The following is a 72089-nucleotide window of genomic DNA, read 5'->3' on the forward strand; positions in this document are numbered from 1 at the left end:
TCAACAAAGCATGCTGGGACAACTAAATATCAACCTGCTTTGAAAAGAAAGAACTTAGACCCCTACTTCACATTATATACAAAAATTAACTCAAAATGAGTCATAGACCTAAATATAAGAGCTAAACTATAAAACTTTTAAAAGAAGACATAGGAGTAAACAGTGACAACCTTCGATTGGACAATGATTTCTTAGACATGATATAAAAAGCACTAGTGACAAAATAAGAAATAGTTAAATTGGATTTCATCAAAATTAAATAATTTTGTGCTTCAAAGGACACCACCAAGGTGAGAAACAAAATGTAAGAAAATATTTACAAAGTATTTATCTAATAAGGGATTTGTATCCAGCATATAAAAAGAACACTTACAATTCAAAAATTTAAAAAACCAATTAAGAAATACGCAAAGGCTTAGAATAGACAATTGTCCCAAAAGAAAACCCACAGATGGCCAATAGCACATGAAAGGATGTTCAACATTATTGGTATTAGGAAAATGCAGGTCAAAACAACAATGAAATACCACTTCACACCCACTAAGGGAAAGGATACCCTATTCAATAAATGGTCCTGGCAGCAAAAGAAATAATCAGCAAAGTAAACAGAAAACCCACAGAGTGGGAGAAAATATTCATAAACTATGCATCTGACAAAGGACTAATATCCAAAATCTACAAGGAATTCAAACAAATCAGCAAGAAAAAAACAAATAATTCTATCAAAAAGTGGGCAAAGGACATGAATAAATAATTCTCAAAAGAAGATACACAAATGGCCAACAAACATATGCAAAAATGTTCAACATCACTAATTATCAGGGCAATGCAAATAATAATCACAATGAGTACCACTTTTTCTTGCAAGAATGGCCATAATTAAAAAGTCAAAAATTAGCCGGGCGTGGTGGCAGGTGCCTGTAGTCCCAGCTACCAGGGAGGCTGAGGTAAGAGAATTGCTTGAACCTGGGAGGCAGAAGTTGCAGTGAGTCAAGAATGTGCCAGTGCACTCCAGCCTGGGCAACAAGAGCGAAATTCCATCTCAAAAAAAAAAAATCAAAAAACAACATGTGTTGGCATAAATATGCTGAAAAAGGAACACTTTTACACTGCTGGTGGGAATGTAAACTAGTAGAACCACTATGGAAAACCGTATGGAGAGTCTTTAAGGAACTAAAAGTAGAACTACCATTCAATCCAGCAATCCCACTACTGGATATCTACCCACAGGAACACAAGTCATTATATGAAAAAGGCACATGCACAGGCATGTTTATAGCAGCACAATTCGCAATTGCAAAGATATGGAACCAACCTAAGTGCCCATTAACCAACGAGTGGATAAAGAAAATGTGGTATGTTTCTACCATGGAATACTACTCAGCCATAAAAAGGAAGGAAATAATGCCTTTTGCAGCAACTTGGGTGGAGCTGGAGGCTATTATTCTAAGTGAAGTAGCTCAGGAATGGAAAACCAAATATCATATGTTCTCACTTTTAAGTTGAAGCTAAGGTATGAGGATGAAAAGGCATAAGAATGATATAATGGAGTTTGGGGTCTCAGGAGGGAAGGTTGGGTGGTGGGTGAGGGATAAAAGACTACTTATTGGGTATAGCATACACCTGCTCCAGTGATGGGTGCACTAAAATCTCAGAAAGCACCACTAAAGAACTTATTCATGTAACAAAAAACCACTAAAATGCCCATCAATGGACAAAGAAACAAAACATTGCATATCCGTACAATGGAATATTATAAGTACCAACACATGCTACAACATGGATGAATCTTGAAAACATGCTAATTAAATAAATCAGACACAGACATAAATGATTCCATTTACATGAAATGTTTCAAATAGGCAAATCCATAAAGACAGAAAGTAGACTGGTGATTGTCAAGTACAGGAAGACAGGAGAAATAGGGAGTGACTGCTGATAGATAGGTGATGAAAATGTTCTGGAATTAAATAGTGGTGATGTTTGCCCAACTCTGTGAGTACACTAAGAACACTGAATTATACATATTAAAGTGGTGAATTTTATGGTATGTGAATTATATTTCAATAAAGCTGCCATAAAAATAATTAAAACTAATTTAAAATGTTAAAAGATTGAGATAAGTACACAATAAATGCCAGTTACTCTTGTAACGTGTACCTCTGTTGTTGCTGTATTGATCTTATCCTCTCATAATTCCAGATTGGTTTAGTTTTCTGTTTCCCACACTAGAACATGAGCTTCCTGAAGATAGGGACCATGCTTTGCTTAGAACCTATGCCATGTTTATTTCTCTTTCCCCAGTCCTTAGAGAGATATTTGGCACAGAGAATACTGTACATAACATAACTGTACATAAATTAAAATGAATGAGTGAGTGAGTAGGCAAGTGGGGTTTTCACAGACATACTTAGCACCTCTATATTACAATTTGCAGGGCTTGGGTTTAGACATCTGCAGGAAAATGTAGACTAGTCTACAGGGATGCTGACTGTTCCAGGGACCCTCCATAACTGTTTGCAGCCCTGAGTTTGGAAGGAAAGAGAGAAGGGAGAAAACAGGAATGGATGAATCCTAGTGGTTATCCTTGAGGTCTCACTTGGTCTAACTTTCACGGAGTTTCTGTCTGTTCTCCTGGGTTAAAGTTCTTCATAAATTAACAAATTCAAACCTTGGAACATAGAATAGTTTAGTGCTAATCAAAAGCCAGGATCTTTAATTATTTTGATTCTAAATCACAACTTTCTTACAAAAAACTGCCAACTGCTACTCCTGAGCTCTACTGAGATAGCATAAATTGTAATTTTGTTATTCTGCTACCATTTTATATAGGACTATACTCTCCTTTCTTGCCTCTATAAAGAGATTGGTAATCAGTCACAGCACATTTCCCACTAATCTTGGGTATTGCCTAAAAGTCTTTCTCAATACAGTGTTCCAAGAAGCCACCACCAACCTGTTTCACTTATCCATGTGGCATAACAAACCATCCCAAAAATCTAGTAACTTAAACCAACCATTTTATTTTTTATTTTTTATTATACTTTAAGTTCTAGGGTATATGTGCACATCGTGCAGGTTTTTTACATATGTATACATGTGCCATAGCAACCATTTTATTATCTCTCACAATCCAAGGGGTTGACTGGAATCAGCTAGATGGTTTTTCTACACCATGTAATGACACCTTGGCTGCAGATATCTGGGGGTCAGCTAGGCTAGAGTGTCCAAGATGGTTCACTCACATGGCTGATAGCTGATGCTGGCTTTTGCCTGGGAGCTTAGTCTGAGCTGTCCACTGGAGAGCCTCAGTTCTTCTCCACCTGGTCTCCCTGTATCACTTGGGCTTATCACAGCATGATGGTTAGACTTCAAGGGAGACAAAGTGGAAGCTGCCAGTCCCAGACTTCACTTCCACCACATTCTTCTGATGAAAGTGAGTCACAAATGCAGTCCAGATTCAAGAGGAAGAGAAATAATCTCCACCTTTCAATGTGAAGAGCAGCTTGTGCATACTGAGAAGAGGAATTGTTAAGAGACAACTTTTGAGAGCTACCACAATCTGCTCTCTGACCAGAGAAATTTACATTCTTCTCAAGTGCAAAATATTCTCTCTCTCCTACCTGAGATCCCCTAAAACCCCCATCCTTGTAGCACTAGCTCAAAGTCTAAAATCTTATTAGCTAAATCTCAGGCATAATTATAGATGGTACTCTTAATGTGTGGCCCCATTTGTGCAGCTACTCAGGTATGGTTTCTCAAGTGCAAGGACTGTGAACTAAAAAGATAAGTTCTGTACTCCCCACACATGCAATGCACAACAGTGAGAAAGAGATAGAATAACTGCAATAGACATTTCCATTCATAAATGGAGGAGGGGTATAAAAGACATATAAAAGCACTGGCCCATTGCAATTTTGAAATCCTCCAATTCCAAAGTCAGGGAGTGTTCCTGGAGTAAGGCTCAGTTTTGCCCCCTGAGAGCAGAATGGCTTTTGTTACAACAATGGCTCTTGTGTCTGCCTTCTGAGCTCTTGGCTTCATCCTCTCTGAGTCATTCTTTTTCATCAGAAATGCTTTATGATTACAACTAAGTAGCTTTTTCAACCTTCTTGACCATAGGAAGTCAGGTCCTCAGAGACTTCTTTTCATTTTGTCTGTCCCTTTTAATCCAAGCTGAAATAGTTCATTTAATTTTTTAGGCTTACTATATATAAAAGTATACTTCAATCCATTAAAAACATTTCACACTCATAAATCTTTCAAAAATAAGACCCTTTCTACCTTTGGCTGAAAATAAGGGTGCCGTGAAAAGAAATGCTATTATACTCTTAGAAACTATGTTTTTCTAGCAGAGGGAGTACAGGAAACAGTCCTCCAAGAGTCTTAAAATCCTACTGTCTGTCTCGGAGGATTGATAAGACTCAAACTTAAATCTTCTTGAGGTTTCCACAACAGGTCTTACAGCCAAAACCTCGATCTGATCTAGACCTCCAAGGCCATGTTTTCCTAGCAGTGATATGGAATTAATCTCTGCCCCCAGGTTTTTATTTACTTTGAGAATATTTTGTAGGCTGGGGAGGCCAAGAATGAGAACTGTTTTATTTTGTAACTCAGCAAATCCTGGATTAGGAATGTTGCTTCTTGATTTTTCTTGAAAACTGAACAGTCCCTTCTTTCATTCATCGCTTTTTTTAATCTCTGTACTTTATCAGGCACAATTAAAAGCTATCACATGCCCTTTCAACATTCTGCCTGATAATCTCAGGAAAATCCACAAGTTCATTAGACATATATTTTATATTATTGCATTGCCACTAACCACCATTTCATAATTAGAATCACCTTTTTCTCCAGCCTCCAACACAAATTTCCTACAGTCATTTTAGTTTCTGTGAACAATCTCCTCAAAAACCTTCTGAATTTCACTCATTGCCTGGTCCCAAAACCAGTGCCACAGATTTAGGTTTTTATTACAGCAGTGCCCCACTTCTAGGTAAAAGTTACTGTTTTAGTAGTCCATTACTATTAAAAACTTAGTAGCTTAAGGAGGCATCATGCTACTGGACTCCAAACTATACTACAAGGCTATGATAACCAAAACATCATGGTACTGGTACAAAAACAGACACATAGACCAATGGAACAGAATAGAGAACTCAGAAACAAGACCACACGTCTACAACCATCTGATCCTCGACAAACCTGACAAAAAACAAGCAATGGAGAAAGGATTCCTTATTTAATAAATGATGCTGGAAGAACTGGCTAGCTATATGCAGAAAATTGAAACTGGACTCCTTCCTTACACCTTATACAAAAATTAACTCAAGATAGATTAAAGACTTAAATGTAAAACCCAAAACTATAAAAACCCTAGAAGAAAATCTAGGCAATACCATTCAGGACATAGACACGGGAAGAGATTTTATGACAAAATTGCCAAAAGCAACTGCAACAAAGGTAAAATTGACAAATGAGATTGAATTAAACTAAAGAGCTTCTGCACAGCAAAAGAAACTATCACCAGAGCAAACAGGCGACCTACAGAGTGGGAGAAAATTCTTGCAAGCTATCTATCTGACAAAGGTCTAATATCCAGAATCTACAAAGAACTTAAACAAATTTACAAAAAAAAAACCCATTAAAAAGTGGGTAAAGGACATGAATGACACTTCTCAAAAGAAGACATTCATGCAGCTAACAAATGTGAAAAAAGCTTAACATCACTGATCATTAGAGAAATGCTAATCAAACCCACAATGAGATATCATCTCATGTCAGTCAGAATGTCGATTATTACAAAGTCAAGAAACAACAGATGCTGGCGAGGTTACACTGTTGGTGGGAATGTAAATTAATTCAACCATTATGGAAGACAGTATGGCGATTCCTCAAAGATCTAGAACCGGAAATACTACTTAACCCAGCAATCCCATTACTGAGTATATACCCAAAGGAATATAAATCATTCTACTACAAAGATGCATGCATGCGTATGTTTATTGTAGCACTATTCATGATAGCAAAGACATGGAATCAACCCAAATGTCCATCAATGATAGATTAGATAAAGAAAATGTAGTATATACATACCATGGAATACTATGCAGCTATAAAAAGGAATGAGATAATGTCCTTTGCAGGGACATGGATGGAGCTGGAAGCCATTATCCTCAGCAAACTAACACAAGAATAGAAAACCAAACACAGCATGTTCTCACTTATAAGTGGGAGCTAAACTATGAGAACGCATGGACATAGGGAGGACAATAATATACACTGGGGCCTGTCGGGAGGGAGAGGGAGGGAGAGCATCAGGATAAGTAGGTAATGCATGCTGGGCTTAATTCCTAGGTGATGCGTTGATAGGTGCAACAAACCACCATGGCACATGTTTACGTATGTAACAAACTTGCACATCCTGCACATGAACTCTGGAACTTAAATATAAAAATTAAACTTAGTAGCTTAAAACAACAACCAACCACGTTTATTGTTTCTCACAACTCTGTGGGTCAGGAATTGGTTAGAGCGCAGCAGAGATGGCTCATCTCTTCTTCTCATGTCTTCTGCTGGGACTAGATCATCCAAAATGGCTTCTTCACTTACATGTCTGATGGTGCTTCAGGTGAGATGGCTCAAAGGGCTAGGCGGTGGCTGGAATGACTTGCTTGTGGTCCTGTATCTGGATCCTCAGTTCTCATTGGTGGCTGGATCTTCAGTTCTCCTTCATGGAGTCGCAGGTTCCCTCCCTCTCCACATGGCCTCTCCACATGGTCGCTGTAGCACAGCAAACAGATTTCTTCTGTGGCAGCTCAGGGCTCCCAAGAGCAGAAAGCAGACTTCCAGGGCTTCTTAAGGTTTAGGCCAGAACTGGCACAACTCCACTTCTTCCACCTTCTACTGGTTAAAGCAAATCAGAGGAACAGCCCAGCTTCAAGGGGAGGTGGTTACACAATGGTGTCAATACCAGGAGAGTTGATCCACTGGGGGAAATTGATATAGCAGACTGCAATAAAGCCTACTGGAATTGGTAAGGAAGATGGATTCTATTTGCTATTCTTGACCTTTTGCTACACCTATTTGCTCAATTCTGAAGCATACACAGCTTGCAAACAGATGTGCCACATCATACAGTAACATTGCCACATGTTGGCTCTGAGGCATCATGCACTCATGCATGTCCTCTTCATCCCCGTCCTTTACCACTAACCCCCACATTGCCCTTGACAGACTTATGTAAACCATTTGTGTTTGGTTTAGTTCCCTCATTCATGTTGCCCATAGAGCATTTGGAGAAAACTGCTTCAGATTGTCTCAGCCAAACATTTGCTATTTATAGCTATTCCCATTTCTAGAAGACCAATTGCTTGCACCAAAGATGTAGAACATAGACACCAGATAACCCCTACCCACAGACGGGAGCACTTGGATCTCATCTTCTCTGGGGTAAATGGCAACTGAAAGCTCAATTCCAATATAAGATGTAAGGGATATAGAAAACTTATTTACCAGAAGTAGTCCTACACATAATTAATTGAGGGGCTGCAGGAGTCTGTGAGCCTTCAAAATAAAATCACAAGCCAAATTTTAGATGTTTGTGCACTTTGCGGGGGAAAGATTCATTAGCTTTCATCAGATTATTAAAGTGATTCTATGGACTCAGAAAAAAACTAAGAACCTGGTCTCACATAGAATTATGTGATATACTTTTCCCATTACTCAAAGGCCAACTTGCAACTCTTATTGTCTTAAGTCACATCTTCCTTCCTCAGTATGAAGAAGTGTAGGCTTGATCGATCATAAATATCAAAGGAAATAGAAATGAAGCTCTATTATTCTCCACTGAAGGATCCTTTTTGGCTCCTATTTTTTTCTATCCTCCATGTGCCCTTATTTTATTTCTCTTTCCATATCCTCCCATTCCAGCTCACCTCCTGTGTATTCTACTTTTCTAATGTTCCAGCCATATCCCTGGACATGACTTTACCTATTTCTAACATTGAATGACTTGTAATAGATTAGACTTTATAGCTGGAAGAAAGTAGATTACCCAACACCATAGAGTGACTTAATCTGAGATGAGAACTAGTAGATTATAATAAAACACCGGTGCATATTTCCAAATGCACTTTGTCTCACTTGGAGATATACTTTTCCTTTAACCACCACAGAAGTTGAGTTGACATATGTTGTAGTATATTATTTTGACTAAATTCCAGTGAATTCCAGCAACATCATGTGTAGAACTGTAAAAAAATTCCCTATAATTTTCCATTTTCTGTTTCTTGTGTATATCTCATGAGACAGAGAGAAGAGAAAGAATTGATTGTCCCACTGTCATGGAAAAGTGGAGTTTCTTTATATAGATACATCCATTGACAAGTATCATCTGTTCTTGCCAATTTAATTCATTAAGCATCAAATGAACCAGGCACCCACTTAGGTCCAGTGGTGGATATAAAAGGAGTAAAACTGATTGTCTGCCCTCAAGTTGCTTATGGTTTAATGGGAGATAATAAAAAAAACAGATACAAAGAGAAGGAAGCAGTGGAGAATTAGATCAGAGGTCTAACATTCTCAGAGAGAAAAGAGAAACAAAGAATTAATTCTTATCTCCTACATTTGCCTTCACTTCCTTCTAGCACTCTCTTGACATTTCTCCCTTCTTGCTTTTCTTTCTTTCTTCTTCTTCTTTTTTTTTTTTGTTTTTTTTTTTTTGGAGTCTTGCTCTGTTGCCCTGGCTGGAGTACAGTGGTGCGATCTTGGTGCACTGCAACCTCCACCTCCTGGGTTCAAGCGATTCTCCTGCCTCAGCCTCCTGAGCAGCTGGGACTACAGGTGTGCACCACCATGCCTGGCTAATCTTAGTATTTTTCATACTGATGGGGTTTCACCATGTTGGCCAGGCTAGTCTCGAACTCCTAGCCTCAGGTAATCCGCCCACCTCAGCCTCCCAAAGTGCTGGGACTACAGGCGTGAGCCACTGTGCCTGGCCCCCTTGTTGCTTTTCTTAAATAAAGAAACAAAAACAATAAAAAGTGAAAGTAGAACTTCTCAGTCCAGCTTTTTGTCCTTCCCTCTTTCCTTCCCAGCATTTGTCTTCCTTTTCCTGCTCTTTGGCCAGGCAATGGACTCTGGCAAGTTAGCTTCTATCGCTCTGGTTTCTTCCACTCTAGCTCATTTTCCCTCTCTGCCACGCCATCTCATAGGCACCTTTCACCCAACGAATATGGGTGGAGCAGCTCACACGTCCAAGCTCTGTGCTGGGCCCTGGAGACACAAAGGCATATCCAACCTCTGTGTAGAGAAAGCTTGTTTACAAAACTCTCCATGTCCTAGGGATCTATCTTTCCTCCATATTATGTTCCTTTTTTATTTCTTCCACTCTCTCTCCTCAGACTATTTTTATTTCCATCTTGACTGCTGTTAGAGGTCTCCTATGAGAAGGAAATTATCTATAATGGAACAGGAACATTAAAAGCCTCAGTTTCCTTGGTAATTATTGAACTCATGAGGGGTTCACATTGGGTTTTTAATTTTAAGAACTAAGTTAGAAGAAACTTTTTTTTCTAACTAGATTATTGTAACACTTGCCCTTTCTAGTTCTTCTTCAGATATTGGTTTATAAACTTCAGACTGAGAATTTTCTGTAAGCTCCAGTCAATGCCAGATTATGAAGAAATGCCTTTCCAAATTCCTAAACCTGAACTAAATATGTCAAAGGTAGGAAGCCTGGAAGCAACTGGTACCTGCATCTCTGTATGAGCAAGCTTGAATGCATTTAGGCAACAAGGTATTGCCGAAATGACTCAGCTAGTCTGAGTCATCTGCTGGTGTGCCACTCAAGTTAAGGGGAACACTAGTAATAATTATCAATTTTTGATCATTTATTTGTTAATTCACAAAAATATAAACACCTATGATACAGTAAGCATTAAACTGAGAGTTGGGATTACACCGAGACAGACATAGTTTCTGCTCTGATTGAGTTTTCAGTCTGGCTGGGATTATGAACATGTACAGTAATTCTAATACAGTGTCCTGCATGTTATGACAACGACCCACTATGTGCCAGGCATGTGCTAGCTGTGCCATATTCTTATTTCATTTAACGTATGCAACATCCATATCAGGTAAGCACTATTAATCTCTCCACTTTACCTGTGAGGAAACTCAGACTCAAAGATGTTAAGTAACTTGCCCCAAATCACAGATTCTGAACTCAGGTCTGTTCGACTCCATCACTAGAGTCCTTCCCCACCACACTACAGCATTTCTCACAAAGCTGAAATGTGGTGCCATGCTTGACATCGTAAACTGACTGTCAGGATTGAGAAACAGTAACATGAAGCAGCGGTGGCAGTGTCTCAAGCTACTCATCTGCAGGAAGCTCGCTTATGAGAATTAGGAATAAAATAACAACATGCTTTTAAAAGGTCATTTTCTATGATCCAAACCATTTTCTAATTCCAGGGGTAGAAAAATCTCTGCAAAATGATAGAAGAATTTTTTTTAATCTCACCAATTTCCACAAAGATCATATTCATATTTCAAGTGCTTTGTCTTGAAAGGCTAGAGAGGTGTAAAAGTAAATACTAGCTCCCCTTCTTAAGACAGAAAAAAAAAAATACAGAGAAGAAGCGACGATACATAAAAGCACAGTTAAAAGGTCTGTCTCCAACCAAGGTCAGCAGGCTGCCCAGATTCAGACAATTCCAAATGTGACCCAAAGTTTGTAAATGCCCCATTCCTCACTCCCTGGGGCCTGATGGGACATATTCTTAACAGCTGTTACTACCATTTAGCAGGTCAGAGGAAAGATGCTATTCTTTGGTTTTACCTGGAAAGATTTTCTTTTATCAGCAGAAAAGGATAAAAACTTAATTCTTGCAAAGGAAGAGGTTTCAATAAAGTGAATCTAAAAAATAATCCACTCTGGCAAAACGTGCCTCATTAAAGAATTTTCTGCTACATATCGATTTGCAGTTTGTACATGATATATTAAGATAACTAGTGCATGGTCTGTGAATTAGAATGTTCAGATTTTTGTTCCAGCTTTGGAATAACCAACATGGTGACTTTTTGCAAGTCATTCTACCTCCCTGGGCCTTGATTTCCTTTTCTATAAAATGATAGCATTTGGACTTTATAGCTGTCTTTCCAGTTCTAATAATCTGTGACTGTATTCCATGGACCCTAACTGGATAGTTACCTGTCAGGATCAGCATCCCCATGGGAAACCAGACTCCCCAAGCATTTATAGCAAGCCCTATTTCTGTCTCTAAGGAGGTGGGCCATCCAGCCCTAATGGCCTTTCCTATGCCAGGAGAAGTTTGAAATAGGGAAAAACTAAAGAGAAAATTAGAGTTAAAAATGGTTTGTGTAACTTCCTGATCTGGGAAAACAATGAGGCTCAACCAACTGAATCTAAAGGGAAGGAAACTGATATGATTTGGCTCTGTGTCCTCACCCAAATCTCATCTCAAACTGTAATCCCCACAAGCCAAGGGAGCAACCTGGTGTGAGGTGATTGGGTCATGGAGGTGGTTTTCCCCATGCTGTTGTCCTGATAATGAGTGAGTTCTCATGAGATCTGATGGTTTAAAAGTGTTTGACAGTTCCCCGCCTCATTCTCTCTCTCTCTCCTGCTGCTATGTAAGATATGCCTTGCTTTCCCTTCACCTTCTGCCATGATTATAAGTTTCCTGAGGCCTCCCTAGCCATGTGGAACTGTAAGTCTCTTTTGCTTATAAATTACCCAGTCTCAGGTAGTTCTGTATAGCACTGTGAAAACAGACTAATACAGAAACTAAATATAATGATCTTTGTAATGGGGATAATATTCTTAAAATATTAATTCTTTGTGTATTTATTACCTCATCTTCTAAATTGTGTCTCACAGCAGCCACTCCACATCTTGAGCCCAAAGAAAGTAGAGCGGGTAAATGCCACTTTGGGCATCAGGAGTAAGTGATGATGTGTGTGTGACTGGGGACAGCAGGAGGGGTCCTCCCATCAGACTGAAGGAGGAAAATGCAAGTGTGCTCTTCTACTCCCCAGCAGGTTGTGAGAAGTGTAAAAGGGCTGGAGGAGGAGAATAAGGGACATGCATGCCTCCGACTCTCTCAGCCAAAGTTCATTGCTGCATAACAAGTTAGCAGCTTGTTATTTAAACCACAAATTTAGCACCTTAAAACAATGGACATTTATTATCTTACAGTTTTTGTGGATCAGGATTAGCTGGATCCTCTGCTTAGGGTCACACAAGACTACAACCAAGATGGCAGCTGGGCTGCATTCTCATCTGGAGGCATAACTGGAGAAGAATCCATCTCCAAGCTCACTCAGGTTATTAGTAGTTTTCATTTCCTTGTGGTTGTAAAACTGGGGATCCTGGCTTCCTACTGGATGGTGGCTGTCTTCAGGTCCTAGAGGCCACCCATAGTTCCTAGGGGTAACTGAAACCTACAGTTCCCTACCACTTTGGCTTTCACTACACGGCCACTCCATCAAGTCAGCAAGCAAAGTCTCTTGCAAGTCAGCTAGCAAGATGAAATTTTTTATATAATGTAACATAATCACCAGAGTGATGCTGTATCCATTTTTTATATTTTATTGGTTAGAAGCAATCACAGGTCCCACCCCCACAACTCAAGAGGAGGGGATTATACAAAGGTATGTGCACCAGGATGTGAGGATCATAAGGAATCACCTTAGAGCCTGTCTGCCACAAAACCAAAAGCAAAGAGGCCCTTGTCCTTCTCTGAGTCTCTGAGAAGAAACCTTGCAGGTTACTGTCCCCACCCCCACACCCAACACATGGTGGCCATATCAGAGTAAAGTTATGATTAGGCTGAAAGCAGGCCTGAGTTGGTTTGCTGGAGTCTCCCTCCTTGTATGGAAAATACTCAGAAATTCCTGGATGCTCTTTAGAAGGAACAAGAAAGTAACTGACTTGCTGAATGGTCAGCTCCCCAGAGTGGTCACCATGGGGGAGCAAAATGACCCTGTGGCAAAGGGCAGCCAAGGCCAGAGAGCAAGTGGTAGTCACAGCCAGGCCTCAGAAGGATACACAGCACCAGCTGGCTCAAAAGAGAAGCCCACCAAGCCCTTTCCAAGCTGAGAAAAGAAAAGCTCTCAAGTTTCCAGCAGCAGCTGCCACATGGGCAAGCACTAACAGTACAGGGAAAGGACACAACCCAGCAAGACCAGTGAGGACCCCGAGAGCAGCCAGAGGCCTGCACAAAGACCTCTGGGGCCTCCTCTGGGGCTACAGAGTAAACTCACCCATCGACCCTCTTGAGGGTGAGGATTCTGAAAGCCTGAGCAGTTACCTGAAAGGAACTATTTTAAACCAAAAGGAGACTGACATATTGTTAATTGGCTCATTTAAAGTTCACGTTTGTTTCCCTGCTACCCCAGGGCTGGAGGATCTTGAAGAAAATTCAATCAGTTATAGAGAAATAAAGGAAGTACATTTTCTTTGTACAATTGGATTGTGTGAGTGAATTTGTAATCTTGCTACACCTGCTATGTAACAGACATTATATACATATGTTTTCATGGAGTTCTCCCACCATCCTATGAGGTAAGTGTTATTATAGTCCCATTTTACAAATGAAGTTGAAACTCTGAGAGGGTAAGTAATTTGTGCAAGGTCACCCAGCTGGTAAGCGGAAAAGTTTGTATAGAACCCAGAATTGTCTGATTCTAATACTTAGGCTCTTATTCACTGTGCCTCTGTATTAGTTAGGTAGGCTAAATTCTGTAATTAGCATTCCTCAAATCTCAACAGCTTAACACAAAAAAATTGGTTATTGCTTATTTCACAGCCAAGTGCAGGTCTTACTCTACAAACTCTTTGCTCATTTAGAGATCTACACTCTTTCTCTCCTCTGGGTCCACTATACTCCAAATCTACAGAGTCCTCTCCTTTCAACCAGTGAATACAGGAGGAGTGACCATGGAGGGTTGCATAGGGTGATTTTATTGGCCAGGCCTGGAAATGGTACACATTGCTTCTGGCAACATCTATTGGCCAGAACTCAATGACATGATGCCACCTAGCCACAAAAAATGCTTGGAGGTGTAGTCTGGGTATGTGCCTAAAAGACAAAGCGATAGGACTTGGCGGACAAATAGTACTCTTTGCCACCATTCCATACTCATAACCTAAAAGACGTACATGTATGTCATCTTTTTCACCTTTCTTACTCCAGAGGAATCAGATTTTCCTTCCATTAAATATGAAGATCAAAATTCAAAACATTGGTCTGATAATACAGTGGTAAAGATAACAGATACATCCAGAAAACTTTTTAGATTTGGCTTCACAGTACTCTACATCTTGCTATGAGTTGTCTATCATTCATTTTAGTTTCATACCTGGGTGTCAGCAGCTACAGTCCATGGCTAGCATGTGCCCTGGGCTGTCTATAGGAAGAAAGTAAGCCATGGCTTACTCTAGTTGCTTAGGTGAAATCATAGTGTGACCTGCCTTAGTGTTGTGTCTATGGCTTGGATGTTGGAGTTCCTGTGGGAAGAGAAATCCAACACATGATTTTTTTGCTATAATCTTAGAGAGGACCTAATTGCTTGGGCTTAAGCCATTCAGAAAACTGAGAATAATAATAATCATCATCATCATCTCATAACTTAGAAGTTACCGTGTCATACTGAGATTTGTTTCCCCAGGGCTGGCAGGCACTAGACAAGTGTTTATGGATTTGATCTGACCAATATGTTTCTTTTAATGGTAATTATAGGAAGATGGGCTTAGAAAATATATTTTTGGCTGGAATAAGGACAAAACGTTGTTGTTGTTGTTGTTGTTGTTTTAACCATAGATGTCTTGGAATAATGTTATACTTGATAAATGCAAAAATGGAATAAACAGCTACCCACTTAATGAAGGTTGGTATGTGTTCCTGACTTAGGATGAGGTTAACTGATATTACAGCTGTGCTTTCAGGTGTCCTTCAGGGTTTGATGGAGGAACTGCAGAAACCATGGCTCATGGGAGATAGAGCAGGGGCACAGGAGGGCACAGGTCCCCTATTGTGAGTTCAACCAGAGTAGCTCTGTCTCGATCTCTTGTACCATGTAAAATGTGAAGAAAGGATGATAAAGACATTGGGAAGCCACTGGAGTAAACCAATGGATTTGTTTGGGTATCATATGTGATGTAGTTAATCCTACATCATTCTCTCTGTGCCTAAGAAAGGAACAACTGGTGAGGTGATAGTGGGCAACTCAAAGTCTATCTTCCTCAAAGGCAATTTGGAGAGTGAAAAAAGCATGGGCTTTGGAGGCAGACAAGCCTGAGGTCAAAGCATGGATCTTATTAGGTCTGTACAGCAATACACTGCCCTTGCAGGATACCTGTGAACAATAGGAAAGACCACAGGCTTAAAAGGACAATATATTGTAGTGATTAAGAGTATGGGCTTGGGAGTTGGACTGCCTGATTCAAGACTGCCATTTACTAGCTTAGTAACCTTGGGCAAGTTAATTAATTTCACTAATCTTCAGTCTCCACATCTGTAAAATGGATTTATTAATAGTATTTGTGTCATAAGCTTGTTATAAGACTTAAATGAATCTATGTCTGCAAAGCACTTAGCACTGCTGGACACATAGTAAGTGTACAGTGATGACAATTGTTACAAATAATTATTAGTTCTAAGCACAGACCCAGACACACAGAAGACATTTAATAAATTATAGCTATAACAACTTTCACCCAAGATCTCCTCTCAGAAAAAGAAAATACTCAAGTGAAGAAGGAACAGGAAAGGGCCATGGGTTAGTAATACAGAATGAAAGAGTGAGTTTCTTCAAGTATTGAATATGAGTAGAAAAACTGCATGAGTAGCAAAGAAAAAGATTAGGGGATGTTTACGGGCTTGGGAACCATGGTAATGACCAGATAGACAAACATGGGGCCAATTTCATGCTCAGAGATAAGGCATTACCGTGAAAGAAGAAAAGCTAAACAGCCTGGCATGACTCAGTAGGCCTCATTCCAAAAGCAAGGCACTATCTTCAGACAAGCTCCAATAAAATGCACATGGAACACAGAAGCCAGCTAACACAGATCATTTTCTCAACTTTCCAAACCCATACCTTATGTCCTGTGGGGTCGCTATCCTGCTCAGGGCCAGATTCAGGCAGGCAGTGGGACAAAGAAAGCCAAGAGAGATGTTTAGAATGAAGAATGTGGGTAACTCTCCAGCTTCCACATATCATTAGCAGGCAAGTGTGTGGTGCCCAGTCGTGCAAGGCTTTGCATTAAATAATAGACAAAGGGAATTGTCTATATGTAGCTCCTGCCCTCATGCATCTCAGGATCAAATATCCATCAGAGACTCCTTTTCCTAGGCAGCCCACCAGGCAATAAGATCAGATGGCAACTTTGCAAACTCATGTTTTATCTTCTTAATATAAAAGCTGATTCCCTCAAATTATCCATTAAAGGCAGAAGAAGAAAAACATCACCCAACAGTAACTCTTAAAATCCGAACTGATTAATTTCTCAAATGAATATTTCAGATCTGAGACATGAAATCATTTGGAAAAGAGCTTCTACTTTAAGTGATTTCATTCTACACCTTTCAACACCAATGGACGCCACTATTTCACAAAACTTAATGCTGGTCTCAACTGCAAAATGACTTCCAATATAACCAGTCAAAGGGCGAAAGCAGCGCCTAACGGCAGGGCAGGATTCCCCTCCAACTCTGAAGAGGAAAGGGCAGGACAAGGTTAAACTGTAGCCAGGTCAATCCCGTCAACTTAAGCAAATAGCTCCTTCTGGGTGAATGGCCAGGAATTGAAATATTAATCTGCAAATGTTATCTGGAGACTAGATGGATGACCGATCCCCAAAATACTTGAATACAATAGAATAAATCTCCCAACAAAGACACAGTGTTATGTTTAATCTGTCTTTAATGATCAATGGCATCATATTACACATAAATTGTCATTATATGGTAGTTTTGTGGAAGTACATGTCAATAATAGGCACGTTAGATATACATATAGCACAGAGGTTCAAATCCTACTCCATAGATTTAAATCCTGGTTCCACCATTTACCAACTGTGTGACCTTGACTCATCTTTGTGCCTCAGTTTACTAATCTATAAAATGGGAATAATATTGCTTATCTCATAGAGTTTTACAAAGACTCTCTCCTTTGACTGAAACTTTAGTCAGGCTCCTCTGAGTCCTCAGCTTGACTGGGCCTGAACTTGGGCTTCCCTCTCTGTCTTTGCAGAATCCATTTTGAACAAGAATCCTACTAACAAAAATCCTCGGCCAGGCGCTGTAGCTCATTCCTGTAATCCCAGCACTTTGGGAGGCTGAGGCGGGCAGATCACCTGAGGTCAGGAGTTTGAGACCAGCCTGGCCAACATGGTGAACTGTCTCTACTAAAATTACGAAAATTAGCCGGGTATGGTGGTGGGCGCCTGTAATCCCAGCTACTCAGGAAGCTGAGGCAGGAGAATCACTTGAACCCGGGAGGCGGAGGTTGCAGTGAGCCCAGATCGCGCTGTTGCACTCCAGCCTGGGCAACAAGAGCAAAACCCTGTCAAAAAAAAAAAAAAAAAAAATCCTCTGCCCTTGGTATCTGATCACCCTGGCCTGCCTTCAACAATAATCCCATCAAGTTGGTTTAGCCAGAAACCCCCTTATTCTCAATGTTCACTCTTAGTAATTTTCTATCCACTGACCCCCACCCTACTCCGTGGTTATAAACCCCTTGTCCTTGTTTTTGTTTTCCAGACAGAGTCTTGTTCTGTCACCCAGGCTGGAGTGCAGTGGTACAATCTCAGCTCACTGCAACTTCTGTCTCCCAGCTCAAGCGATTCTTCTGCCTCAGCCTTCCGAGTAGCTGGGATTATAGCTGTGGCGTGTGTGCCACCACGCTTGGCTAATTTTTTTTGTATTTTTAGTAGAGACAGGGTTTCACCGTGTTGGCCAGGCTGGTCTCAAACTCCTGACTTCAAGTGATCTGCCTGCCTCGGCCTCCTAAAGTGAAGAAAAGTTTTTATATGAGCTGCTGTGAGTTACTTCTCTAAGACTCAGAATCTAGAATCCAGCAGACTTGGTCTCAAGTTCCAGTTATGCCCATTATGAGCTGTGTGGCCTTGGGCAAGATGCATAACCTTATTAAGTCTCAGTTTTCTCATCTGTAAAGTAGGGATAATAGTAATAACTATTCAGAAAGAACTTGTGAGGATTAAATGAATTTATGTACTACAGACACTCAGCATAGTCAACACCATTATTAATATTAATACTATTAGAGAAACAAATCTCTCTGGCTTCAGGATCCTTTTCTCTAAAATAAAAAGAGTTAAATTATCTCTAAGATCCCTCTCAGGACTAACATTTAAAAAATTTCTGAATCTATTGCCACTTTACAGATGCAAAAACTGAGTCACATTTCACAAATAACAAAAGCCATGGTTTCCCATACCATTACCCTCATAAGTAGACCCTAAATACTTTATTCTCTTTTAATTTACAGGCCTACCAAAAGCCCAGGCCTTTTGAATATTCAGCTGGAATGTTAATTATGGGAAATTCCAGAATCCGTGGCTTAGAGACAAGTTCTCATTTACTCTGTTCCCTGGCACTGGGATCCCTCCTGCCTTGCCTTCAGAACACCAACTTACTTTCCAAAGCCCACGCAACCAAAGCCAGATGGCAGTGCCACTCGGTCCCTGCTGCCCCAGGCCTCCATCCCTGCCAGCCCTCAGAGCTCCATCCACTGGCCTGGGTCTGCAGTTCTTACCCCTCCTCTACTTGCCCAGGTCTCAAAGGTGGCCCTAAAGAAAGGCTTCCTTTATACTACTTCCAGAAACACATTCTAAGCCTTTTTCTGGGCCTGAGTCACAATGAACCAGGAAGAACCACAGGTTCACTTGTTCCTTATCAGATTTAAACACCATCCACTTATTGGAAAGAAATCATTTCTTTAGTTACGGAGGTTTTGCTTTTCCTTTGCTTGTTTTACTGATGGTGGTGACATTTTGCACACCATAAAGGGCCATTTCACCAGCTGACTCAATGATAAGCTTGTTGGACTCCTTGTCCCATAACAGAGCAGCACAGGAAGGTTCCAGGAGATGGCAAAACCTCGGGTTCCTGGAGGGAGCTTTGCACTGGCTGACCTGGGTCCCCATTTTGCCTGTTCTGCTGTCTGACTTCATGACAGGTTAACATGATGTGCAGAAAGGCCAGGCTTATTCCCTGGCGGGAGGCTCTAAACATCTGCTCTGCGGTAGGAGGTTTTAGGAAGACTGGGGTAGTGGGTATTCATAGAAGACTGAGGGTGTTTGGTGAAAAGAATCTAAAATCCTCAGCGTAGTCACAAGATAGGGGGACGAAAAATCTCAGTTATTTCAACTCCCTGACTCACCATATTCTTCCAGGCAATGATCTTCATGTCCCAAGGCTAATCTTGAGGGGTGGGATCATCTTCAAGGGCAGAGACACTAATTAGCCATGGTGGGTGGATGGATGGTGTGACAGGCATCAGGCAGATCGTCCTCAGTTCCTTCAAGTGAAGGGAGGCTGAGGAGACAGATGGGGCATGTCTCTTGCCCCTGAATGAACTGAGTGATTTATGTCTTAAGAAACCCCATGGCCTTGTAGTGTCTTGAATAGTGCATGACTCTTAGCTTTTGACTTTCACAAATGCTTTCAGTTTACCCTCATTTTACAGAAAAAGAAGAAAAAGTAGCCTTTCAGGGATCAAGGAATTTTCTTTAGGTTATGTGGCCAGTTAAGCATAAGAAAGGACAACACCGCTGACTCCTGACCCCTACCCGAGTCTTCTCCCCACGAGGTCACTCTGCATGCTTGGTGCAGGGTCATGGCTCTGGGCATTGGCCTGAGATGCTCAGATGGGCCTGGCTTCCCTCCCTTCCCACAGGGAACCAGCCACCTCGACAAGGGAAGATGAGTCTTGCTAGGACATCAGCCAGAGTCTTGGAAACCTTCATTTTTCTCCTCCAAGTACTCAACTCCCAGAGAGTCAAGCAGTCTGCCTACTGTAGCAGAAAACCATGTCCATTTTTATTTGGAGCTATTTAATACGTATTAGCCACATGCCAAGCACTGTTCCATGATCCCCGAGAGCCTTCCTCCCCACTTTGAATTGATTTATGCTAAAACAATTACACATCCTGGAGCTTCATTCCTGAAGTCAGCTGGAGGGGACCCCCATGGGACCCCATGATAGTAAAAGTGTTACAGCAGCATCCCCTTGGCATTTCTAACGCAAGGCACCCCAGATGTACTCTAGGGCAGACCAGCTCTATGTCCAGTTTGCATGACATGCCTCTGCGTTGGCCAAGGTTTCAGTGCATTGTGATAAAAGGTGCTAGTGGAACGCTAGAAGCTCTCTGAACTCAGGATTAACCAGCTCTCTGGAGGACACACAACTGAGGCCCTTGGCACATGCAACCATCTAAACGAAGAGGTCTCTCTACTTAGCCTGTGTGTTTGTGCTCCCACAGCCTCAATTATGTTCTGATCAAGAGGTAGTTGTGATGGTTCTCAGATTCCTCATTCCAAATGTCCTTGTTATCATAATTACATAATTTTGGTCAATATTATGTAACCTGATGAAATATGAGTTCAGGGAAAAAAAGGACTGTTCGCATGAAAACTAAGTAGAATGATTTGAAAAGAATTGGTAAAGGCTAAAAAAAAAAATATTGCCTAATGGTGTGTGAGAAAGACAACTGTAAAGGATTGGGGCAAAACAATAAAAGCCTGAAATGGTTCTGCGTTCAGATTGCTTCACAGGTTTATTTATGTTTGCCTTCTGCATTAAAAGAACCTAAGCTGGAAATCATAAAATCATAGCTATTGAGTTACAGGTGTGGTTTATTCAAAACGAGGTAGGGGAGCTTCCTTCAGTGGGTGCTTACTGAAAGGAAAAGTCTTAGCCCTAGGTAAAAATAAAAATAATAGAGATGGTGAATTAAAGTACATTTATTTAAGATAAATTAAAAACATTTAAGGTATAAATCCATACTTTTCCATGGCTTACCTCTTCAACTAAATTTTTTCCACATAACCAACCCTAGACTGAAGAGGGGGCGTCTACTGTACTAAGAGGTAAATATACCAATGCACCCAGACAATGAATTAGACAAAAGAATGTGCTGCCACCAACATGAAGTCTTTTGCTCCTTGATTGCTCACTGGATCTTGTCCTTTCATTTGTTCATTTATTGAGTTCATCAATATCCTTGAGCCTCCTGAGAAAGGCATTGTGCCAAGGACTAGCAGTGTGGCAACGAGCAAAGTTGATGGCAGCACCGCAGTGCTCACTTTCCTGGTGCTCCCATTCTCCCGTCCACCTACCAGCCAGCCAGATGCCACTCCTATCCAACTTCCCTGCCCCCATGCTGTGGCAACCCCATGACTTTGCCTCTGCTGTGTCCTTTGTCTGGAATCCTCTACCCACTCCCAGCCTGCCCAAAGCCTTCCATCCCATATGCCACCTCCTCCGTGGAGTCTGCCGTGATCTCTCCAGGCAGAAATGATCTCTTCCCACCCTATCTCCCATGGAACTTTGTTTGTTTCTCTTTTATAAAATGTGTCATGTACTAACATTTATTACAAGTTTCTTGCCTTAGATTTAACCCCTTTCCTAAATTGGAAGGCCACCTACGTCAATGACCAAGACTTGTTCATTCTGGCATCTCTACACTGCCTGGTCCAGGGTATTGTTCATAAATTCCAAATGTTGCTTTGAGTATTAAAATACTGTATATAGAGTTCGAGACCAGCCTGACCAACGTGGAGAAACCCTGTCTCTACTAAAAATACAAAATTAGCCGGACGTGGTGGCGCATGCCTGTAATCCGAGCTACTCGAGAGGCTGAGGCAGGAGAATCGCTTGAACCCAGGAGGTGGAGGTTGCGGTGAGCCGAGATCGTGCCATTGCACTCCAGCCTGGGCAACAAGAGAGAAACTCCGTCTCAAAAAATTAAAAAAAAATACTATATATAAAGATTAACTAACATAGAAGATACCAAGAAAAAAATACTTGTTGATAGATTATGTGTCTTTTTATCTCTAAGAAACATTTTTGATTGACTATGCAAACTTCAAAGCTTCTCTTATTCACCAGCAAGTTCGCAAGTAATACAATGTGATCTGCTAAAAGGAGGATTCTTTTGGAAGTTTTATTTGTTTGGGAACCTCACATTCTATGGAGATTTTCTTTCCTGCTGGAAAACATCTGGACGTAAAATGAAAGAAATTAAGTTTTTCCTCATATTTCTAGAAATATTATTCTGCCAGGGATTATGTTTATTCTCACATGCCCAGAATGGAGAGCAAAGGGACGATGAAGAACATGATACCTCTGGAAATTTCAGAATGCTAAGTTTCATTCTCCCAACTTGCACTTTAAGAGTCGTGAATCTGCCTCGTCATAATGTAAGCAACGGTAAATGAGGATGACTCAAGCAATTACCCAAGATGGCCATGATTCCACTTTCCAGGAGCCCAGAATTGCAAGTTTCTGAAAAATAATCATTTCCAAAGAAAATAATTACTACTCAATAATGCTCTTTATGTTGCTAATGAGACTTGGTTGGTCACCATACTGATCCAGGCTATGTCTGCACAGCTTTGGCAAATGTCTATTACTGGGTGCACGACTGAAGTAGATTATGCCTGGGAGGAAGTAAATTCATCCGCCTTTTAAAGGACTTGGAGGGAAGCAGGATCCCACAGTGGAAAGATGGTGGGACAGGAGGTCAGCCATCCCAGGCTAGCATCCGGTTCTGTTTCTCATAAGCTGTGTGGCTTAAACTGGCAGGGCCTTATTCTCCTCCTCTGCTAAATGGGGAAAAGAATATGTGGTGAGAAATAAGTGAGATATTGAAAGTAAAATGTCTGTGCCTAGATCAATATGGAGGAAATAGTGAATTCCTCACTTTGATTCGTTCTTGTTGCTTATAAAGCATTTGCACACTCAGCTCATTTGAGTCTCTTAAACTCCCTGTGAGAGAAGTAAGATAAGTACAGGTTGAACTTTCTGAAAAGGCTAATGTTTGACTACTTAGACCTATTAGAATAGACTGGATCCACCTGACATTAACCCCATTTTATAGATAAGGAAACTGTGGAACCCAGTAATTCTGACTGTCAGGCCAGTATGTCTATCACCAAAAGGTTGTTCAAAATGAAAAAGATGAACATACCAAAAAAACATAAGCACAGTCCTCTATGAGTAGACATCTAGCAGAAGAAACACAAATGGCTAATAAATGCAAAAAAATGGGCAAACTCACCAGAAATCAATGTATATAAATTAAAACAAAAGCCAGGTACTTTTTTTCCATTATCAAACTATCAATTTTTAAATGTTACTACTGTGGGAAAAGGTAAGGGAAATGTATATGCTCATTCACACTTGCGAGAAGTGTAAAGCATTATAATTTCTCTGACATGAACTTAAATATGTATAAAAATCCTAGAACAATTCAGGAGTCAATGTCCAGGAACTTATCTAAAATCACAATCAAAGATTTGAAAAATGAAAGTTGCATATTACAGTATTATTTATAATACAAAAATCGTAAAAAACCTAAATGTCCAAAAGAGAATTAAATACATTTAGCAACACTTATATATTATGAACTCTGCACCCATTAAAAATTATGCTTTAGAAGATTATTTAATGAATGAAAATATTTCATGCTAAATCAAGAACAGGTTTAAATGAGGTATATATATATATATTATGGTTTTAATTTTATAATTAGTTACACATACATATACACACACCACACATTTAAAAATCAAACACAATTTTAATACTATTCTCACTGGGATGAGAAATTGTAGTTTTTTCTTTTTTATATTCTTTTGTATTTTCTGGATTTTCTTTAATAAACATGTATTTATCATCAAAAAAATGTGCAAAATATTAATATTTTTACATTGAAGGCTTAATTCAAGCAAAAGAAATCATATTCTTAAACAACAAAAAAGTACTCATAATCCTCATACGTCATCTTAGATGAAACACTGATGTGCTAACATACTCAAAACTCAAGCTCACCCTTACACCAAAAACAGAGGTACCAACCCTGGTTTTGTGCACATTCAGGACACAATTAAACCTGACCTACAATCAGCAATGGGATGTGGCAGATGGAGAAAGCTCAGGATGTGGAATTTAACTCAGCCACCGAACCAACAATCAGTGTTATCATGGCATTGAACACAGGCACCTGAGTTCCACAAGGAACCCTAGAGCTAGTGAAGATGAAAAGACAAGGCAGTTGGGAAGCTTCAAGTACAAGATTTAAAAATGACCATCTATTGAGCATATTTGTGTAACAAAAAGGGCAAAAGCTCTCTATTCCACACAGTCTGGTCGTTTCAGATTGCTTCTATTGTGGACATTGATTTTGTATTTTCCCTTCTTTTCATCTGTTACCCAATCTATAACAGCATGGCTCAATCTGTACAGTTCAGGTAGGGCTGACATACCCACAAGTTGTGCCCCGCGAAATACACAGAAGGAGCTTTGCGTTGCCTTATGCCTAGTTGATAGACTCCTCCACCCTTCTAGCCATGGTGACAGGTGCAGAAGTGGGTTTACAACTCAATCAGACTAATCAGCCTTTCCTGGTATTTTACGAGAGTTCTTGAGACATATAATTATTTGGGGCCGCCAGCAGTCATCTTACCTATTCATGAAGAGAAACTAGTTGAAGATTAAGCCAAGCAGAGGCATAGAGATGAGAGATAGAGATTAGAGATAGAGGTAGAGATGGAAAGAGGGAGAAACCTTATTTGAAGCACTAGATCCAACTGTTCCTAAAGTTGGCTGTCTCTCATGAACTTCCCAGGTACTTGAGCAAATTAATATCCTTTTTTAAAATAAAGTTATGACCTAACCCTCTATCACCTGTAACTGCAATATTCCTAATTAATACAGCTTTTTTCTCCTCTCCTCTGTCTTTTCAGTATTATGACAGCTGCAATTAGACAGGATTTGGTCCCTTCCCACTCGAAAGTAGCCCCTATCCCTGAAAGAACTAGCAGGTATAGGAAAGAAGTTTTATGATTCATTTCTCCTTTAGCCATTAACAGTATTACCTGGAAGACTAAATAGGCATGCATAGGAGTAGAGGAAAAGGGCTTGGGTTTAAGCTTATAGGTCAAAACTAGTCTTTGTTCTTCCACGAGCTCCATCCCAGTTCACCAAGTGAGTAAACCAGATAGTAATTAAAGCCATACCCTAGCTATTAATGAAATATCTATTCCTTGGGAAAATATTCATAGTTACAAAAAAAGGGTGTGGAGGGGACCCTAGTACCCCCACTATCCCCTTTCTCCTCTTATTCCTGGACATATAGCTAAACTACATTTTAGAATCTCTCCTGCAATCAGATGGAGTGTTATAACTAGATCCAGCCAATACAATGTGAACAGAAATGCACTGTATTGATTTACTCTACAGTTGTCTCTGAGCAGGTAAAATAGAGCCTAAGGTGAAAACCAGGTCTTTCTTTTTTTTTTTTTTTTATTTAAAAAAAAAGGTAAAGGACCAATTTTTAGGATACAAGGGATAGAGCTGGCATTATTTTGACTCAAAGCTGATGGAAAGAAGTTTCTTCTGTCACTTCTGCCATGGTCAACAATGTTCCTCAACCCTGATGGTGGAAGTACAAGTACAAGTCAGCAGATGCTGCTGGAGGGGCCTCAGGAGAGGGAGAAAAGGGTTGCAAATGTCAGGAGCCAGACATGGTCTGACAAACGTGAGCAGGAGCTATGCCTACAATCTTTGCTGGTTAGTAGCCACCGCCTGTATCATTAGTCAGTTCTACTGACGAACCAAGCATGCACTCATTCACATAGTACCAAGCACTGAGGAGCTGCTGGCACCACAGAGAGGAGGAAAACAGTCTCTTCCCCTATAATAAAGTTACACACAAGCTCCTCTAATATCCCAGGGTAGGGCCTGAAACTTCCAGAAAGTGTTCACAAAAGAAAAGTTGTTTGGGCTGACTCCTCAGTAGAAGTCCACATCAGACAAAGGAGTGGAGAGCACTCCAGGGAAAGGGAACAAGGGCAGAAGTCTGGAGTGCAGAAGAGCATGGCACATGCAGGAAATGGCCAGAATGTCTGTGTGACTGGGACCTAAGTTAACTCCATAGGGTTATGGGGAGGAAGGGCTGTATGATATGTGAGAAATGACATGCTATCCATTATATGAGCAGATATTGTAGGAAATCAGGCCAGAAGGATTAGAAGAGGAGAGAACTAAAAAAGCGTCCACATGGATAGGACCAGCAGATATTCACTCATTCAACAAAGGTTTCTCAAGCTCCTGCTCTATGCCAAGGACTGTTTTCGATGTCTGGAATACATCAGTGAGCAAATCAAAGATAGCTGCCCTTAAGGAGCCTACATGTTAATGCAGAGAGGCAAGCAGCAATAAACATAATAAAAAAGCAAACTATATAATAAGGCAGATGATAAACTAAAAAACAGTAGAGGAGGTAAGGGGGTCAGGAGTTGGGGGAGGGGGTGTTGCAGTTCTAACTAGGGTGGCCAAGACAGGCCGCAATGAGAAGTGAGATTTGAACAAAGACTCAAAGGAGGTAAGGGAGTCAGCCAAGCAGATACCTTGGAGAAGAGCATCTTAGACAGAAAAAAAAAAAAGTCCTAGGGTTGGAGGACCAACAAGGAGGCCAGAGAGCCTGAAGGGAAGGGAGCAAGGAGAGAGAATCAGGAGGTGAGGTCAGAGAGAGTTGATGGGGCAGCTGGATTGCGAAGGGCCGTATAGGCCACTGTGAGGACTTTGGCTTTTACTCTGAGGGCAAGGGAGCTGAGGTGACAGGAACGCTGCAGTAGAGAGTAAGACATTGCAAATGTCAGAAGGGAGAGGTGCTTGTGATGGTTAATACTGAGTGTCAATGTGATTGCATTGAGTGATACAAAGTATGGATCCTGGGTGTGTCTGTGAGGGTGTTGCCAAAAGAGATTTAACATTTGAGTCAGTGGGCTGGGGAAGGCAGACCCACCCTTAATCTGGTGGGCACAATCTAATAAGCTGCCAGCAAATATAAAGCAGGCAGAAACATGTGAAAAGGAGAGACGGGCCTAGCCTCCCAGCCTACGTCTTTCTCCTGTGCTGGATGCTTCCTGCCCTAGAACATCGGACTCCAAGTTCTTCAGTTTTGGGACTCGAATTGGCTCCCCTTGCTCCTCAGCTTGCAGAAAACCTATTGTGGGACATTGTGATCGTGTAAGTTAATACTTAATAAATTCCCATATACATATATATATGTATATATATGTGTGTGTATATATGTGTGTGTGTGTGTATATATATATACACACATATATGCTATTAGTTCTGTCCCTCTAGAGAACCCTGACTAATACAGTGCTGTAGCAATATCCTTGAGTAGAAGAGGGAGGCATGGCATACTGCACAGGCAGACAGACTGGCTTTAGAAGGGAGCACAGACAGATCATCTGTAAAAACAGGCTGCAAGGTGGAGTCTGTGGGTACAGATGGGAGTAGGTAGGGGGAAGTAGGGCAGGAGTCTGTGGACTTTCTCTTCTGCTTGCTTCAGTTTTCTTAGTGAAGTACGAAGCAGGGTCATTAGCTGAGAGTGGGTATGGGGAGAGGAAATTAGTTAACTGGGAGAATGAAAGGACCAGGAACTAACAGAATGATTGCCTGGCAGCATTAAGGACCCACTTAGGGTTCGTGGTCATGAATTTAAAGTGAGACCAGTCCGTGTGGCTGTGTTTTTCTCTAGTCATATTCAGCTGCACGGATGAGGGAGGAAGTGAGTTGGATCTAACCAAGATGGTGGTTTCACTAAATACGTTTGAGGAAATGAGAGAGGGGCAACGGGGGTCAATAAGATATAGCAGGATGTGATTATGAGGATTGAGCCTGAGATTTAAGCTCAGTAAGAAGAATGGGGACACCAAAGTGGTGAGGGACAGGGAAAAAGTGGAAATACCAATCGAGTGTGGTCCTCGTGGCCAAGGGCATCATTCAGTGCGGGTACTAAAGAGAATGAGCTGGAGGCCAGACGCAGTGGCTCTCGCTTGTAATCCCCGCACTTTGGGAGGCCGAGGCAGGTGGATCATGAGGTCAGGAGATCGAGACCATCCTGGCCAACATGGTGATACCTTGTCTCTACTAAACTACAAAAAAATTAGCCGGGCATGGTGGCACATGCCCGTAGTCCCAGCTACTCAGGAGGCTGAAGCAGGGGAAGCACTCGAACCTGGGAGGCGGAGGTTGCAGTGAGCCAAGATCAGGCCATTGCACTCCAGCCTGGCAACAGAGCAAGATTCCATCTCAAAAAAAAAAAAAGAATGAGCTGGAAAGATAGGAGCTGGGGGCCAAGAGTGGGGCAGTAATTTGAGAGTATAGAAGAGCTGCCAGGGTTGGCAATGGAAGGGCACAGGAGTAAGTGGCTGGGGTGGGGTCAGACAGGTGAGAAACCCATCTGGGCAAGCCATGCTAGAGGTAAAGATTCACAGGTCCCGGGTGTTTGAAACGTTGTTGTGCTTGTGAGTTGCAGAGAGAGAGTACAGAGGGAGGAGAGAGAAGGGTGGAGCTCAGAGTCCTGGGAGGACAATGTTGGACGAGGGGAGGCCCAGCAGGGAGGAGGTGAATAGGCAAAAATGCACACCACTGTCTGGTAGTCAACAGAGAAACAGTCTGAAAAAGGAAATGCGTGGTGGGCAGAGTCAGAGTCCTCAGAAAGGTCAAATCAGGTAAGGACCAAACATTGTCTATCAGATTTGGCAATTAACACTTCATTAGTGGATTCAGGAGCAACTGGTGAAGTGAGGCGTGAAGGAGAGGTGAAGAAATGGAGCCAGCAAGTGTGGACCTCATTCTCTCTGAAGCAGCTCAGAAGCAAGTCCAGACAGTAGTGAAACTACATCTGATAGTTAGTCCCCTGTGGCTATAAGCTGAGCCTACTGACAGAACCTTTCCTGGAAATAAAAAAATGAAAAGAGAAAATACAAAAATGACTTCATTGCTTTAAATCATGCAGATCTGTATGCACACATCTGTAAAACACTGTTGTCAAGACAACTGACAAACCCTGGAAAACCAATCCCTCACTTCATTCATCCATCACCTTGTGCTGTGCCTGTGGTGCCTGCCTTTTTCTCTGTTGCCATAGATAACCTTAATTTAGATGAGAACCTGCTCATTTAAGACACAGTGAAACCATGATCATTTTTGGGTTGGATTATTGCCCATTTGAGAAAGTGGTTACTGAAGAGGACCTGTGATCGTGCATGAAATGCAGGGATGACAATGACTCTACCTATCAGATAGTCAAGTCGCAGTGCTAACTGGGACACAGAGGACCTGAAGATCTCAGCCATTCATTAAAGCAAACATCCTATAAAGCCCTACGAGTCGCTTATTAGAGAAAATGGGAGTGAAAGTATGAACCAGCTACTTCACAGGATTGTTGGAGAATATATTGTGAAGAGCTACAAAGTATCCTAAGGGAAATCAAGGCCTTATACATGATATTTTAGTTATTCTAGCTGTTATGAAACCTTCCTGGGTATTGGCAGGGTTTCAACTATAAATAAAGAAAACATCATATTTCACTTAAGTTACTGACAAGGCATACAGTAATAGGGGGACTTCAAGATATCCAGTGGAATTACCCTCTGAGTTTATGTTATAATAAACACAATCATTAATGTTAGGCCTAAGTCTTGGATAGACAAGGACCCCCTAAAAACTGAGGTAGTTAAAAACTAACACAGGAATAGAAAGCCAAACACTGCATGCTCTCACGCATAAGTGGGAGCTGAATAATGAGAACACATGGACACAGGGAGGGGAACAACACACACCAGGGCCTATCGGGGTCGGGGGAGGGAGAGCATCAGGGTAAATAGCTAATGCATGCTGGGCTTAACACCTAGGTGATGGTTTGATAGATGCAGCAAACCACCATGGCGCACGTTTACCTGTGTAACAAACCTGCATGTCCTGCACATATATCCTGAAACTTTAAATTAAATTAAAAAAAAAAAAAGAAAGAAAGAAACTACCTCAGTATCCCAGGTCAGCTCTGCAATGTCTTCAAATGTGTTCTAGCAGCAATTCCTTTTTTTGGTGGTGGGGGGGAACAAAGGCATTATCTGACAATTCTGGGGGCCAGAAGTTCAAGATGCCTCTTTTAATCAAGAAAGCTTTGCCTGTCCCTGCCCCCAATTAAGAAAATATCTCCCTGACCACTGATTCCTTTTTACCCTTTTTTTTTTCCAAGCAACACAGAATCTTGGGTTCCTGGGGACTGGTGAACTCCTCTGGAGACATCTGAAGCCATAGCCTGGCTGCTGTGCCAGGTTAAACCTTGGGAAACCTTCCCCTCAGCCAGGCTTGGGCCCTGGGCATCCTGTGGCAAGGCTGTACCTCAGCCCCAAAGTCTACCCTCTTCCCATCTCTTTCTCCTCTCCCTTTACCATCACTGTCATCTGCCCTATCCTGGAGCACCTCTAACTTTCACTGGTCCCCTCATTGCTCAGGATTCATATTGTTAAAAAGAGTGACCATCATGATGAGTGTCCTTCAAGAACACTGTTAACTCACATGTATATAGTGCATCATAATTAATAAAAAGCACTCCCATAAATTGTTTCATTTGAACCTCAGAGCAAACCCATGAGAGGGACAGGATTAGTGGTAATACCTCCATGCTACAGTTGGGGGGACTGAGGCTTAGTGAGGCCAAAGTCACACATTATTTTATATTAGTTTCCCCTGGCTGTTGTAACAAAGTACCACCAACTTGGTGGCTTAAAACAACACAAACTTATTCTTGTATAGTGACGGGTGACCTTTTCCCTGTGTCATCATCACATGACCTTCAACCTCTTCTGTAGTCAAATCTCTGCCGCACTCGTGATTTCATTTAGAACCTACCTGATCACTCAAGATAATCTCCCCCATCTCAAGATCCCTGACTTAAACACATCTGCAAAGCCTCTTTTACCATATAAGCTTCCAGAGATTAGAAGTTAATGTGTCTGGGGACCATTATTCAGGTTACCACACGCGTCAAATTTGTAGCAAGAGTTCTACATTCCCTGTTGAAGCATTTCCACTCATTTTCTTTCTCTTTGGAATTTGCAGTCATCACAAAGTTGCTACTTTTTCAGTTAAGTTCCTGGTCAAGGGCTGAGCAAGTGGCCCCTCCGAGCATGCTTCTGCAGTCAGATCACCAAATCATGTGGACAAAGTGAGCCTCACGGTGACTGGCATCACCCTGAAGTGGCCCCATAGGCTGCACAGTGCTTTCACGGTTCTACGTCTTAGCCTTCAGTCCCCTCTGCCCAGGCACATCTTTCTCTTTTGTCTTTTCTCCCATTGAGTCTCGTGCCCTTTTCTACCCCCAATCCTCCTCAACTGGACCCTATGGGCTGCTTCTCCATTTCACCAGGGCGGACACATTTAGTATCCTCTGCAGTCGTCACTGACATTCTGTTTACTCCCTGGAAGGCCTAGTTATTAATGGCATTTTCACCCTTTCATTGCAGATTGCAAAGACCTTCCCCAGGCCCCAAGATGGCCCCTCAGAGAAGACACTCTGCTTCACAACAACAAAATAAAGCAAGACCCAACACTTCTTTGGGAAGCTAATTTAAAATCCCCTTGTTCCTCTTTAGCCCCTATCAGTTTTTCTTTCATATAACCACTGAGATTAAAATATAAAGTATATTTTGCTGAGAATCCAACTGTCTCAGATGGGGGCAGGACCATGCCCGCTGGCTGAAAGGGGCTTCTCCAGGAGCTCTGTGAGACAGCTGGCAGAGGTGGCCTCAGACTGCTGAGCTGTTCCCACAAGGGTCCTCCAGCAGGCAACCTACTCAGCACCCTCCATATCCTTCCAGGGCCACCCATCACCTAGTACTGGGCCCATCCATGGGGAGGGGACATTGTCTCTATTGGATAGATAAGAAGATAGTAGAAACGGTCCAATATCACACCCCTGTAAGTGCCAGAACCAGGGCCAGGAGCTAAATCCATTTAACTCCAGTGACGACAGTGAGTAAAATCTGGAGGCAAATTCCATGAATATGTGTCTTCTCCAAGCACCATTGCAGAGATCTACTTTTGGGATTTGTTGCATTCCCAAACAGAGACATGAGTTAACCAGAATAGGTGAGCAAGAAATAAAACTAGACATGAAGAAGATATTCACAGTCTGCCTCCTCTTATCTCAAGTGTTCATTTTATACAATTACACTTGTTACCTGATAAATTTAGGTTATACACATTTTAAAAATCCTCCTCTTCCCCTTCATCCTGAACCTGCACCTCCCAACCCTTCAAAAATTTGTCTTAGATTGAAAATATGGATTTCTTTTTTTTTTTTTTTCATTTGTTTTACACTCAGGTCTTGGGCCACAACAAGTTAGATTGGAACCCGGTCATAGAAAGCTTCCCAGCTGTGTGGACACATTGCTTCCATCTTTTTTTTCCTTTTCACCTTTAGACATGTGCTTCAGAAAGCACATCTGGGTCTTTGTGCTCACCTGGGTTCATATTTGTGGACCATTTCCACAGCTTTGTCAATTCTCTGTGAACACCAGAGTTTTATGCATAACAGCAATGGGTCATTAGTCCAATTAAGTCTGCAGCCATTTCAATGGCTTCTGTAGGAGGAGATGGAACACAATATGTAATTTCAGCTTTTCTTGTGATGGTTTTCAATCCTTCCATGAACTAAATCATTATATCAGTTTTTTAATTTTTTTTTTACATGTCCCATTAAACTACAGAACTGGAACATACTTGTGAATGGTTTCTTTCTGCTTTAACTCAAGGAGTTCCTGACATAACAAAAACTAGTAATTAACTGGCTCAGAGACTTTTACAATAGCCTCTTTAAATAAGTTCCAGCATGCAGCCTCGCCATCCCACTCCACACTGCTGATAGCACCGCAACGCACCCTCTATTAAACCAGCTATCACTCCAGCCATCGGCTCCCTCACTCTCCGCCACGCTGTTGTTCTGCCTGGAAATGCCCACCTCTCTCCAGTTTCCCTCCTTAGTGAAGTCATCCCTTGATGTGGGACTCCTCCCTCTCTGTTCTCAGCCAGGCCCTTTCTTCGCTCCCTGAGAATTCAACCTCAATAGCATCAGCGTCACAGGGCCAGGGCTTCTGAGGTTCATTTTAAATGTAGATGATGCAAGGATTCAGTCCAGAAGAACGTCCAGAGGAATGTCACCCTGGCTCTCAGCCACACGCTGTGAACCCTGATCTGCTACTCCACTTCTGCTTTCTACTACCAGCCTCAGCAAGGAAAGCCCCAGTTTCTTTCTGGAAATAATCCAGTCAGTTCAACAGATTACCACAAAAGCCCCTTCCTGATCTTCCTGCTCCCAAACTTGCCACCCCACCCACAGCTCCTTTTCCACAAAGCAGCCCTAGTGCTCTTTGAAAATGCAGCATTTTTCCCTAAGGTTTTCATTGCCCTTGGAATAAACCTAATTCCTTACCAGGGCCAGGGTCATCTCTGAACACTCTCCTCATGCTCACTGTGTTCCTACCTCCCTTCTGCTTCTCAAAGCCAAGCTGGCATCGCTCTGGGGCCTTTGCATTAGCTGCGCCCTGGGCCTGCAGTGCCAATTTGCATATGTCTGGTTCCCTCTTGCCTCAGGTCTCCACTCAGCAGTCATCTCCTCTGGGAGCCCTTCCTTCAACACCACCACCACCACATACACACACACACACACAGACACACACACACCACAAACCATTGTATCCCTGTATTCTATTATTTACTTTTATTTTTAATAACAATCTGACTCTACAATTATTGCTACAATCCTTTGCCTGTCTGTACCTGTGTTTCACCCATAGAATGTAAGCCCCTTGAGAGCAGAGACCATTTATCTTGCTTGTGTCACATCTACATCTGCATTTGGCACACAATAGATGCTCAGGAAATATTTCTCGAATGAAGGGTTTTGTAACAGGAGCTGTACGAAGCCCAGAAACTCCACCAATGACCAAGACCCCACCCTGTGGGCTCCACAGCCTGGAGGGGTAAGCAGATAAGAAAATATTATCTGAACTCAAGTACACTTTAGAAGTTCAACAGGGATGCGCTGTGGTGGTGAGCTGTACAGGGCCTTGAGGGAGCAGAGCTCTGCCCTTATGTTAAACCACCAAGGTATGTGTAGATCAAGGATAGGTGATCTTTGGCAGAAGTTTGGTACTGAAACAAAGTGATTATGCCCTGAAGTTAAACACCAAACACCAAACTGAAATGAAGGCAGTTCCTGGTTAAATACACCAACCCTGTTACTAACTCACCCTGCTGTGCAAATTTATTAAAGCAGTCTCCAAATAAACAAGTCCTAAAACTAATCAGGAAGTGGAAAAACATAAAAATAATCCCCAGCCCACAACACACAATCATGAAAACAAGAAATAAAGAAAAATGTTCTATATAAAACCCGCGGGGCCGAACTCTGTCCTCAATTAGTGGTGCCGGCTGCCAGCTGAAGTCAATGGAGGTTTTCAGTCCAATAATGGAGGCAAGATTTGGGGCCCACGACACATTGCATTTACTTTCAGGTAATAAATCAGGAATGTCAAGTGGATGTGCGTGGGCTTCGATGACGTGAAACTTAAACCTAACAGCACTATCCTCCATGTTGAGATCCACTGGAGCTCAGGGCAGCCAAGGAGGTTCTACAGTGTGTGTGAAGAGACACCTTGCGTGGGTTGTGCTAGGCATCACTAGGAGGAGGGAACTCATCCGGCCAGGCCTATGCCTTGCCCAGGACTGGCTGCATAATTTGTGGGCCCCAGTGCAAAATGAAAATAACTCCTTGTTCAAAAATAATTAAGAAGTTCAAGATGTTAACAACAGAACATTAAACCAAGTCCAAGGCTCTTCTGAGCACAGAGTCCTATACAGTTGCACAGGTTGTACACCTGTGGAGCCAGCCCTGAGTAGGAAAAATTCTGAAACACAAGCTTGGGCTCAGATTTAGAGCTCTCCATCAGTGTCACAGCTGACAATTTTTAAGCACTTCCTATGTACCAGGAACTGTTCTAAGTGCTTTACCCATATTAACTCACTGATGCCTCACAGCAAGCCCATGCAAAAAGAAGTCCAAGTAGCCCCATTACATATTGAACAAATTGAGCTGCCCAAGGTCATACAGCTTGTAAGTGGCTGAGCCAAGATTCAAACCCACATGATCTAGCTGTTAGCCACCTTCTACTGCTTGTTAGCTGTAGTCATGTTAACTATGTTAGTCACTCGACACGTCATTCTGTTTCTCTCATTCTAACAAGCCTCTTACTCATATCTCATGAGATTCATTTCCATCACAACAAAGGACTGTCTGAATTAAATTATCCACTTTGTGGCTTGCTACTTGTGTGACTTTGAATCAGTTCTTTGGCCACTCTAAGTTCAAATTTCCTCATCTGAATAAAAGAGATTAAAATAGTACTGATCTCATGATTGAGTTTGTTGAAGGGAAGTGCCAGGTGCATAGGCAGTACTCAATAAAATGTTAGCTTCTGCTATTGCTATTATTGTTTGCAAACCTTAAATAGATCTTAAGCTGACTGTAATAAAATAATAGTTACCATGTATTGAAACTTATCATATACCAGGAAATTTACATAGATCATATCATATATTACTACAAACCTAATGAAGGACACCAAGATAACTAAATAGGGAAAGAATAGTCTTTTTAACAAATGATGCCAGGACAATGACATATCCATATATGTACAAAATAATAAAGGTAGGCCCCTTCCTCACACCATATACAAAAATTCAAAATGGATTATAGACCTAAATGTAAGAGCCAAACTATAAAACTCTTAGAGAAAAACATAGGACTGAATCTTTATAATCTTGGGCTAGGCAATGGTTTCTTATACAGGGCACAAAAAGTACAAGCTACAAAAGAAAAAAATAGAAAAATTGAACTTCACCAAAATTTTAAAATTTGGGGCAACAGAGGACACCATTAAGAAAGTGAAGAGAACCCACAAAACAGGAAATATTTGCAAATCATATATTTGATAAGGAAATTGTATCCAGAATATAAATAATTCTTATAACTCAACAATAAAAAGACAACCCAATTAAAAATTAGCAAAGAATTTTAATAGACATTTCTCCAAAGAAAATATACAAATGGCCAATAAGCATGCAAAAGATCTTCAATATCATTAGTTGTTAGAGAAATGCAAATAAAAATCATAATGTGATACCACTTCACACCAAGATGGCTAAAATCAAAACGACAGAATATAACAAATTTTGTCAAGGATGTGAAGAAATGGAAACTCTTATTTATCGTTGGTAGGACTATAAATGGCACAACTGCTTTGGAAAATAATTAGATAGGTCCTCAAAAAGTTAAACATAGAATTACCTTAAGTTCCAGCAATTCCACTTTTAGGCATATACCCAAGAGATATGAAGATAGATAATTCAATACAAAAGCTTGTATGCAAATGTTAATGGCAGCCTTATCCATAATTGCCAAAGAAAACCCAAATGTCCATACACTGATGAATAAACAAAATATGGTATATTCATACAATGAAATATTACTCAGCAATAAAAAGGAATGAAGTACTGATACATGCAAAAGATTGGATGAATCTTAAAAACATTACATTTAAGTAAAACAAGCCAGTCACAAAAAACCACACACTGTATGGTTTCTTTTACATGAAATGTCTAGCATAGACAAATCCAGAGAAACTGAAATAAGTGGTTGCTGGGAGGGATAGGGGAAAGGAGGAATGGATAGTGACTGTTAATGGATATGGGTTTCTTATGGGGGTGATGAAAATATTCTGGAATTAGAGAGTGGCAATTGTTGCATGACTCTGTAAATATACTAAAAAATCACTGACTGAAATCACTTTAAAAGGGTGAAATGTTATGGTATGTAAATTATATCTCGAAGAAGCTGTTATGAACAACAAAATCCCAAAATCCTAATAAGGTAGGTCTCATTTTCCCTGTTTGATAGACAACGAACTGAGATTCAAAGTGGATAAGGAACTTTCTTAGGGTCAAAGAGCAAGGCAATAGGAGCTACTATTGAAACCTACATGCATCTCATTTCCACATCTACGCCCTTCATTAAACTGCTTCCAAAGCTCTGATAACAACAACAACAAAAAATCCTTCTCAAAACGAGAAGGAGGTTCCAGCCACATTTGGTTTAGATCTGAGGTCACTTAATTCAAGCCTCATTTTCTCAAGTCCTTTACCACCAGCTTGATCCTAGGCCCCGGGCTGATGGGTGTGTGGTGAGACACATGGGAAGCCTATGAAAGGTCATAAACCTATGTCAGTCTGGCCACTGACCCAGACTGTGGCCTACTAGCTCTGATGGAGAAGTCTATCCCAACAATCAATAGTAATGGCAGTGGCTCAATTCAATTGCTCACAAATCCCCATCCATCATTAGGACAGCAGAATGGCAATGCTGGCCTTGCTAGGACCTGGTCTTTCACATTCACAGGCTTCATTCAAGCAGATGGCCCTTTCACCCTTAATGATTCCCTATGTCCGAGCACTGACACGTCTCCTAAAGCAATACTCAATATTTACTCCTATTGTTATACATTGTATTTACTATGGCCTGTATATCATAATTATCCACTGACCTGTCTTCTTCTACTCCCTCTTCAGTGAGATTCTTAATGAAAGGACTGTGTTTCATTCATTTAAAAATTTTCCACACCATAGAAACTTCCCATCACGTATTAACAAAAGTTCTAGTACCATTTCCTATGTGCATACTGTATACTTGCTGAGTGTCAGGCTCTAGCCTAAAGTGTTATGACAGTGATCATATTTGATTCTCCCAACAACTCTATGAGGTAGAGACTATCACAACCCCGATTTTACAGCTAGTAAATGGCAGCCCAATAAATCTCCTTAAATTTCTCTGAACTGTATTCTTGGTCAGTATAAACGCTGTTCTTTCTGGGTCACTCCATAAAGACATGGGATATGTTTTCATTGATTCAGATCTTGCTGTATATGTACACCCTTAGCAAACATAGATGCTGGGCAGGGTGGTACCGACTGGGACATGACAGGCAAACAGCCCTCTCTTGGATCTGATCATAAACACCACACCAGGGGTCAGCTGCCTAAATTCCAATCTTTCCATTCAGAAGGCAAGTTTATACAATTGCATACTTGAGAATTACCTCCATTAGAACTTGTTACTACACTAACGCAAAGTGAGAAATGGTATTGTGTTTTTAAAGTCCAAGTAATTTTGTTGAATGCCTTTATTCCCATTTTAGAGAGATTGGAATGTTTTCCCACCATGTGGGGCTATTTTACTGACTAAGGGCTGTGGCACCCACAGTCTGATGGTTTGTAACAATTTTCTGGGGTTTAGGAAATCACCTTCAGTGACTAAGGCAAGCCATTAAAAAATGGGACTATTCCTCTATTCACAGTTGGCTGGTTGAAGAATTTGAGGTGTTTTACTCACATCCCAAGCATTCATAATGTCAGTGTTTAAAACCAGCTATTCCAGTTCAAAACCCTCAGCCAGGACTTGAAAGGGGATCTCAAGTTCTCTCTTTGTGATGTCAGCCATTGCAGGACTCTCACACCTTTATCAACTCTGCACAGCACTCTTAAAGGCCCTTTTTAATGGGCCTTCTGCTTCAACTTCACACTCAGGGACAGAATTTAAGACATGGGTTCTCACTAGTGTGTACCTGTGAACACGGAATAAGGCATGAAATATCCCTGTGGCCACCTTCTGCTGTCTTGGCCTAACACTCCATCTTAGCTCATCGTTTGTGCCACGTGCAACGAGGTCACCCACACTTTGCTGTTGTTGCCTATTCTCCCTTTACCTTACCACTGGAAAGTGGGGTTTTCTTGTTGTGGTGATGGTTTTTTTGGCAGGGGGGATCAGTTTTTGTGTCAGTTTTGGCTTGGGACATGTATTTGTTTTGCTTTCTTTCATATGGTAGAGGGAGGGCTATGAAATGGAGCTTCTGCTTTCTTTACTGATTCTCCCTTTTCTTGGACCCTGTCTCTCTTCCACTGCCTGGTGCTCCATCTTTCCTAACCAGCATCCTCATACTACCAGCTGGTTCTGTTACGCCTACACACACTGCCCAGGTAGACACGTGGGGAGAAGAGCAAGAGAATATTTGAGCCAGTCAAGATCAGGGCAGGCTGGTAGTTAGTTTGGAGAAGCTGTAGCTGTTGAGGGTAACACAGATGCCAGCCAGAGGCTCCCCAGCTCTTTGTGGGTATGAAGAAAATTGACCAGAACCTACCTCCCACCCATTCTGTGGCCTTTGGAAACCCAAAGCTCTCCTCCAGATTGCTGCCACTTCCAAGGGGCCTCTTCTCAAGGTTTTTAGCTCCAGTTTCTGAACCAGCTACCTTTGTCCCACACATATCAATCCCAGTGTGGAATCTGGTACTTTCTTCCTTTTCTGCAATCAAATGAAAAAATCCCTCACCCAACTCTTGCTCAGTTTAAAAACTTTACTGAACCACCCCAGGCAGGTTTCTGCTCTCTCCCTCCACTTCCTCTCTTCACTTCTAGATTCCATTCATCCACTTATCATGCCCAGCAGCTGCCTTTGCCCCATGGGCCTGGGAGCCAGTCCAGGCTCCTCTCCCCAAGCACCGATCAGTCATCTCTTGGAACCAAAGACTCTTTTCCCTTAAAAAAACTCTGTTGTCAATTATTATAAAATTTTCTCTACCTTGTTACCCTGGAAAACATTGGGACTGTTCAGAACATGGGAAGAAGGAGTGTTCTGCTGAGACGTCACTGGGAGCAAATGAAGTTACGTAAGAGGGAGGGAGGGCAAGCAGGGACTGAACAGGTAGATTAAGACATGGGCTGCACAGATGGCCAAATAAGGAAGGGAAAAGGAAGAGAGAGAGTTCAAGGAGACGAAAAATCAGCCTTTGGGGTTCTGGAAAACCCCTCTGAAAAATACATGAAGGCAAGGGCAGCAAGAAAATCTTTCACCAGAGCTAAGCCAGCAGAACTATTTCTCAGCACTGTGGAAACTCACAAGCACTCACTACCAGTGTAGCTGGGAATCTAGGCCTCCTAGGATGCTGGCATCTAATCTGACACTCTTCACAGGCAGGCCCTGCTGCAGAAATGAGGTGAAGCTCAGCCTCCAAACTTTGAGATCCTTGAGTCTTGCAAGAAGCATTGATGGTTTTTAGTTTCTCTCAACATCATCCCCTCCCTGCAACCTCATGAGCTGATCTCAGCAACATTGTGTTCACTCAGTGCAGGTAGGGAGTGTTGGGTTCTAGTTCTGATTGAACTAGCTAGCTGTGTGGCCACAGGCAATTTTTTGACTTTCAGTTTGAGACTCTGTTTCTTTACCTATCAAATGTAGACAATAACACTGGCCTCTTAGGGCTGTTATGAGGACTACAGACAATCTATAACAGGTACAGGGTCTGACACATAGCAGGGGCTCAGTAAAGGGCAGCTGGTTCTGCATACAAATGGATATGAATCATTCATGTTTAATTATTATTGCAAACAATAACAAATGTAATATGTCCCATTAATTTTTTTTGTTATTATTATACTTTAAGTTTTAGGGTACATGTGCACAATGTGCAGGTTAGTTACATATGTATACATGTGCCATGCTGGTGTGCTGCACCCATTAACTTGTCATTTAGCGTTAGGTATATCTCCTAATGCTATCCCTCTCCCCTCCCCCCACCCCACAACAGTCCCCAGAGTGTGATGTTCCCCTTCCTGTGTCCATGTGTTCTCGTTGTTCAATTCCCACCTATGAGTGAGAATATGCGGGGTTTGGTTTTTTGTTCTTGCGATAGTTTGCTGAGAATGATGATTTCCGATTTCATCCATGTCCCTACAAAGGACATGAACTCATCATTTTTTATGGCTGCATAGTATTCCATGGTGTATATGTGCCACATTTTCTTAATCCAGTCTATCATTGTTGGACATTTGGGTTGGTTCCAAGTCTTTGCTATTGTGAATAGTGCCGCAATAAACATACGTGTGCATGTGTCTTTATAGCAGCATGATTTATAATCCGTTGGGTATATACCCAGTAATGGAATGGCTGGATCAAATGGCATTTCTAGTTCTAGATCCCTGAGGAATCGCCACACTGACTTCCACAAGGGTTGAACTAGTTTACAGTCCCACCAACAGTGTAAAAGTGTTCCTATTTCTCCACATCCTCTCCAGCACCTGTTGTTTCCTGACTTTTTAATGATTGCCATTCTAACTGGTGTGAGATGGTATCTCATTGTGGTTTTGATTTGCATTTCTCTGATGGCCAGTGATGGTGAGCATTTTTTCATGTGTTTTTTGGCTGCATAAATGTCTTCTTTTGAGAAATGTCTGTTCATGTCCTTCGCCCACTTTTCGATGGGGTTGTTTGTTTTTTTCTTGTAAATTTGTTTGAGTTCATTGTATATTCTGGATATTAGCCCTTTGTCAGATGAGTAGGTTGCAAAAATTTTCTCCATTAATTTTCCTGTAAGCTTTATTTCACTGTGATCAGTGATGTGTTGATAAATATATACTAACAGTTATAGTGAAATCACAACTAGATCCCTGATTTGTATGATTTGCTGATTCCTGTGATGTCAATACTACCGCCCTGGCCGCTTTCTAACTACCAGCGTGATGGCCCTGGGCACAGAGTTGGGAAGAGAATGGTGCGATCAAGAGTCATGTGACAGGCCCAGGACGCCTCTGACGGTAGTCTCAAATCTGCTCAGATGTATTCAGATGTCACATATTGGTGCTTACGAATTAAGTCATGCACTTACAACTAAAAAAAAATAAAGGAAATATTGTACAGCATTCTCACTAAATCAAGAATAGCCTCCTCACAGGAAACAGAGATTGCTCCTTTAGTTCCCCATGCCCCTAATTCCACATTCTGCCACTCCTTGGTCACCATTTGAGTGTTCATAATTTTTAAATTAACAAACCCCTGAGGGGTGTGTGTGTGTGTGTGTGTGTGTACGCGTGTGCACACGGGAACTGAGCTTCTCCCACTTCTTCTCTGACTATCCACATAAGTACGGATTATATTTGAAAATCAGCCTTGACTAAACTCTTATAATAGCTTGTAATATCAATTTAATGATAGATAAAATAAAGGAAAATTACATTCTCCTTCATTTAAACACTAAGCCCTTTTAATTGTTTTATTAAAAAACCTCATTTCCCCCTGTAATTGTCAATATATTTCCATCACCCCAGGAAATAAAAAGGCTCCTTTCAGGGGCAATTTTAACACCTGTAAATCCCCCAGATGGTAGAATGAGTCTGTAAGAGCTAGAGAGGAAAAGCGCTTGTTTTATAGTCTGGCAGTTTCTCAGTTTGCTCTTTATTTTTTTAAATCCTTTCATTGCATTTTTGATTAGTGTTGGATAAATAATGTTTGGATTAAAAAATCCTACTGTATGATTGTACTCAGCATTCTTGCTACCAGTTTCCCAGATTCCACATTGAATAATATATCTCGGTCTCCATGTAACACTTTAGATGGTCACATACAGAACTGGAGGGACCCAGAAGATCATCACTCCAACTTTTACTTTGCAAATAAGAAAATCAAGGTCCAGAATGATACCATGGTTTGCCCATGTGAGGGCCTGGCCTTTTACAATTCTCCAGGCGGCCACAGCCACCCTTGCCCTCCATGCTTCCACCTCACCCCACCACACACTCACAGTGGGATGTACAGTCATGAAATTCAGCAGAAACTAAAACATCAGCTATGCCCCAGCCAAAAACAAAAAAAAATCATGTATTTATTCAATAAATACTTACTGGGATGGGCGTGGTGGCTCACGCCTGTAATCCCAGCACTTTGGGAGGCTGAGGCAGGTGGAATGCTTGAGGTCAAGAGTTAGGGATCAGCCTGGCCAACATGGCAAAACCTTGTCTCTAGTAGAAATACAAAAATTAGCCGGGCATGGTGGTGTGTGCCTGTAGTCCCAGCTACTTGGGAGGCTGAGGTGGGAGAATTGCTTGAACCTGGGAGGTCGAGGCTGCAATGAACTGAGATTGCACCACGGCACTCCATCCTGGGTGACAGAGTGAGACTCTGTCTCAAAAAAATATATATGTATATATATATATATATGTATGTATGTATGTATGTATTGGACACTTATTATATCCTGGTTACTGCCATTTTGCTGCTACACTTTTTAAACTTATGATAGATACTCACTTCCTTAAGCTCTTGCATCATTAGTGTAACACACAGCTCTGTCACATGGAAATAAACCTTGTTAAAGAAAGCATTTAGATATTTGCCTGTTATGTTCACCAGAAACTTGACAAAACCTCGATATTGTGCTCTGTGTTGTTTGTTTGTTTAACTCTAGACTTTATACAGACAACAAAGGATTTATTGAAGTGATCAAACCCTTAGTGTGGAAGAACACTCTATGGTTTACTAAACCGTCCATTTAAACATAACTATGTGCCGTAAGTGAGGTTCTTCTCCAAATCCCAAGTCATGCCACCAATGGAAAGAGGGTGGTTTTTTAAATAGACAGTTCTAGAAACATACCCAGCTCCAGCAGTTGCTGGGTGAACTTCAGCAAGTTACTCCATTCCTCTGGGACTCAGTTTCGTCATCTGAAAAAATAGGAATAATACTACTTAGCTCAAAGGTTTGTCAGGCGCTAAAACCTGATCACATCTATAAAGCTTCTAGCACAGCACCCCGCAGGACGATCGCCTTGCACACATGAGCTCCCTTTCCTGTGTCTCCCCTACTCAGGAGATGGAAGGGGAGTTGACAGGAAAAAGAAAAATTAGGCAGATGCACAGGAGAAGGGGATGGATGCAAAAGGAAAGGTGTGCTGGGGGAGAAAGGGAGAGAGAATGGAAAAAGAATGGCTTAGACATGGGGCCCAAAGAACAGGAAAGGAAGAGGCTGCTGCTGAAGAGCAAGTGGGACTCTGCCTAAGAGCCCTTCTTATGCAATGTTAATCCCAGTTTCGGAGAAGGCAGCCTTGGCGCAGAATGAGAAGGTAAAAAGGCCTTCTTCTCAGTCAGAAAAGAACTATCATCCCCCACAGTTTTCCGCACTGGAAAAACAAATGCTAATCCACTCACAGAAATATTTCTACTAAAATGCTCCGCATTCTGAGGGAGTCATTTCCATATGGGCTTCCTCATAGTTGGCAACCTTATTTGCAAAGCCTGCTGTCCTTCAGTGGTCATCCAAATTTGGTGAAACTCCAGTTCTGAACTCAGAAAATAATTCTCTAATCCAACTGTTTTCTAGCAATTGAATCTTTAGGCTCTGAGCCTGGTATTTTTACCTATGCCATTTTAAAAACCTGATTAATTCATATAGACCATACTATGGGGCATAAAGAACTTTCATGAGTGTTGTCATGGATCATGTAAAAATATTGGTTCCACACCAAGCCAGTTCTACTGACTAGAAAGCAAGATAGGAAATCATACATGAAATGAACCCAATTCCTTACTAAGGGGCATGTTAATAAGGGGGCAATGGTGATGCAGGCCAAAGTCAGTTTATTTCCTAATACAGGATAAAATGTCTATTTTTGGTTTTATTTTTGTGTTTTAAATGATGTAGAGGATTTGAATGGAATTAAATATGAGTGGTAAGAAATGTTCCAGTCTCCGTCCTGTGTAACAAACTACCTTAGAACTTACTGACTTAAAACAATGACCATTTTATTGTGTTTCATGAATTGTCAGGTCAGGAATCAAACAGGGCTCAGCTGGGTGATTCATCTGCTCCTCATGAAGTCAGCTGAGGTTACTGAGTGGTACTTAGTTGGCTTAAGGGTAGGTAGTTTCAAGATGACTTTACTCACATGTCTGGTACCTTAAGGATAGCTAGAAGGCTGGGCTCCGTTGTGGTTGCTGACCAGAACACCTACACCTGGCCTCTCCTGCATGGTGGTCTCAGGGCAGCTGGACTAGTTACATGACATTGACTTCTCCTAGAAAAAGTGTCTCGAGAGAATCTATGAGGAGCTTTATGGCCTTCTCTGATCTAATCTTGGAGGTCATGTGGTGTCACTTCCACTTCATCCTATTGAGTCTAAGCAAGTCATAAGGTCAACCCAGATTCAAAGGAGGGATATTAGGTTCCTCTCAAATAGCAAAGTGCAAAGTCACACTTTAGAAGATGTGTAGGATGGGGATATTACTGCAAAATAAAATCTGTAACTGGGGACTTGGGACAAAAATCTCTGATTGCCTTCCCATGGCATGGTATCTAAAATATCCAATATCAGCTTTAAGGCCAAAAGTGGCTTTGTCATCATTGACAGATTCTTTGCCCTGATCTGAAGTTGTTTGTTCACACAGTGCAATCCTATAATACCTACTTCCTGCCATCCCACTCAAAGATTTAGTGGATGTGGCTCTGGCAGGGCCAGCAAGGTAGTGACTTGGGGCATCAATCTATAAAGGGTGCTAAATTAACACTTAGACCTAAAATAAAATTACCGGAAGTAAAATAATATGGAGCAAATTGAACACATCAGAAGTCCTCTAAGGCAGCATGCAGTGTATCATTGGAACAAATGGCTTGATAGACTCTCAGAGGTAGGAAGTGAGACTCAAAAGGAGGCATGTTTAAGTAACAGCAGAGGGTCACTGAAGTACATTCTCAGGAGAGTGGATCCAGGCAACTCAGAACTTTTGCCTTCCTGGATAGATTATGCAAGTCTGGGACCAGAGATGAATTGTTCGTAAGAGTAGAAAGCAGGCAGAGCCCTACCACCATCCCATCATCTCTGCACATCCCTCAAGTCAACCTCAACTTCTCTAAAGAAATGTTAAACAAATAATTAAAGAGTGGCATTTCACTGTCTGGCCCTGGACTCTAGACCCATTATTCTAGGCATCAAATCTCCCACCCAAGTAACCTTGGTTCAAGGTTGAGTGATGGACACAATGCTGAAGCAATGGGCTTGAGACTCAGGCTTCGATCTCTGACATTTACACTGCACTCTGGAAGCTTTTGTCTCAATTATGTTTAATTTTTTGATTTGTAAAACAGGAACAATGATAATACTTACCTCCACAGCATTGTTGTATGAAGAGTTTACATAATGCCTGATAGCAACCAGTGAATGCTGGAAATCATATTATTGTTGTGTTATTGGTTTTGGTGCCATGGTGGGGGTAGTGTCTTTATCCTTCTTCCTAAACACTTGCTTGGCCACAGTACAATTTCAAAATGACATAAGTTTGGCCGGTGTCACCTTCCCCATTACAGACTTCTCCTTGTTTATGCAGAGTTTGGTGAATGGCTCTCAAATTAAATAAAATACAAAAGATAATCTACCATCTTGGAACACACAGTACCTGATATTGCAGAGCAAGGAGCCTGCATTCTCCTGGAGCTATTCTTTTTACCTTGGCAGCAGAGTAATTTTCAAATAAATATAAGTTCCAACAGGGACAGTGCCAAGACCCAGTTGTGACAAAGCAACCAGCCAAATGAATGGAGTTATTAGGGATGATCTCCTAAGAAGAGAACTAAATGTTGATTGAATGTGAAAACTATATAATGCTCGACCTTCACTTCAACAGCATGGTACTTTTTAGGATTTGGGGCCAGCCACCTAATTTCCAAATGTCTGGATGTATTCAGAAATCAAACCATCCTGATTTCTCTGAGAAAGATGAGCTAGACCGACAGACTCCCCTAACGATGATTCAGAGGAGATGCCTCCACTTCCCTACCTCTCTTGCTTCTTCTCCCTTTTGCAGATGTAAACATGCCACAAAACAGGGCAAGACATTTGCAAACCAGTTTTGCAGCTGCTTCATTACTCTACTAATATCAATATTAATTTTTGCAGGCTTCCTTTCTCAGCACATCAGGCTAGAGGTGCAACTTGTACACATCCTGGTGTTTGGCAAGGGGATTTGTGAGCCTGCTCTAAAGGGCACCTCCTCTGCCACTTCCCCTGTGGCACCGTGCAAAAATCTGGTTCAAGCCCAAGACAGCAGGGAGAGAGCAGGGGAGGCAAAGTCAAGTCTCACAGGCCAGATCACAAAAGCTGAAAAACAAGTACCTGGGTATTATGTGCCTGCCTCTCTGGTGTTTTCGCCGCCAATTTCCCACTTGGCCACATGTGCACGTTTAATTAATGTTCTGCTCATCACCTCCTGCAAGTCATTAATAATGATGCTCTGTAGACGCCGGCCCGTCTCAGAGCCTGCCAGAAGCACGCCGCTGGCCACCAGCTCCCAGTCACTCCACAGCCGCCCACCGGCTGCTCACGTGGCCTTCCAGCCGAATTTCAATACAGGAGACAGCTCAGAACCAGCCCCGTTGAATTCATCTTTCAAGTGAGATTTCTGGATGCATCCATTTCATTTCCTTCACCCACTAATGTTGTGGATTTTTTTTAATTCTATTAAAAAATGCAATTAAATTTGTCTCATGGAATTTGCTCTTTAAAAATCCAGACAGCTGCTTGCTCATGGTGGCATTATGCTCTTGATTCTTACACATTTTTTTCCTCATCTCCATTCCATTACTTTACTGAGGATTAAAGACAGGCTTACCAGATGGCAAATGCCAGGATCTCTTCCCACCCCCACCTCCCGTTCAGAAGACTAGTATCATATCGGCCATAATACACAGCCCAGGTTCCTCTATGCAGCTTTTGGAAGACACGAGCAATTGTTTCATTTAAATTCATTAGCCAATGCCTAAAACACAATTAAAGGGCAGGAGGTTAGGAAGGGGAAAACCTGAATACTGCTGGGAATGCCACGTCTGGGTCTCTCTCTGTGTGCCTCAGTTTCTTCATCTCTTCAGTCTCACTCGCTTCCTCCATCATTTCTCAGCCATAAAGCATTCATTAGGCTGTGAAGCAAATGAGGTAATGTCTGTGGTGAGATGGTTTGTGCGTTTCCAAAGAAAGACACCATATAAAAAGCATTCTGATTGCTAACAGTCAGGGATGCTGAGGATTGGGCCTGGCTGGCTTTATAAACTATTTAACTGCCTGCTTCTTGCAAAAACTATTTTTATCAGTTAATTACACATTTTTCTTATTAAATAACAATGTGAAAGCATTTCTTGCTCATTTTCCTGTCATGATTAATTTAATCTGCCTCCCTTTATTGAAAGTCCAGTTTTCTTCCCCTCGTCTTATCCACCCTGATAGGCCAGTAAAAGCCCCACAACTCTTCAGCCCCTTTGATTAACATTAACCCATTCTACTTCCTTCTTTTTCTTATCCAGAGTCCCTGAAAGAGTTTCTTTTTCTCCCCAAACTGTGTGCCTGGTGCCTAAGGAAGCACTGGACGTTAAAGAATGGACCTTGCCCTCACAGATGGCTTCCTTTCTCCTTTCCTTTCCTGTGCCCTCTCTCAACAGGCAAATTCCCAGAGGCAGAAAAGATTGAAACTCAGCCTCCAGTCATGTCCTGCAAGGGAAGGAGGCCAGAGAGTCAGCAAAGGGAGCACTGGTCATGTTCGATTTCAAAACAGACACACATGTGATGTGAACGGGATTGGACAGGAGTGAGAGGGAATGTGCCAACGCCACCGGCACTCATTGCCCTGTGGCACTCTTTTCTAAATTATTTGTTATTATTAACTAAAATTACTAATTATAATAAGCAATAATACCATTATTCCATGCTTCAGCCCTTGACATGGAAAGGGGACACAAGGCAGGCCCTCGTACTATTGCTCAATGCACAGAAAGAGACTGAGCTTCAAGAAGATAAATCACAATTTTTGAAGCAAAATAGCCAACCATGACAATGACGGAAATGGTAGCAGAAGTAACTGCATGTTTTTTTCATCTGTTGCTCGTTGGGGGTAGAATACTGTACACGTGATGGGATGGCCCTTCTGAGGTTGGGCTGCAGAAAGGCTGTGGCTTCTCTTCTGGATGCCTTCTCTCACCTGCTGGTTCACACCAAGGAAAGCAGCTGCCACGGGGTAAGTTGTCCCATGATGAGGCCCAGGTGGCAAGAACCTAAGGAACAGCCAATGAAACACCGAGGCCCTTTGTCCTAGAGCCCATGAGGAACAGAATCCCACCAATAACCGCACAAGTGGGCATGGAAGCAGATCCTTCCCCCAGCTGAGGATACAGAAAAGGACGCAGCCTCAGCCCCAAATTGATTGCCACCACATAACCAATTTTGAGACAGAAGCACTCAGCTAATCCACATCTCTATTTCCACATCCCACAGAGACTGTGAGATAGTAAATGCCTGTTTTTCTTAAGCTGCTAAATTTGTTACTCAGTAGTAGATAACTATTACACCATCCCTCCCACAGTCAAGATAATCCAGAAAGATCTGCCTCATGGCATACTACAGTCATGAGGAAAAGTACACCGCTGCCCTGCCTCACGCCCACGAACTCGTTCATCAACCAAAACCCTCTTTCTTTTTGGATGTGGTCTTACAACCCTTCCCAACACAACTCTCCAAGCAGGCACCCCCAATCAGTTGTTCGGAGATGGGAGAAAACTCTTGCTGTCCCTAGAACAATGCAAAGAGAAGAAAACTCCAAGTTAGAAGACCTGATTTCTACTTACAAGCCAACAGGCTTTGGGTAGGTCATTTACACTCTCTGAACTTCATTTTCCTCATTGATAAAGTAGAGATAATCTATTTGGATGCTCTGAGGTATAAGGAACAGAATACTCAAGATTAAAAAATCTAAAGAGAATTTTGTCTTTTCCTAGTCTGCCACCTTCTATGTGTTGGCATCTCCCCTTATGGTCACAGGATGGTTGTAGCAGCTCCAAGCCTCATGCCTTCCCAAAATAATGCCCCTGGGCACAAAAAGGAAGCATTCTTGTCTCCTGGTCTATGGGTATGAAAAAATTTCCCCAAAAGGTCCCCCAGCAGAATTCCCCAGGTGTCATCTTGGCCAGAACCAGCTTACACGCCTACCCCTAAAATCATCACTGGCTGAGTGGATCAAGATTACCCTGATTTTCTGAGACCACCCACATTTCACCCCTGAGGCTGGGAGAGGCCTGGCCTCCCCTGGAGCCGATGGCCATCCAGAGAAGAGCTGGCAAAATTTGAAGTTCTGTGCCTGTGAAATGAAGAGGGGCAAGTTGCCGTTGAGTAAGTGTGTTAGTTTGCACAGGCTAGGCCATGCTGGAGTATAACATACATGATGATTTAACCCAATAGAAACTCATCTCTTGCCCACACTACATGCCTAGCACAAGTCAGTGAAGGGCTCTTTCTTTTTGCACAGAGTGACTCAGGATCAGACTCACAGAGGCTCCATCCTATCAGCACAAGGCCTCAGGTTTACTCCAGCAGCAGAGGGAGAAGCTGGAGAGGTCACTTTCCCTTATATTTCTTTGGACAGAACCAGTGAGTGGCCCTACCCAACTGAAAGTGTAGTCTCCCATGTACTGGAAAGAGGAAAATGAAGCAGGAATTGTTCTGACCCTATTAGGCAAACAACAATGTCTGCAATAAAGTCTTATCTCCTCAGAAGGTTTTTGTGACATTCAAATAAGATAATGTATTAATTCATTTTTCAAACAATCATTAAGCACATAAGATCTACCAAGCTCTGGACTGGATACAAGGATATAGATACAAGGATCAATAAGCCACAGTTGCCACCCTCCTGGCAGATATAACCACTCAGAAGACACCAAACTTATCAGAATATCATTCAAAGTTTGTTCGCCCTTTTCTTCCCCTTCCAGGCCCTGAGTGCTCACCTCACAAATTTTATCTCCCTATTGTTGGCTTAAAAGCTTTTGCAATGGTTTCAAGAAGGGTCATTGACAGAAAAGACAGAGGATTAATCGAGAGTGGCACAGCATCCAGGGACTGTAGTAGAAGATGGTGAGATACTTACAGATGTCATCTTTTCCTTAATCTCTCTTGTCTCACAGAGTGTTAAAACAAATGAGTTTTTACATGGTTTCTTTCCAAAACCCTTTTTGTGTGGTGCATGAGAGAGAAGAGATTCCTGCCTGTGTCAGTTCTAACAGTCCACTCCCCTCCCTCCCCAAGCCTGTCTCCTTTGGCCAGCATTATCAGCAACTCGGTGTTTGATGGCTTCACCCCTCTCACGAGTGTGAGCTTCCTAAAGAAGAGGTCATGGTGCTGTTAGGACTGACTAACCTGCACTTACAGATAGACCCTGAAATTGCAGTGGCTTAATATAAAGTGCTCACCAGGATCACCTGGTCAGTTCAGGGCTGAAGGGAGGGTTTTCTCCATATCATCTTCAGACACCCAGGCTGATGGTGGTTTTCCATTTTCAACCATGGTTTCTAAGGTTGCCCTAGGCATTGAGAGCCCCACCAACCAGAGAGAAAAGATCACGGGCAGTGCGTGTGGGAGGTTTTCAGTGGGCTGGGCCTGAAAATAGTACCCAGCACTTCTGCCCACAAACCACTGGAGAGAACTCAGTCATGTGACCACACCTAACTGCTAGTGGGGCTGGGATATATCATTTCATCGTGTGCCCAGGAAGAAAGAACAGATTTTGGTGGACAGCTAGCAGTCTCCACCACACTCACCCACACAACTTCCTATTTTTCAACTTGGCAAACGCTGAGACCAGGGAGTATTTCTATACAGCAATGTAATCTTTGGCCTGCCAAGAGGCCACGTTTTTTATGTGAGAAATTTCACAAATATCTTGGTGCAATTAATGGGCAAGGACCTGACTCACCACCCATTTTTCCTGTGGTATCACTACACCTAGATTCTTGGTTAAGTCCTCCAATACTAGACATAAAACCTTAAGGATGTGAAGTGATCCAGACATTTCCAACCTAAGGAGAAATCAAAGGACACTTCCCATGTAAAATTCATCTTTTTCCGAAGAGTAACCAAAAAGATAAAGGCTTATGTGACAATAAATTCAGCAACCATGAGACTTGAGGAAGGGGGCTTCCTAGACACCTTCCATTCATTCACCCCCTGAACACATGTTTACTGAACATCCAGTGTGTGCCAGGCACTGTATTAGGCACAAGAGATACACTGATGAACCAGAATGACATATCTTGTGGACCTCAGAGACTAGATCGAAGGAAGAAAGTATGTGAGAATATAAAGGAAACACATATCATGATAATTATAAGAGAAAAATCAGGCCAAGGCAGAGCATAACAGCAGGAATGGGGAAGGGTGATGTGTAAATGAAGACCCTAAGGATAAGGTATTAGCTACGCAAAGGGCGTGAGGGAGGATGTGGGCACTGCAAGTAGAGGACACAGCGTGTGCAGGGGCTGGGAAAGGGAGAGTGCGGCATGACCGAGGAACAGAGGGTTGCCAGTGTGGCTGAAGATGAGGAAGGAAGCATGAGTGGGAGATGAAACTGGAGAAGTCAGCCAGAACCAGATCATGAAGAGTTTTATAGGTCATGATAGGAGGCATTTGAATTTGAATCTGAATGAAACAAGAAGTCATCAGGGACTTTAAGATGTGAAGGGACATGATTCCAACTGTATTAGTTAGCTAGGGCGGCCATAACAAAGTACCACAGGCTGAGTGACTTAAACAGCAGAAATTTACTGTCTCATCATTCTGGAGGCTAGAAGTCCAAGAGCCAGGTGTTGGCAGTGTCATTTCCTCCTGTAGGCTCTGAGGGAAGATCAGTTGCAGGTCCCTCTCCTAGCTTTCAGTGGTTGGCTGGCAATCTTTGGCACTACTTGTAGACGGTGCTAAACTGTGCCTTCACAACATCTTTTCTCTGTACAAGGCTCTTTCTCTCCAAGCGGCATTCTTTTCATAAGGACAACAGTCATATCGGGTAGGAGCCCACTCTAATTCCACATGACTTCATCTTAACTAACTATATCTGCAATGACCCTATTTCCAAATATGGTCACATTCTAAGGTACTGGGGTTACAACTTCATATAATTTTGGGGTGGGGACACAAGTCAACCCATAAAATCCACATTTTAAGATTAGTCTCTGCTAAGTATGAATGGGAAGAAGGGGTGATTGGAGTGGAGGTGCAGAGGCAAGATCTGGGAGACTAGGGTCACTGCTGCCAAGGTGAGAGTTGATGTGGGGTGGGCTAGGTGTCCCAGGAGATATTTTGTTGCTAAAACCAGCATGACTGCTGATAGACTGTATTTCACTGGTGAGGGAAAGGGGTGAAGCAAAAATGACACTTCAGTTTCTGGCTTGAGCAAGGAGGAAGATGTTGATGCAATTGAGGAGATGAAAAGGAATTGGGGGATAGAGACATGTTTTGGGGTAGACTCCCACGGTTTTATTTGGGTAGTGTTAAGTTTGAGATATGTAGGAACCATCCAAGTAGATATACCAAGTAGACAGTTGCATATAAGGATCTGGAGCTCCACGGAGAGGTGTGCTCTAGAGATTTAAATGTGGAGTCATGAGTGTAGAGAGGAATTAAAGTCACCAAGAACAACTGAGGTGCAGAGCCATTGTTGCTCCTTCTCAGGGTTGGTCATTCTTCTCAGAGGGCTGAGATCCTGACTGTCAAACAAGCCAACCCCTGACTGTTCCGTCTCAGGCTTCACACAGATTCTCTGGGTCCTTGGTTTCTAGAGAACATGAAGAAAGTGCTCCAAATTCTCTCCCAGGTTTATACAAACTGTTCATCATCTACGTCCAAGAACACCCACACAGCCCAAGGTACACAGCTACCTACATCGTATGAACATTGGCGAACACACAGACGCACGCCCCGTCCCTTCAACAGAAATGACCTAAACTTTGTGAGGTTCACATGTCCCTAGAGATGATCTCATTTGCCTGCTTCAAAAGCGCTTTGGTCTGCACAGCCTGTAGCAGCAAATTTACACTTCAAAAAGCAGACAGCTTTTTCCACATCTTATTCACTTAATGGGTGAGAATGTAAAATTAGTTCCGTTGCTGATGAGGACCTTGAGCCAAATGAAAAGTGTTCATTTGTCAGCACAGACTTACAGCCTGAGACATGATTATATAGCTAATCCAATAATGGGTTTTGATGCTGAGCATTTATTTATATACAGTATGTCTTGTTATCTGTTGATAATCAGGACCTACAATTTACTCTTTCTTGTGCGTGTAGTGTGAAATAGCAACATCTTCCAGACATATTGCATTTAAGTACCAACATGCAAACACATACAAAAAGCGCCATCATCAGCAAAATATTTTATTTGCTTTCTTTAAGAAAGAGAGAGAGAGCCAATGCATGTATTCAGGCTTTTATATTTTTGGATATAATAGTAAATAACATGTGAAGTCTCTTTCAAGGCTATATAAGGGTTAAAAAAGAACACTGAAAACAAAATTTCCTTTATCATTTTGATCCACCCTAATCAAGTGATTTCTTCCTCTTGCTCTCTAAAAATTCTATCTGCAGGTCAAATCCTACACATATTTTTACATATAATGGTATAAACCAAAAAGATACCGGGCGAAAATCTTCACAGTGCCACCAGCTGACTCTCTGACTACCTGAATCTTTCAGATACTCTGCTTGTTGCAAAGATGCGCATTATCACCATGTGAGCATGGGAACTGTAATAATTATCTCAGGCAAAATCTTTTTTTAAAAAATAGTAACTTGAAATTAAATATAAAACTACCACATTTCTATAAACTCTTGCAGAGACTACATACTGCTACATTATATTGTTTCTTACCCTGTGGACGAGCGTAAATGTCTGTCACTAAAATATAGGGACACTCTCATCCTAATATAAATATAAAATACATAAAATCCAACACTTAAAACAAGCAGGCATTTTTATAGGTATGATGCATTGTCACATATTCCAGCTATAATAAAGCCTACGGGAAGGGAAAGGCACGTCAGGATTAAGTGTTCTGTTAATTGCAAATGTGTAGCACACCTGTAAAATCTGTGAAAAATCCCACATTTTGGAAAAGTCACTGCAAGTTCCTTTCCGTGCTACCATCTCTCGGACAGGCCTAGAAAAATCCAGAACAAATGCAGCAAAGCATCAGAGGGCTGTTATCTCCAGCTGCCACTTTTCCCAGCTTAGTGATCCCCAGCCCAAAGGAAGCTGAGAGGACTGGTCACTCTATGATATATGAGAATGAAGGGGGGCAAGCACGCTTTTTTAAACTGAAATTTATTCCACAATAAATACTTCAATGTTGGTGGGACATGATGTGTTATTGGATTACACTTGTTTGCTAGAGAAATCACACTGGGAATAGCAAAGCTTGCGGTTTTGTGGGTAATGCATTTGTAGATGTGAGGGCTTTACACTGGAAGCGTGTTGAAGAAGGATAACAAGCCAAATTAGGAAATAGCCAAATACATGCAAATCTATATTAGGGCAATACTTGGCCGCGTTAAGTCCAAGAGCTTTTTGCGGCAGTTGCTTTACCTAGGCCAGATAATTCATTAGGTTTTGACTCTGGTAAAGATTAAATGAATATAGCATACATTACATTCTTACTTTCGTCGCAGAAACAAATCTTCCTTGTACCAGCCAGTGTAATCTTCAGAGTTTTCGTTATATAAAACACCTCAAGAAAAATGCACCTCAGTAAGATTTACACTTTATTACTCTAATGATTCTACAAACACTACCACAACGTGATGAAAGACAGAGTAGTCCCGGACTGATTGAGAGCTAATAAAAATCAGTACTGAAAACTGAAAAGAGCACCCTTATCATCTTTCTTTCATTTAGAGTTGATTACTAGGGGATTATAATGCAATCACAGCTATGTGTGAGAGGTAGCTATGGGAACCAGTTTTAACTGTTTATCTAGCCAAAGATCTTAATTTAAGTTTGAACACTCTGATTCATTTATATGTAAGACACCAAGGAGACAAAATGCAGAAGAAACAGATGCGCACTTGTTCTTTCCATTTAACTTCGTAAGCTACCAGCCAATTTGTCTTTCAGGGACAAAATTAATTTCTGATGACAATGTGAGCAAGTAATAAACTAGAAGTTCCTGTCCTGAGAAACTTGTTAATGCCATGTAATGTTCTGGAGTTATTTAGGAGGGGAAGAAAGAGATTTGCTCCTGGAGTTACGGGGACGTCTGCAACAGACTTGCCTTTGTCCCAGCTCTTAGTCACCCCTGCAGAGGTTTATGACACCTTTTCGAGAAGTTGAATTGGGAAAGTTTAAAAGAAACCATGTTACTTACCATTTCTTTCCTATAGAGTATTTTTAAACTTCTCATTTTCCTTCATATTCTCCACATGATTCAGAATTGCTCAGAGCGCAAACCTCTGGCCCATTGCTTCCCAGCCTTGGCATACAGGCAAGGGGAGTAATGATGAGATGAAAAATGAATCATAAGGCTTCCTTCGTGGGTCCCACGTTGCTATAGAACACAGCCCTTTGCAGACAAGTGCACTCAACCTGAGGGGCTCGAGGCCATGGCAAACACTTCACAGAGGGGCCCAGGATGTGTGCCAGGACATCTCAGTGATGGGATTCAGTGTGCTAATCCACTGCCAGCCAGAGAGAAGGGTGCCAGTCAGCTAGATGAAAGGCATGCACATACTTAACTTGGATGGGATTTGAGACTGGCCACCTCCTTGAAAGCTATCTATGATGCTACCTATTTCCTCATGTCAGCGAGAATAACCACAATAATAATAATAAAAGCTAGCACTTACTGAACATTTACTGTATACCAGAGAATAAGACGGACACTCTACATACATTACTTCATTTAATTAGCTCAAAACCCTATGAAGAAGTCATTTTTATGGCCATTTTTTGGGCAAGGGAACTGAGTCACACAAAACCTAACTTGTCCAATGTCATGGCTAGCGAATGCAAAAGTCAGCCTCTGAACGCCGTCTGTCAGACTACAAAACTGATGTTTTCTAGCACTCTGAAAGGGAAACCTTGACAGCGTTCTTTATCTTGGCCATCAATGTTTTCCCATCTTATTACAGTAGTCACCTCTTATCTGCAGAGGGTGCACTCCAAGACCCCCAGTGGACACCTGAAACTGAGGATAGTACTGAACCCCATGCACACTATGTTCCCGCCTATACATACACACCTATGATAAAGTTTGATTTCTAAATTAGGCACAGTGAAAAATTAACAATACCTAATAAAATAGAACAATTATAACAATGTGCTGTAATAAGTTATGTGAATGTTCATTCTCTTTCTCTCTCTCTGCCTCTTTCTCTCTCTTTCTCTCTCTCTCCCCTCCTTCTCTCTCTCAAAATATCTTACTGTACTGTACTTACCTATTTTCAGACTAAGTTGACCACGGGTAACCGAAACTGTGAAAAGCGAAACCACAGATAAGGGGACTAACGTACATACCCAGTTTTTTCTGTCTCTGAATTGTGTTCGTCTGTTAACCCATAGGCTCTGTGCTTCGCTCCCCACTCATTCCCACCCCCGACTTCCCCAGCTCGTATTTTTCTGCTCTCCGGGGGAACTCCCCACGGCATAATGGCTATCCATTAGTGTGTTTTTAAAACCTCGCTTTCCCCTATCCTCTGACAGTTTTCATATGCTCCACATGAAGGATCCTTTTCCAGAAATACTTTTGAAGAAAGTCTAAAGTAAGCTGAAAAGTATTACATTTTTCATCTCAACGGGGAAATGGATTTACGAAAAGGAGAGAAGAGCCTGCAGGTCTTTCAGATTTTAAAAAGAATTCAACACACTGCTGCACTGGCACTGGGAACACATCTATCACAGAAACCAAGAGAGCATCTGCATTTACACGCGGAAACGATTCCTTCGTCCTTGATCACGATAGTGACTTAGAGTTCCGCTGAGCCTTTCATCCAGAGGGACGCCATGGCCCCTGCAAAAGCCAGCCCAGTGAGAGGCTCCTTCCACCACCAAGGCGCTGCTTCCTCCAAGGTGAAAGGAGGAAACGGCTCTATTAGGGGAAAATTGAAAATGACAAGCAAGCACTGTAAATTCTGTTTCCAAAGGCAACTAAAATAACAGCCCGACTGTCCGTATTTAATTGCCCCATCTAGAACTTGGGCATAACGATGTGGTCCCGAAGAAACCATCTACAGAGCATTAATATCAAGACATACATAAAAGAAGGGAGTTGCTTTCTGGGCCTAGAGAAAGCCATGATCTGTGAGCACCAGGACATTTTACTAATTGCCTTATTTCCGGTTTTTAAACCTAGGTCAGGCAACTGAGGGACATTCCCTAAACAATTTCCGCAGGCTTCCTCTTGACCTCAGGAGTCCAGTGGGGTGAATGCAATAACAGACACAGGCTAGTTTACTGTTTGTGGGCAGCGCAGAGCTGCTTCCCTGGCTGAGTGTAAACGATTGTATGAAACATAACCAGCATCACCGGCTATTGTTCTGCAGGTCCTGGAACCCAGGGTGAAAGTCAGACTCACACTCAGCAAGGCACAACATAGAAGTTGCCGTTCCAGCCAGGTGGCGGGTGGGCCCTGGGCTAGCCACACAGCCTTAGCTAATCCTCAGGTGGCAACCTGCCTCTGTCAGGAGGTGCCGCTTGTCCTCTGCCTGGAATTCCTCTCTCCTATTTCCATCCTTATCCACCACCAATACTCCACTAAGGTGTCATCTTCTCCAGGTAGCCTTTCTAGAACTCCTTAAAGTTGGGCTAACTGTGCCCCCTCTGTGTTTCCATAGCATCATGCACATACCTCAGGAACGCCATCGCCCACACTGTATGATAAATAGGCATCATTTTATTGAAGACACATGTGCCACTCACCGTGCTAAGCACTTTACACATAAATATCTCTTTTCACCCGAGGTGCTATTATACCCATTTTACAGGTGAGGAAGTTGAAGGTCAACAAGATTGAAGTCCTGCAACTAGTAAATGGCAGAATTGGGATTTGAAATTAGGACTTTCTGCCCCCACAACCCACACTTGCCCCCAGTGATTTCAGCACCCTGAGGCTGGAATTCTATTGTATCCATTTCAGTAGCCCCAACACTAGCACATGCCAGGCACTTAAAGGCCCTCAGGGTATACTTACTGCACTGACACCACAGGGGGAAGTCTATGGGGAGCTAACTGACCTATGTTAGGATAGCGAGTGAGCTGGCCTCGGTAGCCTGGCATGCTACCAAACTATTCTGGTTTGTCTGGGTAACAACAGAGCTGTTTTTCGTTTGTTTGTTTTTGTTTTGCTTTGTTTTTTTAAAAAAAAGAAAGAAAGAAAGTTGAAACGTTTAGGCAGGGTCCTTGGTGTCATGCTGACACTTCAGAAAATGTGTTGTCTTCCTGAATTCAGGTGTTCTTTTCACTGAATTCAGTCAAACCGGTTCTGCATATTGACACAGGAGGTGTAACCTATAGCAATTCAATTGTTATGCATCGCTGCATAATCACTTCTGTCATCCATCCCTGTCCTTCTCGGCAAGGCTGCTGCCGCCACTGTGGGAGCAGCTGCATATTTCCCCAGAGAGTGAGTGTGATGGAGCACCCTGCGTGGCGTGCAGGGATCATGGTGGCAGAGCACATCTCTGTGGCATAGCAAGAGGCTATGCTGTCTGACAGGTGGGCAGCCCTGCTCATCCTTCTCCTTTCTTTTCCACGTCCAGGAACTCAAGTCCATCCCTTCTTTTGTCTTCATAAGGGTCTCCCTTCCATCCTTTCTCATTGTCCCTGCTACTGCCCTGGCGCAGGCCATAAGCAAGTTGCCACTGGCCTCCTGACTCCAGTTGGCCCAGGTCACTCTGCATGCTGCCGTCATGTCATCCCTACCCTGACCCACTGACTACCTCATCCTGCCTGATCTTCAAAAGCTAGTTTTGATCGCCTTCAGCATAAAGTCTATAGTCTCTTGATGCCCAAGCCCTCCACCAGCTACCATTCCAAGCTTATTTTCTACTATTCCCCAACTTAACCCTGCTGAGCTTTTAGCCGTTGTCCTCACTGGTCCCCAAACCAGCTCTGCTCTGCACTGGACCCCACATCCATACACACCCTGCCCTTTGCTCAGGCCAGCCCAATGCTTGCTCCTCTCTGGAATCATCAATGATGGTTGTCTTCTTTGAATTCTCATAGCTCCTGTCCACTTTACAGTCAGTGATCTGGTATATCATCTTAGGTAAACGTATGTTGTTGTTTAACTTTGTAGATATTTGTATACTATATTCCTAGGGAAATCATAGGTTCCTTGTGGGTGGAGACCATCTTTCTCACCTATCTCTGCCCCATGAGGACCTAGAACAGGCAGTGTTTTAGTGATTGTTCAATGCCATTTAGCTAGACTGTGCACAATCCATTCCAGGCATCCCAGAGTCCCTGTAATTCCACAAATGTACCATTTTATCTCTTATTTCCAGGTATTTGCATGAGATGTTCCTTTTACCTGGAACTCTTCAACTTTCACACTCCCCACTCCACCAGCTCTGGTTTTCCTGGAAAGCTACTTGGCCTCAGCTTAGATATCACTGCTTTCAGTGAGTCCTCCCTTACCTCCATGAGACCAGATGAGGGTTGGACCCCCCAGCAGCTATGTTAACTCCAATCAGTGATAGTTATACTATGTGGTCGTTAAGACCCTTTTGATTATGTGTGATGGAGAAGCAACTCAAGCTAAGAAAAGTAGGTAATCTATTGGCTCAGGTATCTGTAATGGCCAGGGTAAAGCTGGACTCAAAGTATGTGGCCAGTTTACATTCTCTCTTGGTTTCTCCTCATTCTCTTTCACTTTTTCTCTACCTAGTGGCTCTGCTTCTTATCCTCTATGCAGCAGAAACTAGAAGGGGGAAGAGAGTGCTAGAGGACAGTCTGACTTTGAGGATACTGGGTTTAATCATCACAACAGCCTCCAAGGAAACGGAGCTGCTTTCTCCCAGCAGCCACACAGTAAACCCGAGGGAACTACTCTCATTGAGCTTGCTTCAGTTTGCAGGTTTATTCCTGGGCTAATCACTGTGGCCGCAGGCATGGAGATAAAGTCTGTAACCTATCCCCCACCACAGTGTCATGGGGAGTAGAGGTGAACTACTATGATTGCCACCCTTCCCAAAACCACTTGGAATTGAAAAAGAGAACTTCTCCATAGGAAAGAGAATCTTATTACCAAAAAAAAAAAAGATACTAGATAAACAAAAACAATATATATTCACTACACAACATCTGTCTGCCTCTTGCATCTGCTGAAAGCTACTTGTGGATATAACTGAGCTTTGGTCATTATCTGTCCTTGGTACCTGGCACATGGGAATGCCCAATGAATATTTGTTAAATATATGAATGAATGGATTATCTGAGTGCCAATCAAATACCCTAAGTTCTAGACAAGGGAACACAATGTCCTGTTTTAAAAAGCCTAAGAGTTCATACAGTGTCCACTGGCCACTGCTGTTTTGCTTTCCCAGCCAATGCAGTAGTGGCTACCAGTGGGTTTTTGGAGAACCCACGTTGACTGCTCAACAGAGCCATAAAGTGTCCAAAGAAGGACCCTAAATTTACCTTAAATCTGGCAAGATGTGAGCCTAAGGTCACTCACCTACCTCCTTAGGCCTGGATCCATCCAATGCTGTGATTGCAAAAATATACAAAGCAGCACTCTATCAAGGCAGAGGACAACAGGAGAGACGCTTCAGAAAATCAACAAGATGCCTGTGTTTCTCACCAGATGGAAGTAAAGAAATGTGGTAAGTGAGTTGCTTTATTTGACCATTCTGTTAGTATATGCTAACAACATAAGAATATTCCACTCTGAGATTATAATAAAATTTGGCTTCTATGCCCCTACTCAATGGCAAGCTCTTAGAGCACAAGGGCCCTATCTTTAACTACTTTGTAATTCCCACAGTGATTGGCACAACAAAGATGCACAGAGAGGCTGGAACTAAAGTACCTCAATCTATCTGGAGTTTTTATAAATCTAATTCTGCAAACCCAAATCTGATACGCTACTGACTTTCAGAAACAGTGCCATCACCTTGATTGTCTCGTTGCTTCCAGAAGAACTTTATTTATAACGATGGAGTTCTTGTATTTCTTCTTAGGCCCTATCATTAACATAAACAAAAATGCTTTTAAAATCTATTTTAAAATGTGGGTCTTACCCATTTTCTTGTCATCTGCCAAATGCCTGTAGTTTTTCTAATGAATTAGGCACCACAACATACAATAAATGTGGTGTTCATACCCACTGGTCCATCTTTACATAATTTTGGCCAAATGCGTGCACGCGCACGCACACACACACACACACACATCTTTAAATAATAAGTTCCTTTGGAATCCCTATGGGGTATGATATGAGAAAGCTATATTCCTTAGTCTCAGGATGCCCAGGCATTACAAAAAATTTTGGAACAAACTTTAAGAAGGCTTATTTTAAACCTTAAATTCATTAAAATTTTTGGTTTATTACCATATTAGTGTGTTTTTACACTGCTGATAAAGACATACCCAAGACTGAGCAATTTACAAAAGAAAGAGGTTTAATGGGCTTACAGTTCCACATGGCTGGAGAGGCCTCATAATCATGGCAGAAAGCAAGGAGGAGCAAGTCACATTTTATGGGGATGGTGGCAGGCAAAAAGAGAGAGAACTTGTGCATGGAAACTCCTGTTTTTAAAACCATCAGATCTTGTGAGACTTATTCACTATCAGGAGAACAGCATGGGAAAGGCCCATCCTCATGATTCAATTATCGCCCACCAGGTCCCTCCCACCACATGTGGGAATTATAGAAGCTACAAGATAAGATTTGGGTGGAGACACACAGCCAGACCCTATCAATTAATAAGTACATCTTGGTGTAAAACAATTGGCGATATTGTCATCTAATTTATTTTCCAAAGACTTCTGTTAACTTTATAACAAAAAATGGTAACTTTCTAATAAATACCAAAGATATAATTAACTAATAATCTTCTATCTGGTCTTTGCACCATCATCCTTTCTTCCTCCTTCACAACTTGGATTCACAAACGCTCCCTAAACACATTGTAGCCTTCTTAAGGAGAACTCTAATTATGTATTTATTCTCCAAATCTCCTGGCAAGTCTATAATTCAACTATCTTGGCTGGTATTCCAGAACTTCCCTAAGCTCCCAGCTCTCTTGCTAACTGACCACTTCCTGCACTGTTGCCACATGGACACTCCACATTCGGCTTTCCGACTCACCCACCAAACACTGAATACAGCAGGCTCTGCCTCTTGGCCATAATATACTCTTTGCCTCAATTATTTGGCCTCTCTTATTCACCAGTCAAAATTCTACTTTTTCTTCAAAGGACAAAGTATGTCCTACAGACATAAGAAGGCTTCCCTGAGCCCCTAATCCTACAGAGTTCCCAATCTGTGAATTCATGACTCTGAAGGTCTGGCCTCTGACCTGGCACTTAGGTACTGACATCTACCTTATCTCTGTTTTCCCCTAATTTTCCCTGCATATATTTGCAACTCCATTGGGTAATTAACATAATGAGCACAGAAATTGGTTTGTTATACTTCCCTTTGTTACTCAGCCCAACATTGTAATAGTTTCTCAACAAATGTTTAATTAAAAAAAAAAAAAATTCCGGCTGTTTTCTGATATATCCAAAGAACATTAGAAGAAAAAAGTCTGCTATTTTAAACCACTTAACTATTCCTTCTTTAATACAGGATAAGTATGAGCTAAAAAGACAGTTAACTAAAGAGTGAGTGGAGTTCTAATTAAGAAAGTTCTCTCCTGAGAATTGACTTCCTCATAGAGTATAGGGTTAGGAGTTTATTTAGGAAAGGGGAGGACAGACTATGAGGCGGGAGTCTCCTGCATGGGTCTTTCCCACTGTTTACTTCGAGGTAGTGCATACACCCAGGAGAGCAGACACATCTATATTCAGAGACAATTTCAAAATTATAGAACAAGGAGCTCTGGTTCATGATGATGTTCTGAGCACAGATATCTGCCTTCCCTTCCTCCAAAGATCCTATAGAAATTATAGAAAAGATGTCTTTGAAAATAATGAAACCAAAACTGTTCAAGAAAAGTAGAATGCAATGTAGCCTAGAAATGGAGGAATTCCTGGACAACACAAAGCACATGACACTAGAATGACAGTGAAATGAGAACTGAGGAAGCTGCAAGGAAGTCCTGGACAAGTTCCAAGCTCAACAAATGCAAAGCTGGAGGGGTAGGGAGAGGTAGCAGGGTGGGGAGTGAGAAACCATGGAGCAATTAATTAAAAGAACTGCATTTGGAACAGCTGAATCAATGAGGCAAATGTTCCCCACACCCCTCGCCCGTGCCTGCAGATCAGTTAACAATTTAGTGGCTTTTGCCTTCCAGTTAAAGCCAGAAGAATTTCTCCCTAGAGAAGGGGAGTATTCTGCCTAGATGGGGGTCCTGTATTGGGGCTGGGCACTGAGGTAGAAGCAGAGTAGAGCTGGAGAGAATTCTGGACTTTTGCAACAGCTGCCAAGGAGAAAACTGTAAAATGTAAGGCAGCTCAGCCTTAAATATTAGATAACCAGTTATCCTGGGTGGCTCAGACTGCTCTAGTTTATGTTATAATCTCCACACAGTTAACATTTTTCCCTTCACTCTCAAATATATCCTAGCTTGAGTTATAAGTTATGTAGTCACTTTATCCATGAGGGAAAAACAATGAAGCCACATTTTTCAAACCCAAGCCCAGGCACTGTATAAGGATTCAATCCTTCCCAGACTTGTCTGTCTGTTCAAATCATCATCCATACATTGGGCTCTCATGTCATTTGTCCAACACAAGACTTGGATGCCATAGTAAACACAAATGCAAATGTGGGTTCTTACATGTTTGTCATATTAGATACTTCAGAATCTGCAATTGATATTTTAAAAGATTGTCACTAAAATGAAAACCAAATTTTAAATTCTCTTAAATTTTAGGACTCATCAACTCCTAAGAATACATAGTAGAGACACATTCCAAGAATTACTAAATATTTAAGGAAATGATGAAAGCAAAGAAGGGGGAACAATTTACCTTATAGGGAACAGAGATGATTCAAAAAATAAAATAACATTGTTTAAAAATTCAATTAATTTTAGAAGAGATTCAAGAGGACAACATATTCAATAACCAAAAACAAGGTGCTGTTTTTCTTAAATTGTTCAGAGAACAAAAAGGAATTATTGGAAATAGAAAAACATAATATCTAAATAAGAAATTTAATGGACAATCTGAATAACTGAATACACTATGGATGACAAATGGAGATCTGGAAAACTCCAAGAAATCTGTCAAAATATGGCACAAACTGACAAGATAGTAAATGTGATAAAAAAATAGAGATTATGGGGTCATTAATTGGCTAATCAGAATTCTAGAAACATAGGACAAAAGGTACAGAAGGAAAGAAATAACCAAAGACATAATATAAGAGAAGTTTTTGCTCTGGTGGAAGACACAAGTCTTCAGATTTAAAAGCCAGACCAGATGATGAGCAGTGTGAATTAAAAAAAAAAAAAAGAAAGAAAGAAAGAAAAAGAAAGATCCATTTCAAGATATATCCTGATGAAATTTCAGGAAGCCAAGGATAAAGAGAAAATCTTACACTACCATAGAGAAAAAATAGACTATTCACAATAAAGGGTAGATTGACAGACTTCTTAGCAATACTTGATGCTAAAAAGTAAGTAGAGTAGTGCATTCAAAGTCCTAAGAAAAAGTATTTCAAAATTAGAATTCTGTATTCAACCGTAGGAGGGAAAGGTAATATTTTTCTTCACCCATCACAAGGATCATGGCAGACACTCCTATAACAAAAGACAGGTTAGCAGGAGGAAAACATAACAAATTTATTCAACAAAGTTTTATGTGGTATAGAAGCCTCCAGATTTTCCCTGAATCTTCCCCGAAAATTCAGGGAAAACTGTATTTTTTTTATGCTGAGTCTGATGAAAGAAGTGGCTAGTTGTGGAGAAATATGACTGGACAAAAAGGGTATGATCAAATGGTAGCAAACTGAGGGAGGAACCCCACAAGGCCTGTTTGTTCAGATTCTTCTTGGCCTGCCTGTGTAGCATTTCTTACCTCCAGGTATGGAGTAGGACATGTGTCACATGAAGGCCTTATGACCTACTTTCAGAAGAGGTACTTTGGAGAGTGATTTTTCTAGGTTTTATGGCTTGCTTTGGGAAAGAGGAATTCTAGTTTCTATGACCTGTCTCTGGGGAGAATGAGAGAGGGAGAAAAGGGAGTGGAGAGATCAGGAAGGCCTTGCTTCTGAAGTTCTCCTTTCTCCTTCAGTTCAAAGTACTCAGCATGCCATGGCACCACATTTTGGGATATTGTGTTCTGAGCCCTGAAACAACTAAATGGTGTGTGTGTGTGTGCATGTGTGTGTGTGTGTGTGTGTGAGAAATGGGATAAAATAAAGATATCTGCAAAACTGCAAAGGCTAAAAAGTTTGCCACTATCAATTGTATGTGAAAAATTACTCAGAAGAGCAAACAAACAAAGAAGTCAAAGATAGACAACATGAGAGATTTTTTTAAAAGAGTCCAGTTTAGCCAGAAGAAATGAATACAGCTAAAAAGGCATTTTAAAAGAATCCCTTTGACCTTAACACTCAGAATTCTCACTTGAGGGAAATACGATGGTGACCCAGGATTCATTTCTTATTCTTTAGACCCAAACACAGACTCATGGGTTGTGTAGTGAATAATATTTGCATAACCATGGGACTGTTTTTTAATTTTTTAAGTCAAATTATGAACTCAGTACAGAAAACATATAATCACCAAAAATGTAAATGTAAACTTTAACAATGTGAAAATGACATAATTAATCAAAATTGGGAGAAAAAGAGAAGAATTACAAGAAAGTGTAAGTAAATTAATCTAACTTCATGTTTTATAGCAAGGAGTCAATAGATCCAAAGTTGATAAATTAGTGGGTAGAAGTACACTATTTGAAGTTATAACAGTAACTATGACAAGAGTTAAAGAGTTAAACACTTTTAACAGTTATTACCTGTGAGTGGCTTGTTATCTTATAGCACTCCCCATTTTACCATTCTTTACATGCATTTGTATTATTTTTCTAATTTAAAATTAATATCTTTCAAGCTTTGGATTATGTGCCTTCACAATCTCCAAAGACCAAAAGAAATGATTTATTTTGAAATATCTGTTTTTGACAAAAATTGGGCCATCCACCCAATTAGAATTAATCACTGTGGTTCCAAGGAAAGCTCATCGTTGACTGGGCAGGCTGTTCTAACTAGGCCATGTAGCAGAATGAAAGCTCTTAGAAGGCGCAGTTGAAAGTAGAAAGGCTACTTTATGTGGCCAGCTTCCACCTAGCATCTTTCCATATTAATTTGTGACAGGGACAGCCACCAGCCACAGGATGGTTCTTATGGCAAGACTCACCCCTTCCAAGTGTGTTGCATTTTTATGCAGGCATTATCTCCCTGGGGTAGGTGTGGACAGAATTATTATTATTATTTCCACATTGTAGATGATCAAATGGGCATGCCAAGAAATTAAGTGGAAAAGTCCCAGGACTTAAATCCAGTTACCCTAACTCCCTTATCACACTCAGATAAGAGGACAGGATTTTTACATTGCTGAAGGCAAGGAAATGAAAAGGCTGCAGCTTCTATTTACTCAATGACCATAAGGTTAATGAGAAAACCATCAACTTTTACCATGCACATATCCCCAAACCATTATAAATTTGATTAATCAAAATTTGGAAGAAACCAATAAAATATCCCTTTTTCTTAGCCTGATAGCTTGATCTGAACTATGAGTTCAAAAATAAAGACACTCTTCTGTAATCTGAAGAGATCTTAAACAATTATCTTTTGTACTTTCTCTACTATGAACAGTTATAAAAACATGCTTTTAGAAACAATCAGTTTACAATTATTTAGTGACCAATTATGTAGTTGGTGCATTATCCGGACCTTTTATAATCTGTTCTTTTACATAATGATTGTAATGTTTCCTTTTGTTTTCCACTCTTTTACTATACCCAGTTTCCTCAATCATCATTACTGTATGTCCTGTTAAGAGTTTCGACTGAAGAAAAATAAGTTCACTAAGTTTGTGGTATTTGCTGGGAATTTCATCTCTCCATGTTATGCATCCCTCCCACCAGCAGAAGAAAGAATCAATGTTGGAAACAGCCTGTTTCATATCAGATTTGAATAGCATTGACAACTTGAAAATAAATCTTGATCCTTATCAAGGGAATTATTTTTCTTTTGGAGGTATGGGAAAGTTTTCTTTAATATTTTTCTATCAGTTTTATAAAAACAGGGGTGGGAATTGAAAAAATATTTTTTTTCTTTTATTATTATTATTATTATTATTATTATACTTTAGGTTTTATGGTACATGTGCCCAATGTGCAGGTAAGTTACATATGTATACATGTGCCATGCTGGTGCGCTGCACCCACCAACTTATGTATATTTTCCGAAGCAGAAACAGTACCCCTGAACAATTAAAAAAAAAAAAGTCAGTGGTTACCAAGTAGACAAGATATGTCCCTGTGCATGCTCTCCCAAAGTCTTCCTCAGCCATACATCAGAGAAAATCTGCCTGGGGAAAAAAATATACAAATCAATTGTGGCTTAGTGGGTCATTTTCAACCCCAAGTCTCTTCCATTTCTTCCTCCATTTCACTCTGGGAAAAAAAAAATTCTCGGCTTCACAACTGGAGACTTGAGGGCTAGCTGTAAAATGAAGTTTGTCTTCCTTTCCAGTTCTGCAACACTTTGCAAAAATGCACAGATTATGAAGGGTTTAAAGCTAAGGAAAGAGCAAGAGCAGTTGAGATGACTGATAGTAAATTGATGTGGTTACTGGGAAGAAGGAAGGATAAGCTTTCCTTAGCTTGAGTCTTAAACTGGGCTATCTCTTCCTAAGGCTAATGAGGGGCTACAAGAAGGTACATTCTTTCCCCAAAACCTCTCCTCTCACGTCCCAGCCCTCCTCCCTGTCACTGTGCCTTGAATCTGCTGAAAGTTTCAATCCTTGGGAAAAAGATCTGTGCTTTACCAGGCTTCCTCCTAAGTACAGATTGCCCTGAAGCACTAACAAATGAAGCTGTTGTCTGTATCCTCTGGGATGAGTTTTTCAAGTTGTCTTCCCCACAATAAATTGTAAAAGGAAATGGGCTGGGCAGGGAGAGGGAAGTTTTTGATGAGTAGTAAAATCGGAAGGATATGCCAAGAGATTACAGCCCCGCGCAGGGAAGGGAAAAGGAAGGAAACTGATATTTACTAATGATTATGTTTTCCAGGCGCTGTCTTAGGTGCCTTACCTACAGCCTCATAGCAGCCCCTCGAAGTAGAGATAACTGTTTTCATTTTCTAGAGAAGAAAATAAAGGCTCAAAGAGGTTGTATAACTTGCCTATTTCAGTTGTCTGTTACTGTATAACAAACTACCCCAGAACTCAGTGGCTTAAAACAATAATCGATTGTTTCTTACAATGTTGTGGATTGACTAGGGCTCAGCTAGACAGTTCTTCCCAATGGTTTCACTTGAGTCTCTTAGATGTCACTCACATGACTGGTGCAAGGAACAGCCACTAGGCTGGGTGCAGCTGGGATACTGAAGTCCAGGACTTAACTCTCTTTTTATGCAGTTGTAAGGCCCCTCCCTCTCCAGCAGAAAAGCCAGACTTCTTACATGGTAGCTCAGGGCTCTGAAGAGAAGGAAGCAGAAGCTGCCAGTCATCTTAAAGCCTAGTCCTTGAACTGGCATGACAGCACATCCACCATATTCTATTGGTCAAAGCCAGTCACAAAACCAGCCTAAATGCAACAGCACCTCTGAAAAAAAAGAGAGTAACTAGAAACTTGCAACCATCTCTAATCTACCCTATTGCTTAAGGTCACACAAGGGCAACAGACTCAGAATTCTTGACAGGACTTAATGCTTCCAGATCTGTGGGTGTGGGACAAGGATAATGCTGCAATGAGGACTCAAGGCTATAAGGGAGCTGCGGGTGTGGGGAGGGTCACAAGACAAGGGCAAGGACAATAAACAGCTAGAGGAGGAGGCTAGTGAATGAAGTCCCCAGGAAGGCTCCACACTGTCCTGAATAGGTGAATTAAGTGTTATCCATCTGGGCCAAGGCTTCAGTGCAGACTCAGATCTCCAGAGGAGATAATAGAGTCGATGGAACATTGCGCAAACATTTTGAGTAAATAAAAATGCCCATCTCCACTTGAGGAGCCATTTGGCAGGTGAGGCAGAAAGCTATGCAAGTGTGCCTCATCTATTCTGTGAACCCCAAATCACTAAACATAGGCTACAGTCACGTTTATTCAACTTATACCTTCAAGGCAATGCCCTTTTCCCCACCTTCAACTTGTTCATTTATTTATTTGTTCCCACAACAAAGTACTATTGAACATCTACTAAATCAAACACTGTGCTGAGGGCTGGGGATACAGCAGCAAACAGACTGCGGAGGGTTTAAAGCTGAAGAAAGAGCAAGAGCAGTTGAGATGACTGATAGTAAACTGATGTGGTTCCTGGGCAGAAGGAAAGATAAGCTTTGCCTTAGCTTGAGAATGGAGTCTTCAATTGGGCTATGTCTTCCTAAATCTAATGAGGGGGCTACAAGAAGGCACATTCATTCTTTCCCCAGAACCTCTCCTCTCACATACCGGCCCTCCTCTCCTTTACCTCCATGGAACTTACATTTTTTAAGTGAGAGTGATAGGTAATATACAAAACCAGCAAGCAAATAACAAGTATCTTCTGTAGTGATTCCACTGGAGTTTGAGAGTATGTGGTGGGGGAGAATGGGCGGGGCATCAATTTTATTTACAATAGAATAGTCAGAGAAAGCCTCATGGAGAAGGTGGCATTTGAACAAAGACTGCAGGAGGTAAGGGAAAAGAGCTTTCCAGACAGAGGGAAGAGCAAGGGGCAAATACCTGGAGCTGAAGGGCACAAACATTCACCCTTGGATTCATTAATTTAGCAATATTTATTAAGCACCTACTACTCACCAGCATTGTACTCAGCAATGAGTATAAAAAGATACACAGAGGTCTCTACCCTCAAGGAGCTGACTATTTAGAAAGGGAGGCAGGCAAACAAAAATTCCCCCATGGCATTAAAAAACGTGATAATGGGTGAAAGCAATGTCTCAGCAGGCAAGCTGCTCAGCTTAGCTGAAAATTGTTCTCAGTCCATCTGTTGATGGATCAGAGAGACAAGGGTGGTGTTTTGTACTTGAAATATAATCTGCCCATATCCTCAAATATTACAGAATCATAATTTTTATTAAATGCAAATTTTATTATTGCACTTTAAAGCAAAAGTGCTGGGTAAACTGCATAATATAATCACCATATGACTATCACTTTGAATTAGTATTGCAGATACTTCTAACTACTTAATTATTTATTTTTAAAATACATTCCAATATTTTAATTATGTTCAGTTAAGTGTACTTGAATATTTGTGGCACTCTGCATTATTTATATTAGAGAAAAAGCAGCCTAAATCAACTTGCCCTGGCATTCCATAATTTGTGCTTGCACATCTCTAAAATAGATTTATATATAGCTATCAAATGGTTATTCTGGATATGCTATGATTTAAAATTTTTATCTGAATTTTATTTTAATGTACCACAAAAATAAAATTTATTGGTTTCTTTATACTAGTACGTGTCTTATCTGATTATTCATATTCAATATTTGCAGAGTACTAACTAGAGCTGCACACTCTTCAATTAGATACAAATATGTAAATTTCATGACAGTCATCCTAACCCCCACTCCACCCTACCCCTGCCTCATTCCTGGAAATAGTCTAAATTTGGATGAATCAAATTCTCTGGCAGCCCAGGGGTAAAGAGGAAGGGAAATTTTGTCAGCTTAGAACATCATTACGACAGGGAGAAGGGAGCTATCAGAGACCGCAAGGGCAGTTACTGTCCTGCACCAAGGAGCATAGCATAAGACTGCTTGAAAGGAAGAATCTGGATGGAGAAGCTTACACAGATGTGGTCTCTACTATAACTAGTCTGAAAAATAATGTAGGCTGCTCTGTTCTTTGGTATCCATCCAATGT

At 41.5% G+C, this 72089-nt stretch overlaps 1 long non-coding RNA gene across 1 annotated transcript; it reads right to left on the reverse strand.

Annotated features, from left to right (window-relative positions):
- Positions 1-8457: 8457 nt before the first annotated feature.
- Positions 8458-48011, reverse strand: LOC129033338 (uncharacterized). Its single transcript, XR_008501574.1, has 4 exons — positions 47876-48011; positions 39395-39560; positions 16132-16150; positions 8458-9276 (listed from the first exon to the last, which is right to left on the reverse strand). It is a non-coding gene; the product is annotated as an uncharacterized LOC129033338 (long non-coding RNA).
- Between the last annotated feature and the right edge of the window lie 24078 nt (positions 48012-72089).

Source organism: Pongo pygmaeus, chromosome 1 (genome assembly GCF_028885625.2).
Source record: "Pongo pygmaeus isolate AG05252 chromosome 1, NHGRI_mPonPyg2-v2.0_pri, whole genome shotgun sequence".
Classification (NCBI taxonomy): domain Eukaryota; kingdom Metazoa; phylum Chordata; class Mammalia; order Primates; family Hominidae; genus Pongo; species Pongo pygmaeus.